General features: G+C 35.8%; 1 long non-coding RNA gene across 1 annotated transcript; it reads right to left on the bottom strand.

Moving 5' to 3' along the window:
• Positions 1-13,895: 13,895 nt before the first annotated feature.
• On the bottom strand, positions 13,896-69,709 carry LOC143663654 (uncharacterized). The gene is made up of 3 exons (XR_013166094.1): positions 69,514-69,709; positions 47,609-47,794; positions 13,896-14,190 (listed from the first exon to the last, which is right to left on the bottom strand). It is a non-coding gene; the product is annotated as an uncharacterized LOC143663654 (long non-coding RNA).
• Positions 69,710-72,089: the final 2,380 nt, after the last annotated feature.

Raw genomic sequence — 72,089 nt, 5'->3', positions numbered from 1 at the left:
TTCATTCCTGAGTGGGGCATGCTCCATCATGCTTCTCCTGTAATCTTCTCCTATTATTTTACCTATCCTTTGGGTTTTCTTTCTCATTTCTTCCAGTGCCCACAGTGCTGCAGAATATATTTTTATTGGTCAGGAGCAAATTGTTTTATTTTTGCTGGAATAAACTAGTGATATTAGTGCTTTCCTTTTAAATTGTTACTAAATTTGATCCTGCATTCCCTGAACATAATTTCTAATATATTAACATGGTTAGAGTTTGCTTTTCACAGGGAAAGAAATTGGGTAGGAATTCTTCAATTTTCTTCTGACTTTCTAAAACTGATAGTGATATCATCAACCAAATAATGTGCTCAATTTGAAAATAAAACTGTTAATTTTTTGAAACATTTATATCAAAAAAAAATTCCACTTTCACAATCTCCACTTTCTATAAAGATATTCTTCAATTGCTCATAACTATGTTAAAATACTAGAAATCCTTCTGATTTCAAGTAGTATAATGAGTCTGATTTTTTTTTTTTTACTACTCTTCTTGCTTATGCAGTGAACCCCAGAAAGGAACTAATGTGTGAGTTAAAATTATAACAGCAAAATATGCTCAAGAAAAGGAGATAAGAGAAAGGAAATTAATATGCTGGTACAATTTTTTTTAGAGGTGGGGGAAGGCGTTCACAGAGATTCACTTGATCTAAGAGTATCATGCATATCCTGGAATGTGTTCCCGGTGTAGTTGTGCAAAATGGCTCTGTCTCAATGTAGCTCTGACCTAGAGGCTGAGTTTCCATGTTTTCTGTGAAACATTTCCCATGTATAAATGGATAAATAAATGTTGTGTTAACCATGTTAACCATCTCAATGGTTGAATGGTGCAGTTGTTGAAAGTTGAACTATGGAGTATTCCTCCTGATGCCACCATCTCAGAAAAGGAATTAAAACAAGGAATCTTGTCAGGGGAAAACAGAAGGTAAACAAAGTGTAACCACAATAACAATAGTCAACTACATGGGAAGATCAATAGAAGACTTAAATCCACATTGTGTTTAAGTGGGAGGTTTTCCAGCAGGTTCTCTTTCATTTAGTATGTCTACAAGTTATTGTTGGATAACGTACTGATGGAATAAGGTAGAGAGAGTTTAGAAGGGACTTTTACATTCATATTTAGCATTTTACAATTTCCCTGGCTCATTTCATTTACTCCAGTTATTTTTTTAGTTCATGGACTTCTGACTTCCACCATATTCACTTCTGAAAATGCTCTTGTTAAATCAGCCTGGCATAATTGCTCAATACAGTTGCTCCTTCTCACTGGCTTTATTTATCTTATTTAATCTCTTTGCCCCATTTAACAAGGTGATTCTTCTTTTATTGAAAGTCCTTCTTTGATTGGCTTCCCAGACTATATTATTTTTCCTTCTCTTCCCTCCAAATTGGCATCTGCCTACTATTTACTTTTTCTGTCTCCTCTTCTTCCCTTACTCCTAATTATAGACTATTCAAGCATTCCATCCTTAGTCCTCTCCCTTTATACTTTTCTAAATATGAATTCACTTTGGTAGTATAAAGCTGATAGCTCCTAAATTGTAGTTCCTAGGCCATGTATATATTTTAAGCTCCATACTCATATTTCCAATAGCCTGTTTGATAGTACATGCTGAATGGAAATAATGTATTATGTTCAAAATTGAACATATTTGCAAATGTGCGAACTTGCCTCTCTTCCAGTGTATGTTGTTTCATTTAATGGAATCACTCCCCAACAAATCATCCAGATCATAATCTTGGAAAACATGCTAGCCTATGGTATATTTCTCATTTCCCACATCCAATCAGTCACTAGGTCTTATTGAGTTATCTTCTTAATATCTTAAACCATTCTCTTCTTTTATTCTCTATTGCTAAAGATAAGGTCCCATGTAAATAATATTTTTGGAGTACTGGTGTTTTGGTTGCTGGAATGCAATATACCAGAAATAGATTTGGATTTATTAAGTTACAAATTTACAATTTGAAGGACAAATTAAAGGACAAACAAGAGAATAACTTCACTCAAGAAAGACCAATCATGTCCAAGCTTTCTCTGTCACATGAGAAGGCACATAGCAACATCTGCTATCCTTCTCTCCCAGCTTTTGGTTTCCAATGGCCATTTCAGCTTCTGGCATCTCCCAAGACACCTCCTTCTGCATCTCCAAATTTCTGTGTCCTTGGTTCATCTTTCACTTACTCCCTGTGTTGGCTCTGAGTTATCACTCATTAAAGATTCTAAGAAAGGGTTAAGACCCCCTGTACTGGTTTGATAGGATTTATGTACCCTAAAAAAAATCATGTTTTGATCCTATTCAAACTTGTGGGAGCAATGGTTTCTTCTAATCCCTATTCAGCACTATTAGTTTGGAAACATGATTAGATTATCTCAACGGAAATGTGACTCAATCAGTCGTGGGTATTAAATTTGATTAGTTGGAGCTATGTCTCCACCCATTCTACATGGGACTTGATTAGTCTACTGAAATCCTATAAAAGAGAAGAATGGGGAATTCTGAGAGAGCAGAGAATGATGACAGAATGGTGAGAGCCATGAGGAGAACCCATGCAGTCAAAAAACCTTTGGAGATGAAGAAGGAAAATGCCTCCTGTTGAGTTTCATGAAACAAGAAGCCAGGAAAAAACGCTAGCAGACTTCACTATGTGCCATTCCAGCCAGGAGAGAAACTCTAAACATCATCCGCGTTCTTGATCCAAAGTATCTTTCCCTGGATGCCAGAGATTGGTCATGTCTATAGATTTACTTTAATTTGGACAATTTCACAGCCTTAGAACTGTAAACTTGTAACTTATTAAATTCCTCCTTTTAAAAGCTGTTCTGTTTCTGGTATATTGCATTCCAGAAGTTAGCAAACTAGAACACCCACCATGAATAATTATGGTCACATCTTCATGGATACAATCTAATTCAAAATTTCCCACCAAAAATGTAGGTCTGCCTCCACAAGACTGAATTAAAAGAACATGTCTTTCTCCTGGGGCACATAAAAGCTTCCAACCAGCACAACAGAGAAAGGCAATAAGAAGGATAAAAACAGGGGAAAGAAAGAAGCCTTAAGTATACACAGTATCTAGCTAGCTTCCACTAAGTGTGACTGCAAAATCATTAGAGGCATTTCCTTAAGTTGGGAATAGGGAAGGAAAGTGGAGAAAAAAAAAATCATCAGGTTCCCATCTTCCATTAGTGAAAGATTTGTCCCAGGGCTTTAGAGTCACACACTTGTGAGTAACACATGTGTGGGTAATTAGTGGGACCACAAAGCCCATCAAGGAAGACTCAAGACTAGAGGGGTAAGGAATATGATGAGACCAGACCAACAGGGAGGGACCATGAGTTGTAACTGTCTGAGGTCATGCAAGGCCCATACAGAGACAGTTTATCCTGAGGGAATTTACAGTGTTTCATAAGAGGTATATACTATTCATTTTGTTTTCCCTTCTTTACTCTATCTAGTCTGCCATAACTGTCAAAAATTTTTTATGTACTTCCTCAGCATGCATCTTACTTTAGTTAAACCATTTGCCTCAACAATGAACTTTGCCTCAGTCTATAAACAATTTTCTTTCCCTAGGATCTAGACTCCAAAGAGCTCAAACCCACATCTGCTGCCACCACCCACACCAATTAAACCTCCCACAGACCAGACCTAGAACACACATCTGGTCCAAGTATTAAGCTAACCATTGTTACCACACTTCAGCCCCAGTCCCTTTTCCTTTTTGCGTGTGTTTGCTTTAAATTAACCAATCCTTAACTTGTGCAAAATCTAGTAACCTATACACTTGGTGCGCAATAAAGACACAAGCCCACAGATCCTCTTGCTCTGCTTGTATGCTCCACATCTGCTGGTTGAGCCACCCAAGCCAATCACAGTTCCTTTCAACACTTCACGACATTCCTATCTTTTCGGGATCTGTGAGTAACAAACAATCTTTTCTCATGCTTTATGGTTTTGGTTTCCCATTAGTGTGGCACTCGATCTATACCCAGACTCAAATTTAAATTCCACCTTAACTAAATTGAAATATAGTTTATCCTCAGCAATGCCATTAGCATGATCCTTTAAATTGTAAAACTTACTAATCCAATTTAAAGTTCTTCAGTGTTTCTACAAAGTTCATATTATAAAATAGAAATCTGTTAATATTGAATACCAGAGATTTATGATCCAAATTTGGCTTTTGTTTCCAGCATTTGCAATTCTCTTCCACAGTCCTCCTAGGATACAATCAAGGAATGACAAGTTTTCTTTTCTTTCTTTCCTGTTCATTGACTTGTGGTTTTTCTGCCTAGGATGTTCTGCCATTTGTAATTTAAAGTGGCTTAAATGTCACTAGCTATGTGACAACTTCTTTCACATCTCCTGACACAGCTACATAGTACTTTGAGATTTCCAACCCCTTGGTCATAAGTTAATATATCACATAACAGAAAAGCTGAAGAATTAGTTTATTTGGGTGTGGCAGAATTTTCTTTCTGTTCATCTCGGTATTATCTGGGACTATGAAAAATCTACAATGTATCAAAAATTGTATTTAATAAGGTTGATTAAGTGAATGAATAAATCTTAGATATTCCTTTAGCAAAATTATTTTGCATTGAATTTGAGTCTAGAATAATCACCTTTTATTGATATTTCATACACATATATGGACATTTTTATGGTGCTAATTCTTTGTTTTGTTTTCCAGTGGATTCATTTGTATTTCAAAGTTTTAATTTTTAATTGGATTTTAAGTTCTTTAAGAGCAACATGGTTGCTCCTACTTTGTGCTTTCTTCAGAATACAAAAGCTTTGTTATCACTATTGAATTCATTCAGCAAGTGAATGAATAAAATGAATATTTTGTGTCCTAAATGTTGATTTATTTTTTACTATTTCATGGGTTTTACATTGAGTTGAGGAAAATTGTTTTCTACTTCTTGCCCTGACAAGTCATTTTGTTTTACTTATTTGCAAGTTGGTGAACATGGCTCTCAAATACCAACAATAGTTTCTTCTGCATTCTACAAGGTTTTAAGATATTGTCTCAATTTCCCAGGCTGATAAAACAAATACCACACCATAAATTGTGTTAACAATAGAATTTATTGGTTCATGGTTCCAGATACTAGAAGGCTAGCTTCCTCCCGGGTCAGAAGCCTACTGGCTGACTTGCAATACTAGGGTTCCTTGGCTTTCCCATCACAATATCATGTTTCCTCTCCTGGTTCTGTTGACTTACTGCTTCCGGTTCCTCCCCAGGACTTTCTCCCACTATTTTCGAATTTCTTCTCTTACTAAAGGATCCCGTTATCTCAAGTAAGACTCAACCTCATTCGGTTGGCCACACCTTAACTAAAAATAACATCTTCAAGAGATCCTATTTACAATGGGTTTGTAGCCACAGGAATGCAGATTAAGAAGAAGAACATGTCTAAATTTGGTATGCGTAACTCAAGCCACCACAGATACTGTGTGTGTTTAATACTGCATTAAGAGAACTATAATAGTGTATCATAACCTTGGGGAGATTCAAATTTTTAGAAAGCTATATAGTAGTTAAGAATTACTATTACTGTATCAAGGGTCTGAGATAGTGCTCATTGATTATTGTGTATAGTATTTGCATGATTAAGAATAATATTCTCTCAGTATTTTCACTGTAAATAAAGACAATATTATATTATCTGACTGAATTCTCTTATGCAGGATATTAATTTTCCTCTCTAAAATATATGGAATGTTATAATTTCATGGCTGCTAAAACAAATACCATGCAATGAATTGGCTTAAGCAATGGGAATTTATTGCCTCAATGTTTTGTGACCAGGAGGAATCCAAAATCAAGGCATTACCAATGGTTTTTCCCAGAGAACTGTGGCATTCTGGAGCTGACTGTTAACAATCTTTGTTCTCTGGCTTTTCTGACATTTGGCAGTGCACATGAAAGCCTCTCATGGCTTCTCCTCTCACTTCTGGGTTCTACTGACTCCCAGCTTTTGGTTCTTCCCTTTGGTTTTTCTCTTCTATGGCCTTCTCTAGAAGGTCTATAGTAATAGCATTAAGAACTATCCTGATTCATTTTATACCTTAACTGATGTAACTTCATCAAAAAGTCCTGCTTACAAGGATTCAGAGCCCCAGGAAAGGATCAAGTTTAAGAATATGTTTCTCTGGAGTACATAGCTCCAAGCTGCCACATGGAAGAACATGTACTGAAAAGTATTTCTAGAAAAATAATCTATCATATACATGGAATATGTGAGGGAATCAGGGCTATTTTAAGGAATCGGATAGTCTTATTTATATGGTGAAGCCACTGAAAATGAATACTTAGAGTTTTTGCTTAATATATTAAGTAGTAAATCTCTTTGTTATTTATAGAGATAGTTTTTTAGTTAGACAAAATGCAATACTTAAAGTGCATAAACGCATCAGAATAGTTATTGAAGCTATTGCTACTTATATTTTTAAATATTGCAAAACATATAAGAAACATAGAGAATAGGAAAAAGAGAAAACTTTTAAAAAGACTTTTTTTTGTTTTGTCATTTTTGCCATCTAAAAATGTAGCAAGTAAAAAGAAATTTTCTCTTCTGCTTTATTGTATTTTGTCTTCTTTTCTATCTGCCTTCTGTGAGGATAGGATAGACTCAAGGCACCATGAGAGAATGGAGATTAAAGGCTATTGTAAAAAAAATGTTTTATACCCAGGATTTATTCCAATGTGTAACCTCAATTGTATTTTCTACTAATGTTTTGTATTAATAGCTTGATACTGTTAATTTATCATTAATTTTCAAAAATCTCCTTAAATACAGGAATAGGTAGCAGAGACAAGGACTACAACAAAGGCAAATACTAGGAATTTTTTTACATCAAATGGTTCTAGCTGATTTTTGAAGGATATGCAAACACCGGTAGTACGAGCAACAATAGCAGAAATTTCTCTAGTACAATTCCAAGTACCAATTAACAAACATGGATATACTAAAACTTTCTGATATAGAGAAGCCAAAATTAGAGTATTAAAAATATTTCTTATAATGCTAATACAACCATATTAAAATTATTTAAATAACAATGATTTCATGTGAATGATTTAATAAAAAAAAAGCAAATATGTCAGGAGGCATATCTATGCTTATCCATGTATTGAAATATGTTGAAAGAAAACCATCAAAACTATAGAATTAAAAAGTCATCGAGTCTACTTCAACTAGATTTATTTCAAATTCATAAGTAATTTAATTTTGAGGCCAGATATGGATTTTAAAGAAAAAAGAAAAAGAGAATTATATTACTTTGATTTAGAAAATAAATAAAAATAAATAAATAAATAAATAAATATTTGTGAAAACCTTATTGCCTGAAGCTCTGTCAGGTGATTTATCCCTCCCATCTGAAACCTATATATAAGGAAAGAACAAATAAAAGTACACAAGATAATAGAGGAAGATAGAATAGAATAATTAGGTCTAAATATAAACAAGTACAACAGCCCACATTTTAAAGTCTAAAATTGTCTGATATTAACTGCTATTAAGTCATAACCTTAATCCAAATGTGCCAGAAAGAATGAAAATATTCCTAGCCCTGAGACATTAATGTGCAGAGTATAGCTTTCTATGTACAGAAAACTTTTCCTATGACTCACAGAGGCCTCCAATTTTAGTATTAAAATAGTCTTTGTATATGCTTCATGAGCCTATATATAAATCACATAGACATTTTTTTGTTACAATTAGAAATTTAGCTACAGAGCCACACCATTTTCTTTGTCATTTCCATCTATGTCTTATTAGAGAAAATGATTACAGATGTAGAATAGAAGTCAAATTGATTCTCTTTCTACATATATATCTCCATGTATGTATCTATATATATATTTACATTATATAGTCATAGATAGATATATTCCTTTGTTAATCCGTATCATATCATTTTCAAAGTTTTCCATTACAGGAAAATATTGTAATGAATCTCCTTGTAAAGATGTTCGCCAGTATCTTCAACTACCATTTCTTCTGACTCCTAAATACATATTTTTAACTCTGTCCTCTCCATTGATAGACTTCTAACTGGCTATCATATTGGAATAGCCCCTGTGGTGGCTTGTATCTGGACCTACTCCAGAAAGACATTTCCTTTAATCTAATCCATTTCTGTGGGTTTGAACCCGTGGTAAGGAGGACCATTTGATAGGATTACTTCAGGTGAAGTGTGACCCAGCCCAGCCCGATCAGGATGGGTCTTAATCTTATTAATGGAGTCTTTTTTAAGTGGAATGAAATTCAGACATAGTGAGAGGAAGCCACAGGAAAGAAGCTGAACAGCAATGGAACCCAGAGAGAATGGAGAAACCAGGAGATGCTGCACTGTGCTTTGCTACATGTCAACAAAACTAAGGATCAAGGATCACCAGCAGCCAGACCAGAACACCGTATTCTTAGGGAAGAAACTATTGCCTTATAGCAACTTGATTTGGACTTTTTCCTAGCCTCAAATAGTGAGCGAATACATTTCCATTGTTTGACTCATGGTTTTTGCTCTAGCAGCCTAGGAAACTAAGAATAGCCCCTAAACATAAAATATACGGTAACACTTTCTTAATTTTTCTTCCAACACTTTTGTTGCCTCCCTGTCCCATCTAACTAAGCAGTTAGTAGTGAGACCTTTGATATGTCTTCCTTTTTACACATGCATTATGTAATTATTTACCTCAATGTATTTCCCATATTTATCTATTTATTTGCATCCTTAAATCCACTACTTTAGTCCATACTAGTTTCATCTCTCACCCAGATAATGCCAGTATGATCCTAACTAGTTTCCCAAATTCTACGCTTGCCATCCCTTCTTCTTCACTATGGTGTTTAGAGCTTTAAAATCAAACTCTGATTATTTCCTAAAACTCTCCAAATGACTTATCATTGGATAAGACTAAAGTTCGAACACCTTATCAAAGTCTTTGAAATGTTACATGAACTTGAACCTGAAAAATTCTTTCTCTCTTATCTCTTTTGCCTCTTGTAGAATATACTTTGAACTTTTTCAATTGCTCAATGAAAACAAACTTTTTTTTTTTTGGATTTGAGTCTAATATCACTTCTCAATGAGGCCATCTCTAACTATTCTGTCTAAAGTAACTTCATTCTGCACCCATTACTTGATTCCATTAAAATATTATAACATTTGATTAAATCAATTTTAATATACTTTTTCTGCCTTTGCCCTCTTGAAAAGAAATTCTACCTGAGTAGTGAATATCTTTGCTGCTTCCTAAGATGTTCACAGTTTACTTCAAACAGTATCATGCACGTAGTAGTTGCCATGGTCAGGTTCATGTGTCTGCTTGGCCAGGTGGTGGTGCCCTGTTGTCTGGTCAGGCAAGCACTGACCTGTCTGTTGCTACTAGGACATTTCATGGACTTAAATCATGGCCACATGGGCTGCATCTACACCTGATTGCATTTGCAATCAGCTAAAGGGAGTGTCTTCTGCAATGGGTGGTGTGTAATCTAATCACCAAAGGGTTTTAAGGAGAATTCAGAAGAGACAATCACTCTGCCTGCTTCAGCCAGCCAGCCTCTCCTGATAGCTCACTGAGGACCTTCATTGGAGCTGCCAGTTCACAGCCTGCCCTACAGATCTTGGACTCTTACATCCCATGATTGTGTGAGACACTTTAATAAATTTTATATTTACAGATATCTTCTGCTGATTCTGTTTCTCTAGAGAACCCTAGCTAATAAAGTAGTCTTTCAACAATATTTGGTAAATAAATGGACAGATATTCTTTAAATTAATTCTTAGAAGTGCAGTTTCTGCATTTACTTCCTACAAGCAGCTAAATTTTATTGAAAATATTTTCCTTTTAATTCTACCAGTGATGCATAAGTGTATCAGTTTTTAAGAACTCATCAAATAAAAGGTGGTTGCATTAAAAAGAAATTCTGATAACTTCCTAGACAAAAAAAATTTAAAAAATGTACAGTTTGATTTCTTTTTTTATTATTTAGGTTGAATTTTTAATTATTTATTTTTGAGTTCTTATTTTTATTGTCAATTTATATTCCTTGTTTTTATCTAGTTCTAATAATTCTTGGGGTTGAACCCAAGAATCATGTAAGAATTTTTAAAAGGCAAAAATGTCTAGTTTCCATAATGTCTGATTTACTTCATCCAGAGTAAGCCTAGAATTATTTGTTTTAAAGTATGCCCAGTTGTCTGTTAAGTATGTCCAGTATGTCTAGTTAATGTGTAACTAGTGTTGAGAACCACTAAATTTCACCAGTAATTATTTTGTGTTCTTATACATGCAGCCTTAGATCTGAGCTTCCCTCTATAAAATAGGGAGAACAAGTACTAAAGGTATAACTTATCAAAATATAATAGTTGTAGTTTACATCCTCTTGTATGTGTGTCAATTGTTCAACTCTCATCTCTCACCTTCAAATCCATCCACTCTTCCATATTCTGCTTTGTAAGATGTGGCTGAGACACTACAAATCGTGTTTTCACTTTGCCAGGTGTTCCTTTTAGATTCCGCCAATAGGAATATTACAGGGAGACTGAAGGTGGGAGCGGTTGGAGATGGAAGAAGGGATTTCCTGTTCCTGTCAACTTCATTAAAGCAACACATCTTCAACCAGCAAAAACACTTTGCTTCTGGAGAAGAAGCAGATTCCAGGCTATAGTTTTTCTAAAAATTCAAGAATCAGTCTTATTAGAAGGTCCTCATATTTCTAAATCCCAACTTCTTAGGGTCTCTCCTTTGAGTTCCTAAGGCTCCAAGAATAGTGTTAGGGTTCTCTAGAGAAAAAGAACCAACAGGAGAGAGCTCTAAATCTGAAATTTAGAAAGGTGTCTCATGCAACTGTGGAAATGGAAGAGTCCAAAATCCATAGGGCAGGCTGTGAGTTTGGTGACCCCAGTGAAGGGTCTCCACAGGAGAGGCTCGCTGGCTGAAGAAGCAGTGAGAGTGTCTCTTCTTCTTTAAAAGCCTCAAATTATTGGATTATCTCATTGTGGGACACATGCCTTAGTTGATCTCAGATGCAATCAACTGACTGATGATTTAATCAACCGGCCAGGAACTATACTTGCAGCAACCATCAGGCAAGTGCTTGCCTGACCAGACAACTTAGGCATAATCATCTGGCCCAGTTGACACCAGACCCTAGCCATCACACCATGCCTCAGTTTTGAGTCCCAAATCCAGCGCCCTTTTTTCCATGATTCTAAACCAACCTTGTCCTCCTGACCTCCCAGCCCTGGTTAGTATTTGCTTCCTGCAGTTAGTATTTCATGATACTTCAGTGTTCCCTTTTTCTTTTTACCTGGTTAGCAATTCTTTATACTAAATTATCTCTAAGATAACTTGTGTGGTTTCTATCTCCTGACTGGACCCTAACAGAATAGGATTACTTCATTGACTAATTAAAATATTGAAAGAGAAGGCAAAGTTATATTTCAGTTTATAAAAGTGCCCTTAGGGTTATGGGTAGAAAAAGTTAAGTGACCTTCTGATGTTGGTCCCCAAAGGCATAAATTTCAACCTTTGGTAAAAAGCCCTCTTTCTTTATAGTTGTCTTATCCATACATTTATATGTTATGGATTACAGCATAGGCAGACTAATGAGTGGCATACATTATAATAAGGGTACAGTGAAGGCAAGAACATGATGAAAAGATAATAGTATTAGAAAAGAAATAGGTAGTGTTGTCTATTTCCGAGCTTATGCAAGCATATTTGATTTCTATTGAAAATTTCTTCTTCTAAAACAGATAGTTATCGTTGCCTTACTTACATAGTTTGCTAATTGATAGAAATAGAATATTATCTAATTAAAATATTTTGAGAACTATGAAGTGGTAGAGTAATAAAAAGTAAGTAAATATATTTGAATTAAAAAAGTAAATTGTTTAATTAAGGGTCTAGGTACATTATTTACCTTTTGTTAGCTGTGTTCATTTCTTCTTGTCTCAAATGCGTGAATTACAAATACAGTCTTATTTAGTTTCACTTGCTATTTAAGTGCACACAGATATACATATTTCATGGTTAATAGGGTATCCATTCCTATTTGAAATGTTAGTCCTATAAAGTAGGGACTAATATACCTTCCTTTCTTATTCAATTATTCTTGAAAAAAATCCTTTAAATCATAGAGAGATATATGATTTTTCATGATCATGATGTTATTGACACCAAGAACTCAGTGGAGGCTTACAAATTTGCATAGCAGTTTCAAGAAAATGACTATAACATAATGAATTTAAAGTACAATAAAATAATTGACACAATAAACATTTTAAAATGTGGGTTACTAATTTTATTTCCATTTTTTTTTAACCTAAGGAAAAAGGAACATAATAGGTGGTAATATTAAATCTCTCACATCAAGCTTAGGCAGGCGGAGTGACAATATAGTGACATCTAAGAATCTGAATCTAAACAACTGTCCAATCAAAACATTATTCCCTTAGTCCTTTGATTTTAAGTAAAAAAATTCTGTTTTTTTTTCTTTTAGAAAACAACTCAGGGACTATTGACTGGCAAATGCTTGTGAAGCATTCTGACAGTTTGAGGATTAAACACTTAGAAGCTGCTTTTGGACATCATTTATCTCATTCTTGGTTCTGAGAACTGGCTCTTAGTAGCTGTAGTGCATGTCAGCTGTGGCTGCTTCAACTGATGCCAAAGAAAATTCATGTGAAAATATATAGAAACTTCCCATTTTGAGACAAATTCTGCTGCTGCTAGGTTTTGTGTGACTAACAATATATGTTTATATGTTATATGGTAATACTTATCAATGACTCACTAAATTTGGGGATAAAATCCTCCTAACCATAGCAAAATCATTATTTATTGAGCTTGAGATCATTCTGGGGCCTTCTCCAAATCAACAGATAGAGCATGAGGCTTATAGCTGGGTGAGAATCATCCCTTCCTAAATAAGAGGCTTTGGCAACAGAGTGTGACACCTGATGTTCTCGGTCCTTTCTTGCCAGGTGAATACAAAAACCCTGCTTCTGTCATCTGCTTCTTCCTGTTACCTCGGCTTCTGTTCTGAAGAGGCACTGAGGGCAGTAAGCCTCAGTTATTGCAGCTGTCTTGGCGTGAGCACTCAGATACTCTGTTCTCTGGCTGCTCATTCTGACTATTGGCAGTGAGAGGATGAACAGGCTGCAGAATCAACCCCATTAGTGTCAGCCTAATTCCTTATAATGGGATCCTCACTGGCCAAGGTTAGGCACTACTACTTATCCCCACTATCCTAGCATAATACTGAAAAGTTAATGCAAGAGATGATAGCATTGGGCTTATTGCCACCTTTTGAAGAAAACCAGTGAATATTAGGAAACATGCTTTTTTCTTTTCTTTTTTTTTTTCACATGGGCAGGCACCAGGAATCGAACCCAGGTCTCTGGCATGACAGGTGAGAATGCTGCCACTGAGCCACTGTCACACCACATGGAAATACGAAGTTTTATATTGAAAGGAAATTGATGACACGTGTTCACATACATATATAAATTCCTAGATGTGCTTTTTATGACTTTTTTTTTTAGAACAGTGCTGTTGGAGCTACTGGTGTCATAGCACTAATATTCGGAAGGCAATATTATCAGCTTTTTGAGCAGGATTGTGTATTCATTTGTGTAAGAAAGAAACATGTGTGTATGTACATATGTATATATATGTATGTATACGTATATACAAATATGTATTTGTGTTTATTTATGCATATATGTATATATATCTATATGTATATACACAGAAATACACGAACAGATAGTGAGAGAGAGGTAATGAAAATGATAAATACTTGTATCTCCTTTTCACCAGAGTAGTCACACAGTTCGGAATGTATTTAATGTACATTGGGGGAAGAGACTTTAAGATTGACAAAAGATGATGCATATTGGCTCTGATGATTAAAAGTCCATAGACACTTTGAATAAATATGAAGTGAAGTCTTTAGAAGATTACCCTCTACTTAAAGACAAGAGGATGGTCATGATGAACTTTTGCAACTCTTTTCAATCCCATAATTTCATCCTTTTACAGTAGATTTAAAATTGCCTTCAAATAGAGTATCTTGCCCACTTTTTCTGCCTTTTTCTTTCAGGTCATTCTGAATATCAAAACCTGTTGGAACATATAAAAATTTGTGCTTTCAGCAATAATGCCCAACAGCTAAAATTTAAACATCAGCAGAAAAATAACAAATCATCTTGAATGTCATTCGTTCAGCATAACAATGGCCTTGCACCCCTAAAACATAGTAAGTATTGAACAATAGAGAGAGAAGCATCAGAAGGTGAATGACTAAACTCTGGTTTCATCAGCAATAAGAACATGGCTACTAACTACGATAAGCCTTTGAAATCTCCAAGGTCTGTTAATGGAGCTTTGATCCTTGCTACTACATTCCAGTGAATCCTGGTCTCCTTCTGGTTCAGCTTTTCCATTTTACAACACCTGTGTATGTACCTGTATGTTTAAAAATAGCAACAGCTAAAAGGACATGGAAATTAAAAACAAATCCTGTCAGTTCACAGTTTGTGTTTCCACCTAACTCCTTGTAAGAACACCCACTTAACATACTTTCTCAGGTTTATATGCAGCTGCAGCACTGGATTCTTATTTCTTTCCCTGTGAGTTTTATTTTACTTTAAGAATTTTAAGTTTTAGAGTGCTGAGTCATACTTGCCTAGGTCTTCAAATTTATGTGGGTCTTTTCCAGAGACTTTGCTCAAGGTTTTGAAGGAGGGGGTATAGGAAATATGGACAGACCAAAGTTTCTCTAATTAAAACAAATTGAGATCCTTAACTGAAGATTTCTGGGCCAGAATGGAGAGTCACAGAATACACCTGGAATGATCTGTTACATTTACCTTCCACCCCCTTCCCATAATTGCTAGAACCAGGCAGGATAGGAGAATTCTTGAATTTTATGAACAAAATGCTCAGTTTGAACACTTAAGGAGTGTCCCCAAATCCCTTTTGCTAGCTTTTATTCTCATCATTTCAGATCATTTGCATCAACTACAACTCCACCCAATTCAGGTTATTGGTTGAGCAGTGGAAGACAAAGATATGAAGGAACTTTTAATTTCTGACAGAACAGCTCTTTTTGAGCATGGATGTATGGGCATGAATGTTCTGAGCATAATAAATAGGATTTTACTAAAGACTTATTTCTAACTTCAGCAGCCTTTTCTTCCTATAAAAATGTCACATTTTCCATCTGGAATTTATTTTTATGATAAGAACTATGCCAAAAATCCATAAGTTCGTGGAAAACCAAACTCAGAATGAAGATTGATTTCAAAGTGGGAAGCTGGAGAAGTAATTCCCACTGAACCTCAACTCAAAAGAGGCCACAAAGAAGCATATGTTATATGATTGCTCCTCAAGATGAAAGGTGCCACACTCAACCTCAACAGCTTGAACCAAAGCAGAGTACATCTTTCTCTGCCACCTACAAAAACTCCATTATGTTGAAATGAGTGAAAAGTAATATAGCCTTCTGTAATGAAGTTCCAAATTTCCAAACTCAGCACTTAATATTGATTCTTTCAGCCCCTGTATCCTAGTCTTCTCTACCTTCTCTTCCAGTGCCTTCCACATTTGCAGTCAGAACTGCAAAGCTCAACACAGATGTCTGTTGGGTCATTCCCTCAGAGCACATTCAGGAGGAAGATTTTATTTTAAATTCAGCAGAAATATAGCAAGAGAGATCCTCTCTCCCTCTGCCATATTGAGAGAAAGCAACTGAAATCCACATAAAACCTCTCATTCTCTTATGCAATTTCAGTATTTCTTGTGAAATCCTAAATACAAAAATGTGAAACATTGTACTATGTGCAGCCTAGGTTGAAACTGCATTATAAACTCCTCCACAGCTGCCTTCTGCCTCTTTTATGTGGATCTGTAATTAAAGGGAATTTAGGCCAAAGAGAATTATGATTCCCTATAACATAAATATTTTCTCTTCTTTTGCTTAGCATAATGTTTAGAGATTCTTCCATGTTATTTATCTAACTGAGAGTTAATTTTTAAAATTGCTGAGTAATATCATATTGTATACATATATGAAAATGTTTGTCAGTTCACTGGTTGGATCTTTGAGTTGTTTCCAGTTTTTGCTATTATGACTAAAACTGCTGCAAACCTTTCTGCACAACTCTTTTTTGTGGGCAAATGTCTTCATTTTTTTTGAGTAAATACCTAAGAGTGGAATAACTGGGGCATAGGGTTGGTATTGAAATAGCTGGTTTGCCAAAGTAGTACCATTTTATGCATTCACAGAAAAATTATCAACGTTGAATTTTGCTGAAGTCCAATTTATCATTTTTTATATTGTGGTTATAGCTTTCAGCATACTCGTAAAGAAATCGTTGCCAACCTCCATGGCCGTGAAGATATTCTTCTGTGTTCTGCAGTAAGTTTATTGTTTTACCTTTCATGGTTAGGTCTATGATCCATCTCAAATTAGTATTTGTATATTGTGTAAGGTATGGGTCATTGTCATTTTATTTTATATACTTATCCAATTGTTGCAGTATCTTTTGTTGTCTTCCCTTTCCCCTGAATAGCATTGCATTTTTGGTAAAAAAAAAAAAATGTTTCCATAAATTCTATTCCTGTCCTCTCTATTTGGTACTATTGAGTCATTTTCCTCTTGTGCTAGTACTTTACAGTTTGATTACAATACCCTTTAAGAACTTCTTGAAATCAGGTAGTGAAAATCCACTAAATATGTTCTGTTTTTTCATATAGCTTTGTTTATGCTACTCACTTGCATTTTCCTGTAAATATTGAATCACCTTTTGCATTGCTGCCAGAACTTTATTGTGCTTTTGATTGGGATTAACTTGGGGAAACTGATATTTCAACGATATTGAGTCTTGCAATCAATAAACAATCAGTAAACATAATATACTTCTCTATTTATTTAAATCTCCTATTTCTCTTAGTGTTTTGTAGTTTTTAGTGTGAAGGTTGTGCATGCCATTTATTAAATATATTCCTAAGTCTTTTATATGAGCGTGGAAGTTTCCCTTTTCTCAAGGATCACAGTCCTGAGCTGCTTGCTGTCTAGTGTCTGAAAACAGTTACCTCATATATTTTATCTAGTTTTATATTTGTTTATTCCAGATGGGTAAATCTAACACTAGTTACTTACTAGTTAACTTCCACGTGTCCAGAACTGAAAATGCTAGAGCAATCTTTTTGCAAGAGAAAATATTTTATGTCATCTTCTGTTCAAAGCCTTGTTGTGGATCCACATTTAAATTAGAGTAAAAGGCCTTTAAAGTTCCATAAGGTCACAATTTACATATTTTATAACAATTCTAGGTTTGCAAAAGAATTGTGCAGAAAATATAGGGACTTGTCATAGATCTTTTTCCCCTAGCCAGTTTCTCTTATTATTATGTTATTGAATTAATGTAGTAAATTTGTTACAATTTATTAACCAATTTTGATCACCATTATTAACTAAAGTCAGTAATTTATATGAAGCTTCATTCTTTATGTTGTACAGTTGTATGGGTTCTATAAAATACATGATGTCCTGAATCCAACATAACAGTATCATACAGAATAGTTTCATTGCCATAAAAATGCTCTTTGCTTTACCTATTTCTCTTTCCCTACCTCCTTGAATCCTTGATAACTACTGATCTTTTTTACTCTTTCTCTAGCTTTGTTTTTTCTAGAATGTCTGGTAATCATAATCATATAGCATGTAACTTTCATATTGACTTCCTTCATTTAGTAATATGCATCTAAGTTTCTGCCTAGCTTGATAGCTCATTTCTACTTTATTATTGAAAGTATTCCTCTGTATGGATGAACCACAGTTCATTTATATATTCACCCATTGCACTACATCTTGGTTGCATCCTATTTTTGACAGTTTCAAATAAAACTGTTATAAGCATCTGCATACAGGTTTTGTGTGGACTAAAGTTTTCAGCTTTGGGCAAATAACTGGGAGAATGACTACTGAATCTAGCTTTTAACTGTATTATCTCCAATACGTATTTTTATTTGAGATGAGTCTGTACCTTTTTCCTCTGACATCGTAAAACCAATTATCCCAACACTATTTCTTGAATATTGAATGAGACTTTGAAAAATGAATAATAACAAACTATGTAGACAAGGAAAGAAAGGACTTATCAGAAAAGGAATCATATGGTGGAAGAGAAAAGTATGAGTTTAAATAGATGGGATCTATGACCTAAAAGTAAATTAGCCTATTCTTGGAAACAGTGAGTTTGGAACTCAATACTTTGTTTTGGACCTTCATTGCTACTATATTGCTATGTCTTTTAAAGGATCCGATTGTGTTTGTGATAGAGTTAGTGATATTCCCCAAGCAGTGCAGTGCTTTACTACATTTCGTAACTTCTCTTATAATTATTTTAAGATCGTATGATTAGTTCAGTGCAATGAACTTTGAATGAAAATGATTTGGGTGATTTCTGGGTTGACACCTTAAAAAGCATAATCCACCCTAATCTTCTTTTTGCAACCCTCAGAAGCTCTGTGTTTCAAAATTAGCTTAAAGATGGCATGAATTTCATCAGCCTGGGACTTTATAGGTGGAGCCCCAAGGCAATCTCTGTTGGACATATAGTAATAGTGAAAAGTAGACTTTCGCTAAATTTAATCTCTAAAATATGGAAATACATTCTTCATTATAGTCTTGACTAAAATGATATCTAAAACAACAAAGTTGCAACAGAACTCATTTATCCTTCAGCTCAGATATATTCTACTACCATTTCATTATCTAATTTCTGTTAATTACACACTGGTTTCTAGCTTTATAATAATGACTTGAGGATTCAAATAAATGGATATATTTGGAGCACTTAAATTTTTTCAAACTCTTAGTAAGTGTTTGATGTTTTTATAATTGTTGTTAGTTACCTGGGTGCAGAACCTTGGCCTTGCTTTGACTTAAGTCATATTCTCATTTAATTAGTTACAATATATTTATACTACTTCTCACGTTTAGAATTATATCAAACTTATTTCCATTTTTACTCCTACCACCTTAGCTTAAACTTTACAGTTCACTGAATTCATTTTATAACTGGTCTTATAAATAGTTTGTCTACTACTTTAAGATCAGTTTTCTTATTACAAAAACAATCATATTCCTCTCAAACTTAAAAGATTGAATGCTGTCTTAAGGCATATTAGGGCTAAATTTTCATCTCAGATTCTATTTTACCTAAATCCAATCTGCACTTCTAGCTTAATCTTATACCATAAACTTACAGATCTTTTGATGTAACCCTCTGTTATTATTGTGGCCAGAACATACCTCATATTTTTTCTGCTTCTGTGCTTTATAGGGACACTAGCTATATTCACTATATCAAATATTCCAAATCTTATTTTAGTCCCAATTCAAATGTCCCCTCTGTCTACAAGCCTTCCATGATTTTCCTAGTTGGAAGTAAAGTTTTATCTTGCTGACCTTTCAGACCACATGGCATCTTCTTGTTTTATTCCACATATTTTTTTCACATTTGCCAAGGTATTACACATTTAAGATAGGAACTCATCTTTGGAATCTATCAACACTAAAACTAGCATCCTGAATTTAAAAGATGAACAATATATGTTTCTTAAATATGGATATGGATGAAAGCCTAGAGATGATGTTAGGAATTTACATGCTGGATTCTGTGAAACCTGTTTCCTTTGCAGAATTTAATTGTTTACTTATTTGGTGCCTATTTTTCATTGAACTCACTGAGTTGAGTCAAGCACATTTTATTAGTTATTAAATACAACATTCACATTATCTGCTTTTACTTTCCTACAAGGTGACATTCATGCTACTATTGTCTCAACAGAAAATCAATGGCAGACTTTAGTTTCTTATGTAGAGAGCCCTGGATTTAGAAAATACACTTACAAAGGCAACATGGAATAGCATAAATTAGAAAAAAAATATGATTAGGGACATTAAAGATAAATACTCCTACACTTGGAGAAAAGAAGGGAAGTATAGAAAGTCCTTTGAAATAGCTACAATTAAAAATGTTAATAAGAATCCATGAAAGAGCAAGAACTGTAAATGAGTCTTTTAAGATGTAGAGGAATATGATAAATTGTGGTACTCTGGATAGTCACAATTAGCAAAATGGAGAATAATTAAAGAAGTCAAATGAAAGCACATACAGTGATAAATGAGGTTAGACTGGCTAACCTGTGCCATTAGCAGATTTTTTTTTTTTTTTTTTTTTTTGCTGGTGAGGAAAAGAATAAGGAGAGAAAAACAATTCTTTATGAAAATAAAAGATGGGTACTCCATGCCCTATTACACTTAATGTAAAGGTGGTATAAAAGTGAGCCATTCAAAGGAATGAGAATCAATAAACAGGAAACTGTCCCTGAGCCCTCAGGTGTGCAGCTTCTGTGTTCTGACTACTACTCCCGAAAGTATTTGTAAGATTCAGGCCAATAAGGACTATAATCATTTCCTGGGTTTTTTTTTTTCCTAAGTGTGGCCATGAATTACACAGCAGTAGAGTTGTGGATCTATATTATTAAAGACACTAAAGGTTAGTCATATATGGTATCCAATACCCTGTCTTAATGGTATTAATCCTCTAGGATATTCCTAAGGAAATATTGCCCTACAATGACCATAATCCCTAAAAGTATTCTTGTGATGGTATAAATTATTAGGGTCATCCCTAAATTTTTTCAGAAGCAATAGGAGAATTATGGCCTAATCTCCAACCCCAAGATTCATGTCGTACACTACATAGAATGAACTCTGAAATAATGGAAACCATCAGGGTCGATGCCTAGAGCTCTCCTAGACTGAGTTTACAGTCTAATCTGTTTCAAAATGACATAATGAATTGTCCTATTTGCTCCTTCCTGTTCAAATTAAGTTAGAATCATATGCTTAACTGATTAGAAGTCACAGATATATGCTGTTCTGAACAGGACCAAGATATTGACCTTGGAATATCAGGTCTGGCATACATATTTTCAATCGCAAATGTATATATATATATATATATATACACATACACACACACATATATAAATATATACACACATAAATATATACTCATGCACTATGAACATACACTCATATGTACACATTATATATATACACAAATATATAAACATACACACATATAAATATATATATACACACATATATAAATATATACATATACACACACACATACACATATAAATATATATGCATTTTTTATATGAATGCTTAAATCTGTATTGAGAGTCTACTAATAGGCAAACATTGTTTTAAGCATTAGATATTAATACTTGAATAAGATAGACAAATTCAACCCAAAGACCATATTTATTGGAGAGAGGCATTCAATCAACAAACAGATGAATACAAAGCAGAGTGCTGTGGATTACATGATAGGAAAGACCTCCCTGAAGAGATAACATTTAAGCTGATCCTTGAAATTGGAAGCATTAGCTATTGAACTCTCCTAGGATAAGGCTCTAGGATACAAATAACATTGATATTTTTGAAGAACAGAAAGAAGATAAGTATATCTAGACTATACTGAGCAAAAGGCAAAGCAGTAGTAGAGGTGGTCGGTAATTGACTGAGAGGGGGGCAGATACTGAATTTTTTTGGGTGGATACATATTCTATTCTATGGCAACTGGACAGCTTTTGAATGGTATTGAGCAAAAGAGTAACATAATTTGACCCATATTTGGAAAAGATCCCACTGGTTTCTCTTTTGAAAAGCAATTGGATAGGAGAAAGATTGGAAGCAGAAAGACCATTTAGAAAGCTATTGCAGTGATCTAGGTGAGAAAGGACGGACAGAATGAGAGCAATAAATAAAATGAGAGGTTAAGTTGATCAGAATTTCTGGAGAGTGGAGTTAGGGGGAAGTGTGGAAACATCTTTAGATTGCAAATTATGAGGTGCCTGTTCAAAATCCAAGTGAATCAGTTGGACGTATGTGTTTACTGTTCAGTGAGAACTCCAGGGGTAAATGTGTATGTTTGGAAGTCAAAGGCACATCAATGTGTTAAAAGTCATGAGCTTAAAGAGATTATCAAAGAAGAGGCTATAGATGAAGAAAAGAATGATTCCTGAATCATCCATGAGCAGTGAGCTACTTAGAGGAATGGAGAAGCCAGCAAAAGAAATTGAGGATTGGTCAGTAAGGAAGGAGAACTAGGAGAAAGGTATCAATGACGCCCAGAGTTAAAAAATATATATATTATAAGAAGGAGAGAATGGTCAACAGTGTTAAATGTTGCAGAGTGGGTGTCAAACAATATTAACACAGAGAAGAGATCTTAGGACCAAAGAGAAGGGAAATGGGATAGTTCTATTATATGAGGTCATGGGGCCTGGGGAGCATTTAAGGCAAGTTTATTAAAGTGTTTGCTTGCCAGTTACAAAGTGCCCACGGAGATAAATTACAATTGCATAAAAGAAGGTATCATTGCTAATGTTTATGTAAGTTTTGTAAGGTACGTCTAACCTCAGGAAATTGTTTCCCTTTGGGTGAGTTGATAATTTTGAGCTCATGTACTACAAAATTAAAAGAAAATTCAGAATTGTAAAGTGCAGTATTAATCCTGTAATGACTAACCTGAAAAAGCCAGCCAAAGTGATTCATTGTATTTCCACAATAGGAGACAATGTGAATGTGGTTGACATAGAATAATTTATCATCCTACAGAGTGCTAATTTTGTGGGATGAAATAAATAATCAAAGCAGTGTTAGTTTTATATTATTTAATTAAGAAGAATAATGTTGGCCAAAGAAAACTTTTTAAGTTTTTAATATAAATTAGAGAAAATCTGGTTTTAATCTTACATTATAATAGTGTCAAACTTGGCCATAATCGCCCAAAGCCATCTAAGGCAAGTATAGCAGATAAAGAAGTTATGGAAATGCAATTTTCTTATATCTTATTTTTTCCCTCTGATATAATAAAATAGAGTAAATGGAGTAAGGAGGTTAACATTTGTGAGTCTTCTAAATCTCCAAATATTCCTTTGAATACATGCTTTGGGTTTACCATAAAGAATATGCTCATCATGGGTTGCACACACACACACACACACACACACACACACTCACCTGCACATACACATATGCAGCTTTGCTTTTTCATCCTCTTCAAGTGTTTTAGTGATACATTTTCAAAAATGTAAATGAATAATATTAAGCTGTTGAAATATCTAATAATTGCTCCTGAAAGTAATATCTTTACTTCCAAATCCTGTTTTTTAAGGTTTATTTATCTCTAAACCTTACTATAGCCCAGAAAAGTATTATTTTCTACTATTACAGATTGAAAAAATAGAAATCTAGGCATTTGACATAACCTCTTAAAGCATCCTTACATTGTCAGTGGTTGCACTTAGATTTGAACTTTTGTAAATCTGATTTGGAAACTTTAAAGTTTTTTTTTATAACATACTGCCTTTATTGATGACTGAATTTCCCTCTGCAGAAGATTATATTAGTATATAAGTGTTCTTACATTTGGTCATTTAAAAATAATTTTATCCTGAGAAAAAATAATATAAAGAGGGAAGAACTAAATTTTTTAAAAATCTTTCATCTTTTGGGAGGGCCATAATTTTCAATTTTTGGATAGTGGCTTAATATGATGAAAAGTCATGTTTGCATTTTTCTCCTTGCTCAACTTTTTTTTTTCATGGACAGGCACCAGGAATAGAACATGGGTCTCCAGCACAGCAGGCGAGAACTCTGCCTGCTGAGCCACCATGGCCCCCACTTGCGCAACTTCTTAATACTATAATTTTGGACAAATTATTGAATCTTTCTGAATATGGGTTATTCATCAGCAAAGTTTTGTCATAATAATTACCTCAAATTTTGTGAAGTTCAAATTGCACATATTTTGACACTGCATGGGGTGTGTGCCAGTTTGAATCTATTGTGTACCTTGGGAAAGCCATGTCCTTTAATCCTCATTCAGTATTACTGGGTAGCATCTGTTTTATTGTTTCCATGGAGATGTGACCCACCCAATTGTGGGTGATAACTTTGATTAGATGGTTTCCATGGAGAGGTGTCTCCACCCATTCAAGGTGGGGTTGCTTACGGGAGTTCTTTAAGAGAGTACCATTTTGGAACAAGCAGAGTGCAGATAGAGCCCACACAGCCAGAGATCTTTGGAGATGCAGAAAGAAAATGCCGCTGGGGAATGCTTGTGAAATTAGATGAGAAAGCTGGCAGATGTTGTCATGTGCCTTCTCAGCTGACAGAGATTTTATGGATCTGTTGGTCTTTCTTGAATCAAGATATCGTTCCCTGGATGGCTTAGTTTGGACGTTTTCATGGCTGTAGAACTGTAAACTTGCAACTTCATAAATTCTTCTTATAAAAAGACATTCCATTTCTGGTATACTGCATTATAGCAGCTTTTAAAAACTAAAACAGATTTTGGTACCAGAGAACTGGGGTGCTGCAGTGTTCTAGTTTGCTAGCTGCTGGAATGCAATACACCAGAGATGGATTGGCTTTTAATAAAAGGGGATTTATTTTGTTGGTTCTTCAGAGGAAAGGCAGCTAACTTTCCACTGAGGCTCTTTTCTTACGTGGAAGGCACAGGATGGTCTCTGCTGATCTTCTCTCCAGGCCCCTGGGTTCCAACAACTTTCCCCGGGGTGACTTCTCCAAAGGCCTGGGCTGAGCTGCAAGTGCTGAGATGAGGAATGCTGAGCTGCTAGACTGTGCTACATTGCGTTCTCTCATTTAAGCACAAGCCAATTAAGTTAAATGTCACTCATTGCAGCAGACACGCCTCCTAGCCGACTGCGGATGTAATTAGCAACAGATGAGATTCACCTACCATTGGCTCATGTCCACAGCAACAGAACTAGGTGCTTTCACCTGGCCAAGTTGACAACTGAATCTAACTACCACATGTCCACCCCTTGTCAACTTGGCAGCTACTCACATCACCTTAAACAGGTGCAAAATATTCTCTTCTGGCTGTGGACCTGTGAATCTCAAAATAAGTCCGGTGCCAATATGCAAAGGAGGATAGTCAAAGGATACAGATTTTCATTTCCATAGGGAGAAATTGGAAGGAAGATCTGCAGGCAAACACCATTGGATTTCCAAGTCTGAAAGTCATTTATCCTTCGGCTGTAGAAAGTGGCAGTCCCACCCCTTCCAAGGGCCTATGCAGTGGCCAGCCTCTTTCCAAATCAACCTTGGGGAACATCGAGGAGACCACCTCTGGGCTCCACTCTCTCCAGGCATCAGGGCCACCCCTGGGCTCTCTGCCATTTCTGGGGCGCACGCTCAACCCCTCCACATGGTGGCAGCCAGGCTCTCCCAGTCCCCCAAGGAGCGTGCTATGCCTTTTCCAAGGCCCGAGGCTGCACAACTATTCCACTGCAATGAGAGGGGAGACTCACCCTCTCCACACATACAGGTGGGCCCACTCTCCTGGCCGAGGTTTCTTGGCTTCAGACACGAACTTCCATGGTTCTCACTCTGCAAACTCCAACCTCTCCCTTTTGTGTCCTCCTTTGTCAAGACTGGCGGTGGTTTCATTTACACCAACAGTCTCTTCAAGCCCTCCAAGACTTCTCCATCAATCTCTTCACAGTTCCTCCAAAGTCTTCCCCTTAGCCATCCAAAACACAGTTCCAACAGATCTGGCATTTGCAAACCGCAGCAGCACCCCACTCTCCGGTACCAACTCTGTTCTAGTTTGCTAGCTGCTGGAATGCAATACACCAGAGATGGATTGGCTTTTAATAAAAGGGGATTTATTTTGTTGGTTCTTCAGAGGAAAGGCAGCTAACTTTCCACTGAGGCTCTTTTCTTACGTGGAAGGCACAGGATGGTCTCTGCTGATCTTCTCTCCAGGCCCCTGGGTTCCAACAACTTTCCCCGGGGTGACTTCTCCAAAGGCCTGGGCTGAGCTGCAAGTGCTGAGATGAGGAATGCTGAGCTGCTAGACTGTGCTACATTGCGTTCTCTCATTTAAGCACAAGCCAATTAAGTTAAATGTCACTCATTGCAGCAGACACGCCTCCTAGCCGACTGCGGATGTAATTAGCAACAGATGAGATTCACCTACCATTGGCTCATGTCCACAGCAACAGAACTAGGTGCTTTCACCTGGCCAAGTTGACAACTGAATCTAACTACCACATGCAGTTTGCAAATACCAAACATGTTGGAACAGCTTTTTAATGGATTAGGGGGAGATTCTGGAAGAGGTGTGAGGAGTTTGACAGAGAAGACCTAGAATGCTTTGAAGACACTGTTGGTAAAAATGTGAACTCTAAAGATCCTTCTGATAATGCCTTAGACAGAAGTGATACCTGTGTTATTGAAAACTGGAAGGAAGGTGATCCTTGTTTTAAAATGGAAAATAATCTGTCGAAATTGGTGGTGTTGAATGAAGAGCAGATTTTAAAAGCCATGAACATGGATATTTAGCAGAAGAGATTTCCAAATTAATTGTGGAAAATGTGTCCTGGCTTCTCCTCACAGCTTATAGTGAAGTGCTACAGGAAAGAAATGAGCTGAGAACTGAGCTCTTTGGTATAAAGAAATCAGAAATTGATGATCTATAAAATTCTGGGCTTCCAAAAAGGGAGACCCCAGAGAATACTGGCCCACATGAGGATTTAACAGATCTGAAATTAGTCAGCCATTTCAGAAAAAGCCAGAATTGGAAAAGGAGTTATCCAGGAATGATTTATGGAAAGTGGTATTGACTGATGGCTTTGATCCCTGCCTATTACATATTAAACCAACAAAAGTGTTGTGAGAACTGTAAAAATGGAACTACTGCTAGTTTGGATGAAAAGGGACAGAAAAGGGACAAACTGAAGGAAAAATAACTTCAGATGCAGAACTGTGGAAGCTAAAGTCTAAAGCCAAGAGACCTCAGGTCAGCATAGCAGACCCACCCACTTTTGAAGTGAGTTAGCCTCAAAAGGAGAGGGTGGACCTTCCACCTCAATGCTTGGGAAGAGTTGTTCCCCAGGCCTTGAAGGGTAAAGCATATTCATTGGGATTGAGATGACCCAGGCTGCCATACTATTGTTCTGAAGGTCTTGAGCCTGTGTCCTGGAGATGGCAGAGTCCAGTACTGTCTCAGTGCTTGGAGAGGGTGGAGCTGAGATAATGATGGTCTCCCTAATGTCTCCCAAGGTTTCTAACTCCATACCAGCATTTGGAGAGAGCAGGACCACTGAGTAGGCCCTTGGAAAGGGTGGAACTGTTGCTTTCTAAAGACTCTCAGACTTTAAGACTTATTGGAGTTTGCTGTGCAGGTTTACAGAACTGTTTGGGTCCAGAGACCCCTGTGTTACTTCCAATTTCTCCCTATGGAAAGGGAAACATATATTCTATGACTGTCCCTCCTTTGTATGATGCCAGTAGATAACTTGTTCTGAGTTTTACAGGTCCACAGCCAGGGAGAATTTTTTTTGTCTTAGGGAAGACCATGTCTGTAGTTGACTTTGATGAGACTTTGTACTGTTTCTGATTTTGTATTGTATTTGTATTTTTTGCTGAAATGGTTTAAGGATTTATGATATCGAAATGGAATGAGCGTATTTTGCATTTGGAAGAAACATGTCTTTTGGGGGTCCAAAAGGTGGAATGTGCCAGTTTACATCTGCTGTGTACCTAAAAAAAGCCATGTCCTTTACTCCTCATTCAATATTCCTGGATGGAATCTTTTTTATTGCTTCCATAGAGATGTGACCTACTAAATTGTGGGTGGTAATTTTTGATTAGATGGCTTCCATAGAGATGTTGTCTCCACCCATTCAAGGTGTTGCTTAGTGGAGTCCCTTAAGAGGGAATCATTTTGGAAATAACTTATGAACTGAAAGCCATACAGCCAGAAATCTTTGGAGGTTTAGGAGAGCACCCCTGGGGAATCCTTATGAAAAGAGAAGCCAGAAGATAAAGCTAGCAGATTTTGCCATGTGCCTTTTCAGCTGACAGAGGTGTTCTGGATCCATCAACCTTTCTTGAATCAAGATATCTTTCCATGGATGCCTTAGTTTGGACATTTTCATGACCTTAGAACTGTATACTTGCAACTTAATAAATTATCCTTCTAAAAAGCTGTTCCATTTCTGGTATATTGCATTCCAGCAGCTTTTAAAAACTAAAATAGGATATAACATGCTTTTCCTAAAAACTTGAAAACAAGGTTACAATTCAACAATAAAAGTATGGAAAATCACACATGTAAGGTTTATTAGAGGACATAAAAATCCCCATGCAATCATATTTGAATGATGACTGAAGTATATTGGAAGACCCAAATTCCAAACAAAGTTTTAGACATTCTAGATTGTAGTCATTGTTTAAAAGAAAAAAAAATGTTGACAAAAGAATGCAAGGGATGAATTAAGTATTTAGCCTCGTTTTATTCGGGATAGTTTGTAAAAATAACTGCAAATATTCTGGGCATTGAGGCTTTTTATCTCAGAAACTCTAAGGGTTTTCTCATCATTTTATTGCAGTGAAAGGAAGAAATACTGAGCTAGTTTATGCTGGAACACTAAGTAATGTGCTATGTAGCTATTTCTTTTTCTTAGCAGTTTTATTTTTTTAAAAAAGGGTTAACAGTATAATTAGCATATTATAAACTTCAAATTTGATAAGTTTTGACATATGACACCCATGTATTTGCATGAAACCATCCCCCAAGCAAAATAATGAACATATCCATCACTCCCCTCCAAAATTTCTCCATGCTGACTTCCTCATTGCCCTCCCTGCCTTTCCCCTCATGTTTAAACAACCACTGAATTGATTTATGTCATTACAGATTTGTTTGCATTTTCAAAATTTTTACATAAATAGAACCTTATAGTATTTACTTATTTTATGGCTTTTAAAAAACAACATATTTATTTCAGAATTATCCATTTTGTACATGTCAACTGTTCATTGTTTTGATTGTTGAGTAGTATTCCATTGTACAGATTACCATATTTTTAAAAATCCACTTACCAATCGACAGATATTTGTGGGGTTTTTTTTGTTTGTTTGTTTGTTTTTACCTAATAAAAATAAAGCTGCTATGCCGGCATCCTGGGTTCGAATGCCAGAGACCTGGGCTCAATTCCCAGAGCCTGCCCATGTCAAAAATAAATAAATAAATAAACAAATAAAATAAAGCTGCAATAAGGATACATGAACATGTTTGTATAGACATGCTTTCAATTTAATTTGATAAGTGCCTAGAAATGGAACAGTGCCCTCTATTATTTAGCAAACATCCATCTATTCCTTCATCTCCTCCTTCTCCCACTAGCCCCAAACAACCACAAATCTCCTATTTTAGTCTATAGATTTCCCTATTCTGGAATTTCATTTGAATGAAATTGTGATTTGCTGTGCCTGGCTTCTTTCACACAGCACAATGTTTTCAAGGTTCATCCAGGTGGTAGCATACATCAATACGTCATTCTATTCATGGCCAAATAACAATCCATTGTATGGATATGCTACATTTTCCTTAGCCTTTCATTAGTTGATGGGTAGTTGAATTGCTTCTGCCTTTTGGCTATTTTGAATAATGTTGCTATAAACATTTGTGTACAAATTTTTGCATGAACATATATTTTCATTTCTCTTGAGTGTGTACCTAGGACTGGAATTTCTGGTTTATATGATAACTCTGTGGTTAGCCATTTGTTTTCTAAAATGACTCTATCATTTTAAATTATCACCAGAAGCATATGAATATTTTGTTGTCTCTATAATCTTGCCAACACTTGTTGCCTTACTTGCTGATTCTAGTCATTTAAATGGGATCTCATTGTGATTTTGATTTGACCAGTGAGGTGAAAAATCTTTCCATATGCTTATTGGCTATTTATAATTTTTCCTTGAGGAAATGTTTTATCTATTTTTAAATTGGCTCATTTTTCTTTTTACTAAAGTTGTTGAGAATTTTAATATTTTGAGAGATAAGATTGTTATGAGGTATGATTTCCAAATATTTTTTTCTGGTTCAATTCTGTGTGGTGTTTTTTCACTTTCCTGAATGGCATCTTTTAAAGCACAAAATATTTAAATTTTGATCACGTCCAGTTTATCTATTTCTTTTTTATTTTATTGCTTGTTATTTTATGTCTTTACTAAGAACCTTTTCCAAGGCCAAGACCATGAAGATTTACCTCTTATTTTCTTCTGAATTTTATTGTTTCAGCACTTTCATGTGATTTTTTTTTTGTTTCTATTCTTACATTTTGGATTTTGATTCATTTTGAGTTATTATTATTATTATTATTATTTTGCATGGACAGGCCCCGGGAATAGAATCTAGGTCTCCAGCATGGCAGATGAGAATTCTGCCACTGAGCCACCGTTGCACCGCCCTGAATTAATTTTTGCATACGTTATGAGGTAGAGTCTACCTCATTCTTTTGTATGTGGTTATCAAATTTTCCCAACACTTGTTGAAAAACACTGTTTTTTTCCCATTGACCAGTATTGGCTTCCTTGTTGAGCATTGGTTGACCATGAGATATATGGGTTTATTTCTGGGGTCTAAATTCTAACCCATTGAACTAGGTATCTGTTTTTAGAACAAAACCATAATCTCTTGATTACTGTGGTTTTGCATACCTTCTGAAATCAAGATGCATGAGTCCTTCAAATTTGTTCTTTTTAAGTTTCTTTTGGTTCTTCTGAGTTCCTTGGATTTCCATGTGAATTTTAGGATTACCTTGTCAATTTCTCTGAAGAAGTCAACTTGGATTTTTTTTTTCTTTTTTTTTTTTTACATAGGCAGACACTGGGAAACGAACCCAGGTGTCCAGCATGGCAGATGAGAACTCTGCCTGCTGAGCCACCGTGGCCCTCCCATCAGCTTAGATTTTGATAGGGGTAGTTTCTAATCTGTAGAACAGTTTGGAAGAGTACTGTCATTTAAGTAATATTAAGTAGTCCACCCATACACATAGTTTATCTTTCCATTAATGTAATACCTTTAAAATTTCATTTAATAATGTTTTGTAATTTTCAGAGTTTAGGTTTTGCATTTTTGTTAAGTTTATTCTAAGTATTTTATTATTTTTGATGCTATTGTGAATGGAAATGCTTTCTTAATTTTATTTTTGATTCCTCATGGATATGAATAAGAAATATAATTGATTCTTTCTATATTAATCTCCTATGCTGCCACCTTGATGAACTAATTTACTTGCTCTTATACTTTTCTTGTGGACTCCTGAGGGATTTTCTATATATAAGACCATATCTGCAAATGTGGTGCTCCTTTTTTTTAAATCTGGATGATTTTTATTTCATTTTATTCACTAATTCCCTTGTTTTCAACCTTATTTTATCAAATAATATTTGTCCTCCTCTTCTCTTTCTGGCTTCAATTTCACGTGTACTAGGCTACTTGAAAATTTCCCACAGCTCCCTGATATCTGTTCAGCTTTTTGCCTTTTTCTTCTGTATTTCATTTGGATACTTTATTTTATTATGTCTTTATTTTCACTAATATTTTCTTTGCCATTATTCCTTTGCAGTATATTTTTCATCTTAAACACTGTAATTTTCATATCTAGAATTTCAATTTGCACCTTTTAATATCTTCTATGTTGCTACCTAATGTGCACAATTTATTCTCTAGCTTTTTGAACATATAGAAAGTAAGTATAATAACTGTTTTCATTTCCTTTTTTGCCAATTCTAACTTCTGTGATATTTCTCTATTTCAAATTGATTGTTTTTCCTCTTTATTTGGAGTCATTTTTTTCCCCTGCTTCTCTGTAGGCATGGTAATTTTTTTTTAATTGGATGTCAGATGTTTGGGTTTTTTAAAGTTAATGAAATGCAATATACCACAAGTCTTTTATTATGTGGATTTATTAGCTTACAAGTTTACAGTTCTTAGGCTGTGAAAAATGTCCAAATTAAGGCATTAATAAGATGACACCTTCTCCCCAAAGAAAAGCTGCTGGCAATTCAGAACACCTCTGTCACATGGGATGATATATGACAACCTCAGCTAGTCCTTCTCTTCCAGGTTTTGTTGCTTTCAGCTTCTGGCTTCAGTGGCTTCCTCCCTGAGCTTATGTGTGTTTCTCTCTTTTAGCTTCTGTCTCTCATAGCTTCTGTGGCTTTTACTATCTTTTTTCCTGCATGGTACTTATCCTCTTATCAAAGACTCCAATAAGCAGATTAAGACCTACTTTGAATGCTGTGTGTCACATCTCAACTGAAATAGCCTATTAAGATGTCCCACCCACATTAAGTCTATACTCATAATAGTAGATTAAAAGAACATGATTTTTCTGTTGTACATAACAGCTTCAAAACATCACACTCCACTTTCTAGATGCCCAAAAGAACTATTCTTCTGTATGCAAAATGCATTCATTCCAACACAATATCACAAAAGCCTTAAATCATTTCATTATCAATATTAAGTACGAAATCTCATCAAATCAGTTACAAATATATTCAGTCCTGGGGCATAATTCTCATCCAACTGAATGCCTTTGAAACTTAGAATAAGTTATCTGCTTCCAATGCAAAGGAGGGACAGTCAGAGTAAAATTCCCATTGCACAGTAGGGACAAATTAAAAGGAAAATAAGATGAATGGATTCCAAACACTTCCAAAAGCCTGCAGTGCATAGTACATTTGATTTTTTGTTTTTGTATGCTGTATGGTGGGGGTCACATTTTATTCTCTTTCCATATGAGTTCCCCCTTATTGCAGCTGAAGTTTGGTTTGTTTTGTTTTCCATTTATTTGCTTCCTTCTTTGTTTGGGAAGTTCATGGGCCAGGAATTGAACCTTTTTCTCCCACATGTCAGGTAAGAATTCTACCACTAAACTACCCTCACACCTCCAATACATTAGATTTTAAAGTCTGAAAGTCATCTACAGAATAATGTCTTGTTCTCAGGATTTGATAGATCTGCAGCCCCACCCTTTGCAAGAGTTTATGCAGTATCCATGCTTTCTCCAAACACTGGGGTGAAGACTCCAACCTCAAGCACTGGGAAGAAGGCTATGCTCTCTGCTCCACCTTGCTCAAGTATGGTGTGACTGACTGGCCACCATCTCCAGTGCGCAGGGTTAACTCACTCAGAAGAGTGGTGTGGTGGCTGTATGGTTGCCAATCTCAGGCGAGTATACTCAGCTCCCTTAGAACAGTGGGATGGAGCCCAGACTCTTTCTAATCTCCCAGACATCTGAGAACCCTGGAGTACTAATAATTTTCCTGAGCAATGGGGCAGAAGGCCCACCCTTGAGAAACCGTGGGAAAACTCACCCTTTCTGTGCACAAATGTGGGCCTGCTGGGCTGAGTTGTCTTCACTCCAGATCTCAGCTTCCGTGGGTCTGCCTTTGAAGTCGTTTTCCTCCAATCTGTTCCTTTTAGTCCTTTTCAGTTCAGGCTGCCATTCATACAGAACTCACAATATCCTTGCTGGTTTTGCATGCTGTGCACAGAGGTCCCAACCATCAGACAGTAGGACTTTCCAGAAATCTTTTCTAGATATCTGCATTTCCAACCCTTACTTGCATTGAAATGCATGACCGGTTCCATATTCAGTTAAATCCTCATATGGGACACTATTTTTTGGAGATTCACTTTATAGAAGCTCAGAATTTTCTAAACTATCAATTGCTGGTTTCTTTGTGCCCAAGTGTTCATTTCTCAGCTTATCCCTTTCCTCTCATATTTTACTAAAACTATGAGAAGAAGCCAGGCTCTTTCTTCCGCATTTAGTTTGAAAATCACCTAAGCTAAATATTCAAGCTTGTCACTTTAAAATTCTCTCTTCCACCTAATAATCAAGACTCAACTTGGCCAAATTCTCTGCCTCATTAAACAGGGATCACCTTTCTTCCAGTTTGCAATGACATACTCATCATTTTTGTCAAAGAGTTCATCAGAAGTACCTTTAACATCCATAATTCTAACAATAGTCTCTCAAAGCATTCTAGGCCTTTTCCATCAAGCTCCTCAAAATTATGGCAGAATCTTCCTTCTATTCACTTAAAAAGGTGTTACAGCATTTTTTATATTTGCAAATAGCAGCACCCCACTTATTATCCTCTTATCAAAGACTCCAGTAAGAAGATTAAGACTCACCTTGAATGATGAGGGCCATATCTCAACTGATATAACCTAATCAAAAGGACCCAATCACATCAACAGTAATGGATTAAAAGAATATGTTTTTTCTAAGGTACATAACAGCTTCAAACTACCATGCAGACACTGTAAATTTTACCTTATTTGGTATGGGATTTTGTATTTCTATAAATATTTTGAACTTTGGTCTTGGTTATGTTTAATTTACTTGTCTAGTTTTGTGATAGGCAGAACCAGAACTTTATTTAGTCTGGGATTAATTTTAATCCACTCCTGAAGCTAGAAGCTGCTGTGGCTTACCCAATATCACATCAATTCCATTGTGACTGGTGGAAGCATCTCCTACTTTCAGTCATGTGTAAGACCTGGGGACTGTTTCCTCTAGTTTCTTCACACACATAGGTTAATTCATGCTCATTTATTTACTTAAGAGGCATTTAGGTCAATCTGTGGGTTTCTTTTTCTGCCCAGTACTTTACTGTCCAGTACTCTACTCTTTAGACTCTAACCAACTTGGCTTTTCTTGGCATTGGCAAGTCAAAGATAATACCAGACTTTCCCTTGGTTCCACTTTCTGCCCCATGGCCTGAAATCTCTCTGCAGACAGTTAGCTGTTGATTTATAACACACAATATACAGAAGTCCACAAATCAGAAATATGCAGCTCAATGAATTTTCACAAAGTAAATACATTTGTATATTCAATATCCTGATCAAGACTTAATATATTTCCAGATCACTAGAAGCTCCTGTTATGTGTCTAGAAGTATCTCTATCTTAATTTCCAATACTATGCATTAATTTTTCTGGTTATTACATTTATATAGTGGAATCATACAATGTATCTTGTCATATGACTTAGTTCTTCCCTTTACCAGCAAAAACTCATTTTATTAATTTACCCATGTTTCAGTAGTAAATAGTTAGTTCAGTTGATTATCTGTAATATTCATTTATCAATATATCACAAGCTACTTATCTTTGTGGTGTTAATGAACATTTTGGTTGTTTTCAACTTTTGACTTTTATGAGTAGTGCTTCTATGAACATTTTTGTATATTCATTATTCTTGTTAATCATATACATACATTTATGTTGGGTATCTAGCTACAGTGGAATTTAGTGGGTTGATAGAGCATATGTTTGTTTAATTTTAGTAGACATCGGCAGTTTTCCTAAGTAGTTGCACCAAAACTGTAGGAGAAATTAAGGAATGTATACAGATAATAAAGTAGTCTGGAAATGATTTTTTTAATCTTCTAATTCCCGTATTACAATATTCCTGTACCTTTAACTACTGGAAAAATATATACCATTTGAATCTGTTGTTAATTTAGCTGTCATTTTCATTTGATTTTCATAGTGTTTCCTGTGAACTTACTCAAATCTTTCGTCCAACTAATGATTCTTTGAATTGCAAAGCTGAAGTTCCTTAAATGAGAAAACCCATCAAAGTCCCTCTATATTCTGATGTTCCATCAGAGTGTTAGTTGGTCTCTCTAGAGGTTATTTTTAGTCCATTTCATTATAAATCCAATAGTTTGCAAAAAAAAACAAAGCAAAAACAATAACAGAACAAAATAGAGCAAATATGCTAGCCTAAAGCCTTATCCATAGAGAATACATGTGATTCCCTTCAGTATAGTAATCATTTTATAATTTCCCTTAGTTTTTCTTTATTGATAACATCTAGACTTTTACAATAAATTCCACCATAGCCACAATTTTAGTACTATGTAGACAAAAAGTAGAAATCCATTTCCATGTAAACCTTCAAGCTTCAATGACAGTAAAAACCACAGGTCTATGAAACAAGTACAATTTAGCCAATATTTTCACAAAGGACCTGACCAACCCCACCTTTATATAAGTTTGGGACCATCCTAAATAGCAGTATAGATCTGAGTAAAACCTTCCCATGTCAAGAAATATGGTTGGAGACTTTGAAAATTTGAACACAACTTTCTCACTATTGCAGAGAAAGCAGTTCATGCTTTATAATGAATAAAACCAGTTTATCAGCAAATATAAACTTATTTAATTCTTAATCAGCAATCCTTTAAAGCTATTACATTTCTATGCGTTCATGTCTCTTTAGCTTTGATGTTTATTCCAGTTGACTGACAGAAAGCCAGGGTACTTAGTGAACACTGAATAGACAAGTGTAGTGTTCTGTATGTCTTTAATAATTACTACCACTTGGGAATAAGTATTTTCAAACTGAGTAATGAAAGGCTAATTTGATTACAGATCATAAACCACTTAAGTGGCCCTAAAGTGATTGGAAAACACAAGATTAAAGCTGAAACAAATATGAAATTTGTTTTACATGTAGATAATATAAGGAAGGAAATGTTATTATCATTAAAGTAAAGCCATTATCCCTTCTCTCAAGCTACTCAGTGATTTATGTGTAGCCCTCTAATCAAAGCTATTGAGAAGAAAAGGCTGAATGTTGAAACTTAATCTTTTGACATTTACCGATTGCGAGTGAAAGGAAAGTGGGTAAGATTGCTTCAAGGTTACTAACTTGGGCAAATGAACAGATATTGATGGTTTTCATTGAAAAATAGAAGTCAACAATTAAACAATGAAGAGGAAAATGGTTCTTTTTATTAAGCACCTAATATGTACTGTGCTAATCAACCTACATGTATTAGTTTATTGAACAAAAAATTCTTTTTTATGAAATTAGCATTATTGTTTTCTTCCTTTACAATATAAAATAAGGACCAGAAATTTAAAAACTCACTAGAAAGTAGTAGAGTTAGCATGGGCAAAGTCTAGCTGTTACGAATTCAAACTCTTAACCACCATACTGCAATGCCTCTAAAGAGAAGAGGAGAAATGGAAAATTCAATTTTGGATTTGTTTACCTGGAGATGTCTGGGAGTCATTTGGCTGAGAATTCATGGACAGTTTAAATACAGTAATGTGTTTTGTAAAAAAGGGGCCTCTAGCAAAGCTATGGCAGTTGAAGTCAGAGAAGATCTCTTACAGTGAAAGAATATTCAATGAGGAAAAAGAGGAATTAAGGATGGCATATTAATGAAAACAAGTATTATGGACGTGGAAGAAATAGATAAGTCAATGAAAGTGATAACTGACAGCAAAGCAGGAATAAAAAAATTATAAAGAGAATCAGAAAAGGCAAAATTAGTGCTATGGATATCAAAGAAAGGAGAATTCAAGAAGGTAGAGAGAAGATAAAAATGTCAGATGTAGCAAAGACCTTAATAAGAAGGTAAAGAATAATGAGAATAAGAGAGGTAAGAGGTGACCTCTGCTAGATCAGTTTTAAAATATGTGAATTGAAACTGGAGTTGAAAATTCATTGTGAGAGTGTGTGCATGATACACACATGATGGGGTACTGAGAAGCTGGAGGCAACAGAAATCTTTCAAGACTTTTGTGGGGATCACATTCTTTAGGAAAAGAATTTTCAATTTGTGCAAACTCTAGCATGTTTTCATATTTCCAGAAAACTTTGTCTTCCAACCTACTAAATTCTCCATAATCTTAACGAGTTTACAGCATCAATTTTCTTAAAATCTGTTTCATAGACCCCTCAGTAATAATTACTTCACTTTTTGTTTAAACTTCTATCTACAATTTTATTCATCATCTTCTCCTATATGAGAGAACAACTCACTATTGTCCCTAATCATTTCCAATGTCTAGGAACATTGCTAATTTCTACTAATTTAAATAAACTCCTAAAGCTAAGCAAACTCTAACTGGAAAGAATTTAAATTCATGAACATTATAAAGGTTAATTTAAAAACAGGGACAACAGGGAATTAAAAACAATTTAGAGCAATGGAAAAACAAGTAGAAGAAATTTAAGGTTAATGGATTAAAACAAAATCTTAAAAGAACAAAGGTTTATTATTTTATTTGGAGATTATCATAAATAATTAGTGCATTGGAGATTAAACTAATACCAGATTCTTTACTTTAAAACATTAAATTTTACCTGTCTGGTTTAACATGTGATTAGAATGGGCAGGTCTGATTACTCAAACACGTATATATATGCCAGAGGTTTTGTAAGAAAGAATACCTGTATAAAAGATATCCTTGGAAGTTGGCTTTTATTTATATTTTGGTGTGAGGGAATTGGTAAGAAAGGAAATGGCACCTGGATCACTGACAATTTCAAGTTAGTGCATTTTTTTTATATAGTTATTCATGATAATCAACTAAACTGCAGAGTTAAAAATGGAAAACGAAGTTTGTACTCAAGACTCGTCTACAGTCATGGTGGAGATAAATGGATAAAAAGAAAGATTTAGCATACACAGTGTATTGGAGGAAAGAATAATGGTAAACTAACTGAAAATATAAAATCTGCCTTCAATACATTAATCATATTCTCAATGGAAACATTAAAAAGGAAAAAATAAATTTCCTAATTAGTGACATTATATTAGAACCCAAAGATAGGTGAAGTGATGCATGAATCCTGGCCAGCTTTTTTTTTATTTCCAAGCCAAAGAGCTTAAGAGTCTCAGGTGTGACATATGTTGCTTCACTAGCCCTTAAGCTATCTCTGAACATAAGATGCTTGAGAAACAGTGAGGAGAGAGCAGATAAATGGTAATTGCCAGGAAAGGAGGTAAGCAATTAAGAGACATGTGTAAAAGAATTTAAGTGAGAAGGAGTGAAAGCCTGAGTAAAGGCAGTAAGGGATGGAGATTTAGATGAAGAAGGAAAATAATTGAAGTTAAATATATATATATATATATATATATATATATATATATATATATATATATATCAGTAACACTAGGTTACTGATAAACTGAGGGATGAGGATGTCCTGTAACTCCCAGATTCCTGCCTTGGGTGATAGGTAAAGGGAGTTAAGTTTGGGTGGGATATGTTGACTTGGAGGTGCATGAGAAAACTGAATTCTGATCTTGTATAGTCAGTAATTAAAATATGACTTACAAAATTGTTGAGAAAGCTCTTTCTATTTATCAGTACTAAACAACCTATATCTCAATTTAGGCCTAGAAATGGGTAAAGAAAAGCAGGTAATAAAAAAAAAAAAAAAAAAAGAGGGAGACCAACCAAGCATGCCTTCCATTGAAACAAAAGAGGAAAATTAAAAAAAAAGAATTGTAAAATTTATTCTCAGTTATATTTGACTCATGACTCATATCAGAAAAATAATAAATTTCAGAAAATAAGATTTTCTAATGCAAAATATAAAAAATATAATTACAAAATATAATTTCTGAATTGAAAAACTTGACAGAAGTAGGGAATAATGAAGCTAATATTTTTGAAACACAAAGAAATTAAGCAGAGGAAGAAATAATGTAACTTGAAAAAGGAGATAAAATAAAAAAATTAAAGGAAAAGTCAGGAAACATTGGACTGAGGGCCAGGTGATTAATTATTGAATTATTTCTTTAGAAAGAGTGTGATCAAGTAGGAGATGGTCAATAAAGGAGTAATAGAAGAAAACATCAAAGAATAGCAAAAAAAAAATTATTTATCCTTTAGTTGATGGGTGGGATTAACAAACAAAAGTACCAATCTGAACATACACTAATGAGATTTCTTTACTTTAAAGATAAACTAAAATAATAATAATAATAATAATAATACGAAACCCCATAGAGGGAACAAGCAAAGAAAAGACCGATTTAATTCATATAGCTGATATGGTAATACAACCTTGGATGATGTGAAGCTTTAATTATAGACTTTTCAATCACTTGATTTCTATACTCCCAAAAATATCTTTCCTTTATGACATTTATTAAAAAGAAAACAAGATACTTGTGGTCATAAAGAATTAGTCATTTCTGAGAAATTATTCAGATAATGAACAATCTTCAATTATAAGAAATAATGAAGATGATTCTTACAGGTTTTTACAAAAGAAGAAACAAAGGTGTGTGTATATATATATATATATATATATATATATATAATATTATTTTACCTATGTGACATTCAAACCAGGTAACATTGCATTTTAGTGATAGAAGCCAGGATAGTGGATGTCACTGTAGGAGAAGTGACAGGAGAGCACACAAGAAGTGCTTCTGGGGTGTGATTATTGATCAGGGTGCTTGTTACAAGGATATTTTCTCTTTGAACAAATTCATTAAGCTGTAAATTATGATTTGTGTAGTTTTCAGTATGTATGCCATATATCAATTATAAAACGATGGAAAAATTGAATGTGATACGAAGTGAAAAGGAGTGAACTACAGGTATATAAAACAGTATATTTATAGTATGAATGAATCTCCCAATATATTATTAGATCAATAAAGCAAGTGATTATAATATGTGGTGGACTTTATATACTTTTTAAAAAACATTCAAAAATACTATCTATTGTTTACAGATAAATAAGTATAAAGTAAAATCATGAAGCAATGATAACTATCAAATTCAGGAATGTAGACACATCTGGAAGAAGAGAGGAAAACTAAGCAACAGTATTCAGGAACATTCAAAATAATTCGTAATATAATACTTTATGTCCTAAGGTGTTCAATGATCTATTTAGCTGTCCATTCCATGTAATCCTTTTATTTGTATGAAGGAATATTTTAGTATTATTTTATCACATTTTAAGATAAAGAAAAACAAAATATATTCCATCAGACAAGTACTAGATAACAATGGCAGACCTTAATTGAGATGCATAACATCAAAAGGAGGTCCAAAAAATTATGACATTAAAATAAATCTGAACAGAAAATTCCTGATTATTTCACTAAACCTGGACAGTTTAAACATTTGAAAGCAATCTTATTATTTAAAAGCAAGTTCATACTTGTATATCAAACCAAGATTCAACATTAAAATTAGGGGTAGATCCAGTTCAAAATAAAGAAAAACTAACATAACTTTTGACAAAACTCGTCTTTGTCAAAAGGCTGAATGAATTGTATTAAGGTAGCAGTGAATTGGTCACATCAAGAATTGTTCCACCATACCAAGGATAAACACTTACTGGGAAGTCATCATGTGACTATTAATCCAATCCTTAAGTTTTACGATGTAGTACAAATGAACCTGCCACAACATCATCTACCTGTAAATATTTCCCTGAGTCTTTTTGAGACTTCATGTCTGCACTTATAAAACTGACACTAAAAAACATTTACCACATGGGCACGTAATGATGATTAACTAGCAAAGAACACAAACACTGAAGTTTCGTAAGTTTAAAAATGCCACATGAATGCTAAAGAATATTTAAAATATTTGTTGACTGGAGGAGTTTTTTCACATTTATTTAACATTATACAATTAATCCCAAGAGAAGTTTACTTGCTTTTGTGCTTGTTTTTGCTTCTTTAGCTTGTTATTGTTGCTGTCAGTAGCAATGCCAGATAAAACAAGAAATAGTTCTTGATTCAAGATAGGAACAATGAATTCGTCTTTCCCTTACAGAGTTTAGATGGAATTCAATCTTCTATGACAAATGGTGGAAAAGGATTACAAAGATTTCTTGACCTTCCCCAATCTCCTTTTTTTTGGTTTTAATTAGAACAGTGCATGTTTATAGAAAAATCATCCACACACTAGAGTTCCCATTTACTTTGCCTCACACACACAGTTTCCTCATTATTAACATTTTGCATTAGTGTGGTACCTTTGTTGCAATTGATGGAACAATATTATAATTGCACTACTAACTATAGTCTGCAATTTACATTGTTTAACCCTTTGCATTCTACAATTCTATAGGTTCAAACTCACCACTACTGTAGGAAGAATGCCAGACTAAGTGGATTATTAATATGATTTGGAATGGCAAATATTTTCCTTTTGTGTTCAAACAAACTGACATTCTTTGAAATATGACCTTCAACCTGCGTTCTTGGGGGTTGTGCAGTAATTTCGATAGACCTGAGGCAAATGACATCTCATAGTTAGGGAGCTATCTTGACGATTATCCCCTCCATTGGTGGTTTCAGCTATGATTTACTATGTAACAGTCTGCCACCTCCAATTGCCCAATTCTATATGTTAATTGTTATAACCTTGATAGCTTCCACCTTCAGAAACAATAAGAATGATATTAGATAAGAAGTCAGTAAATAAAATGAAAGGGATTTTTGAAACTTTTCTTGGCATAACATGCTTTAAGTTCTCCATTACCTTCTGACTATTAAAATGTTACACAAAACGGCAGGCTAAATAAGATGGATTTCCAAGGAGCTAGGCTATAAACTCCTTGACATATTATTTGATGAAGGTAAATAGTGTCATTTTCTACTTTATTAACTTCATGTTATATGGTGTCTGATCTTAAGAAATTTATTATATTTGGAAGAGAGAAAACTTAAGCTGTTCAAACCCCTCTATCCATAATTTACTGTGCCTCCCGTTACTATGCATCTCAAGCTCTGATCTGCTAATGTTATCTAGTATTTGGATAATGGAATACATTTGGTTTTTCTTTATCCAAAAATGTGACAAAACAAGAATAAGAGCTGCCTTCTGAAAGGGCAACGAGGTTTATGAATTATCAAACAGGCAAATCAAATTTTCTTTTTTTTTTGGTAAACGATTCATTTCCATTTAAAAGATCATCATTATCCTAGTTCTGCAATAGTTTTTCTTCTTTGGTAACTTCAGCCATTTCCACACGTGTGAATATGACCTTGATATTGTTAATCCTGGCTGTGCTTTGACTCAACTTTATCTTCATTTCCTCTCAAGCAGCCTGAGTAAGTAGACTGTGATTAACCGGGCAGCAGAACAATTTTCAGCTTATGTTTTCTTGAGCTTAAGCAGTTGATTTGCCTGTTAAGTCTCTGAGAATTATTAAACAGGATGCTCATTAATCTTAGTGAAAATGTGCAGCAATTTTTGTTAATAAGGACACTGAGTTTATATTTTCTACAAGGAAAGATAATTTCTTTAGTTCATCGGTTCTCACTATTTATTTTTTCTGCAACAACACACTTGGCAGATGATGATCTCATGACAAATATGCTCCAATAGATTTACAAAGAAGGACATTCAATCTCCCACTGAAGCTCACTCTTTCCTGCTCATTCATAAATGTGCAGCTAATTGCCAGTGAAAAATAGTACTAATGTGTGTAGGGATAATGATGAAAAATTTTATTTTTAATATTATTTACAAAGTAAATCAATACTTTAAATTATCAGTATCATATTTGGCGGCATTCCTATTACTAGTGTGGCATGCCCATGTCCTAACCCTATAGTCAAGAGTTGCAGCTGTAGGTGATGTCACATGTTGTAGATCTGAATTTGACACTGACATCCCAGGGACATGTGATATGGCTATATTTGCATACCTTTTTATAGAATATTCTTGGATGGAATTGTAATGGTTCATGTTAGGAAGAAGAAAAAAAGAAAAATCCAGTTCCTAGATTTCCTGGTGACAACAGTAAAGAAATGAATGCAAAGAAAACAGATTTATAATGCTTTCATTTTTTCTTACAATAAGACTTTCAATTTCCAAGATGAAATAATGGGATTTTACCTACCTAGAGGAATATAAGCATGCTTTGGAGTTGGCTACTAAAATACAACAAACAGAAACAGCTAAAAAAAAATGTTTCCTTGTTACAACGAAATCCTGGTTGTGGTAAGGCATAGTCTGAGCACAGACTACTGTCTTTCCCTGTGACCCACAAATAAACCCTGTGCTAACTGTGTTAGTTTGTCTTCTAGGATGGATGATAAATGTGGGCTGACACTCTTCTCTGGTGTGCCTAGAAATATATAACAACTTCCAGCACATTCTTTTCCCTTTTGTTTCCAGCATATGCAACCATTCACTGAAGACAGTCTGGCTCAAGCATGTCCGTTTAATGATACCCAGATCGCTTTTGCAGGTATCTCTGTTCCTGGAGGAGAGGGAGGGAGGTCCCTCTATTACAGCACAAACTGCAAAGCTGCTCCCAGCTTAGCTCACTGGCCATGGGGGACTGACACCCACTAGTGAAGCTGACCATTTTCCTTTTCAATGTGAGTAAAATGCTTTTCTGTCTAGTCCCCCTGTGAGTTGTGTTTTTGGTAAAGCATAGAGTGAGGTGGAATTCCAGGACTTCTCTTACTGGCAGCAGGCACTGCTATGTTCTTTCTACTCTCCGTGCACTAAGAACTCTGCCCTGGAGGTGATAACAGTTGTCTCTCTTCCTGACCAACTGTTTAGCATAGCAACCTTGGTACCTCGTTTGACAGTCCAACACTGATTATTAGAGACATTATCTCCTTGAAATTGTATTCCAGGCGAAGTCTACTTCTAAATGTTTTTCTGAAAAATCTAGGTGCCATGTTTCATTAAAGTTCTTTGACATTCTTCACTATGACAGGTAACAATAAGATGGAAGGAAAGGCCATTTAAAGTGAACCTTTGTATTCTATTATAAACACAAAGACAAATGTGAACCAGAGATAGGAGAGAAAGAATTTTTAATATCAGACCCATTGACTTCATGAACTCATAAAACCTGTGAGCAAAATCATGTACATATGTAAGTCTTTTTGGTGAGAGAGTCCATATCATTCCAGTTTCTCAAGTAGGGTTCACAATCTACAAAAACTTTTTAGGACCAAATATCATCCTAGTATTGATCCATTTTAAGAGACTGGTGGAACAGCAATTTCCAGTCTGGGGAATGGGAAGGATGTAGTTTGCCAAAATAAATAATTTCCCAGTCATCCTGACTGCATTCTCCATGAATTTTCTCTATAGTTGAACGAAGTTGGACACAACACAATTACCAACTCAGTGCAGTATTAAATACAAACAATTTTAGATTGAACCATTTTTTTTGAGCTTTTCTACTGTTTTACCTCTCCATCAAATTAGACAAAGGTTGGCAAGCTATGGCCTTTGGGCCAAATCTAGCTTGCATTCTATTTTTGCTGAGTCTGCCAGTCAAGAATATTTTTCACATTTTTAAAGAAAAATTTGTGACAGAAACCATTTGTGGTTTCTAAAACCTAAGATATATATCTATATGTTTTCATTTGTAGGAAAAGTTTAACAACTCATGTGTTAAACAATTCATTAAATCATTCGGAGTCACATAATATTTATTGAGGGCTACCAAGTGCCAAGTGATACCCTAGTGCTAATCATACATCATCAGTCAGCAACAATGACCAAATCCTTGCATTCATGAATCACACATCTATTTTTTAGGGCACAAAATAAATAAGGTAAGAGAATAAATTACATAGTATGTTAGAAAGTAATTGATGCTATGGGGAAAATTAGAACATCCTTCTTTGTAAATATATGAGAATTTAGGAGTGCTGAGGGGTAGGTGAATGCACTTTTGAATCTGACCAGATTCAGTTTTTATATTTTATATTTATCTGAGAATGGTCACTCCCACCCCTTGAAGTTCAGTGTTTGATATTCCAATATAGCAATATGCATCTCTTAATTAAAATAATTTTCTAGAACCACAAATGAGGACAGCATGGGAACAGGAAGCCATTTTGACTCAGATTAAAGAAAAATAGACTGAAATGTTTGCCCCCTTAGTATTAAAAGGAGATTTAAAAAAAGATAAACTTCAAAGCACCAACCTGAATGATTGTCATGGTCTTTGAAGAAACTTCGAGATAGCACAATAGTTTCACCTTACATATTCCATAGCTTTGCAGCTACTACAAAGCTTTACTTAGCTAATTGAGTGAGTAAAAGTAGGGAGATAAGTTTTATGTATATGTGTAATTAAATGCCAAGGCCCTGAGATTTTATGAATTAGATTGGCTGTGACTAGTGGCAAGTTACAAAGAGATCACAAAATAGAGTTAATCAATTCAAGCTGGAGACATACCAGCTTTTTAAAAAGAGAATTAACAAAGATGGACTGAAGAGCTCACTGTTATAATTTTTCTAATTTTCTTTTCTACGTTTAGGAAAACTATTTTTAAATGAATGAACAATTTACGTATGAAAGGTGGCAAAATTAAGTATTTCTCATGAAGGGACTTAAATACAGTGGCAGTACAATTTATGAACTGAATCATGCTGCATCGCTGTTCACATTCAGATCATTGCTTGGTGTCCCGCATAGCATTTTCACGTACTAACTGGCAAGTATTTGGAACTCTGATGATTTGATGTGGGAAAGAATATTCTAATTAAAATACACATTTGGTCAATAGAAGTGTTAAATAGGATTATGGATAATATGTCCTGTTTGTTTATATGTGTTTTCCAAATATCATATAATGAATGAGCACTTGTTTATTTTATTTACAGAGAAAAACACAAGCCTTTAAAAGATATTATAATTGAAAGCTCTCACTTATTTTTCCATGTATTTTTTTTTCTAGGCTCAACAGAAATATCAAGAAAAGAATAAAAATACCATTTTCTACCATGACACAGGAGGAGTGCTGCCATACCATTGGCTATACATTTCAAAGTGTATCTGAAATGCTTCTATCATTAATATATTCAAAATTGTCCAGATGAGAATATATTCTTTATTTTTATACTTTATACTTTATTTTTGAAATAAAGTACCAAATATACAGCAAGGTATTAAAATTAAATAAAAGGAAAAGGTGAAACAAATTATTTTAGGTAATGTATATTTGATTTCCCAACCTGGCAAGTAAGCATTTAGTTGAATCTGTAAAATGTCTTCTTGGGTAAAAGAAACTCCTGGCATTTTTCAACGAAATGTGCTACATTTATGCTTTGGATCTAAAATGGGGCAGGCAAGAGGACAAATAGACACAAGTCTGAAAGAACAGGAAATAAGAAAAAAAAAACTAATACCTAATCAGCCTTGCGCCCTATAGATATGAGATGAAATTGTTATAAAATGCTTTTGTTATGCTACAGAAGATGGTGGGGGAAAATACAGTTTCTATTCAGGTTGCATAATCATTTTCTGTTAAATATTTAGAAGTCCTGCTTTCTTCCACAGCACAACAATTACACAGCAGAGCATAATTATTTTACAGTCAATTGAGTACACCAAATGGGCATATTTATGAAACCTGATTTATACTTCGTACTTGCAACACTACGTGAAGTGTTCCTTTACCTCCCGCCAACCTGCAGCCAGTAAAGCTGTCAGGACTCTTTGCTTGGGCCCTAAAGCAAAATAATTTAAGTTTGAGCAATCCTTTTGAAATGTTGGTACTGCACTTAGCTTTTTCCTATCAAGTGTACTGCAAAGAGTAAAGGCAAAGCAAGCAATGTGGTATCTGTGGAGAGGCTCCATAAAAGTTTTATGACTTTAGTTCATGCCCTGATTCTTGCTGTGGTGAGCAAGTACATTTTTCATTAGCCTATCCCACAAAGCAACGAGACTGTCTACATTTAAGTAATGACCTTCTCCATGTAAACTCAAACTTGTTTTCCTTATACTTCAGTGCCCAATAATTATTTATGAAGCTTTGCATAATTACCCAAGGTAGTACAGGAGTTTGATCACATCATGACCTTCATAAGAACTTCGGTGAACATGTTATTTTCAGGTTTTTGAAGATAAGCCCCACCTCTGTGTCTCTTCCTCACACATTTAAAAATGTTCAGAGGCTTCATCTGTTTCCCTTGATGGCATTTTAGTATCATCAGTGAATTTGACATGACATCTGTAAAACATGTAAATCAGAGATTTCTCTTTTAGATGCAAAAGAATTTCAGGCTGATGTTTTGAAAGGTTATTTCAGAAAAGCCACAGAAGTACACAATATGTGATTTTGTTGAATTTGCTAATTAACTACGTGGAGTATAAATGTTTTTTTTTCTTATTAAGTGCTTCATTTTAGTCTATTGTGTAAGATGATAAAGTCTCCTGATTTCACTCAGGGCCGAAGGAAGTGAAATACCTACTTGAAATTAATGAAAGCAATGTGTGGTCTCTGGTCTGTGTGTAATTCTTTATCTTCAGGGTCTGAGCATAGCTTAATATGGGGACTATGAAACAAGATTCTTCTAACTATTCTTGACTTCCAAATGAAAAAAAGATGATCTGCTCCTTTCATAATACCTGTGCACAGGGGCTCATGTTGATAGCCTCCAAGCACCGTAAACTAACACATTAGGGCAAACAGATGTTTTCTCTATTAATGGTATCAACCCTCTGGCTGCCGGCCAAATTAAGTCTGGGGAGTAATTTCAACTGGCCTGCCTGTTAATGGGAAAACTGACTAAACGGTCTCTCTCGCTAATCCTCCCATCCTGCCAATGATGTTTCTTCCAGGGTGTGATTCATGCAACAGCAGGAGGAGAAAAGATAATTTCAAGGATTTAATTATTTTTGGTTTAAATTTTATTCAGTTACCTGTTTCAAATATAAAATTCATAGCATTCAAAGATACAAAGATCAAAACCAAATATGATATGGAGAATTAGAGAAAACATAGAAATAAATTTTCTTAAACACTGAACTCATCTGTGTTATCTAATTAAATCTTTATTTAACGAACCCCAGTCCCTGTGAGAGTATGAAACTAGGCTGTAGACTGGCTACTGGAAAATAAAGAAATGGAAGTAACTTTTGCTAAAAATAGATAGAATCATGATCATCTCATGTATTGCTTAGGCATTGGATATTGTTTTTTCTCAGATAGAAATGCCTTAGTTCATTTTAATCTTCCCTTTAGCAATGACTCTTGAATTATATGAATGCAATATTTATGTTGACTTTGTGTTCTTAATCTAATATAAATGAATCCAAATAACACAAAGAAAAGCTTTAATTCACAACAACATTCTTTTTATAGGTTTGAAGACTTCAACCGAATTTAGTAATATTTGTTTTCTTTAGTTTATTCATGGACACTTATGACAAATGCACATATGTGCAGAATCCCCTTTGGTTCTTACACATTAGTCATTTCTTTGCCTCCAAATCTTTTTATTTCTATTAATAAAAATAGATTAGCTATAAACAGTGAGAAATTGAAATCCAGGAAGATACAGTCTTATAAATGGATACACAGTTCTCCTGAACTGAGGATGTCTGTACTTTAGAAAAATATATTTCTAAATTTAATATATTTCTGTGGGTGTGAACTGATTGTAAGTAGGACCTTTTGATGAGGATGCTTCAGATAATGTGTGACCCAACTGAATCAGAATGGATCTTAACTCTATTACTGGATTCCCTCCAAATTCAAATAGACAGAAAGAAAGCTACAGGAAGCAAGAGGCTGGAAATTTACAGAACCTGTAAGAGAAGAGAGAAACCAGAAGAAGCCACCATGTGCCTTTGCAATGTGATAGAGGAACCAAGTATCACCAAACCTCAGAATTCCATAGCCTTTGGGAAGAGATCAATATCTTGATGATGCCCTAATATGGACATTTTCCCAGCCTCAAAACTGTGACAAATAAATTTTCATTGTTTAACTTGACCCATTTCATGCTATTTGCTTCAGCAGCCTAGAAAACTGAAGTACCTGAACCAGAAGGTAACTGGTTTTGACCAGAGAAAATGGCATCTTCATTCAATTAAACTTAATATTGATATTTCTTGCCCTGGGCTTGAGACTGCATTTTTTTTTGGAATGGCAAGGAAATGTTTTTTAAGATATCTAGCTTTGAGATTATTTCCATTTTGTTCCATTGGACGTTTTGAATGAATTATTTACTACCCAGTTGCAGTGTAATGAATGGTAATGAATGCACGTAGAGTTTGGAGCAAGTAGACACAACTGTAAATCTTGTGTTGGTAACCTACTAACTGTTCATTCACCAAACAAATGCATAGCCAAACTCGTTTAGCAATTTCATTAAAATGTTTAAATATGTTTTAGGTTCTCTGTTCAATTCTTGATACACCTTGATGAAAAAACTGCATGTGCCTTCCCCTCTAAGAGCTTATAGTCAGTGGAGACAATGGACATTAAACTGGCAAACAAGCAAATAAATATAACTAAATATTGCCACTTATGTGATGAAGATGAAGAAAGTAATGGTAAGATAGAAAAGAATAGGATTTAGGGTTTATGGCACATCATCTAATATTGGTAGATAAGTTAGTGCTTTTCTGAAGAAGGGGCATTTAAACCTAGACCTTCAGGGTAATGGGGTAACCATCTGAAAACTTGAAAAAATGCCAATTGAGACAATGGCGGTATCTGAAAATCTCATGACAAGAAACAACTGGGTGCGTCAAAAATCAAAAGAAGGAAAACATATAATTTTTTAAGCAAAATTTTAAACCACCTAGAAATCTCAGAAGAGTAAAGTGTAGTATCATCTACTACATATACTTGTTTTGGGAATAATGATATCTAATATTTATTGAGCAGCTACTATTTATCAGATACTGTTTGAAGCACTTGTTCAGAAATTTTCCACTTAAGTATTTTCTTCTCATTTTTTTCTGAGAGAAATAGGTTCATTTAGGTCTTACATCAAGCTATTCTCACAACTATCTCCACTTTTTTAAGGTGAAGAGAAGAAACTGAGATTTTTGGTAGATAACACATAAAGGAAGGTTAGAGCTAAATTTGAACCCAACGATCTGACTCCAGAGCTTATTCTCTTAGCAATTACACTGCACTCCTGGAGTGGTATGATGTAGAAAGAGTCTAAGACATAATGGTTGCTCTTTTATTCTGATATTATTTACCCCATATTCTTGTTTTGTGTCTAGTAATTAGCAATTTACACATCCTATTTATAATGTGTATATTATGTAATATACATATACACTATTTCTATCAACTTGATCCATTGTTGACCTCTCCTCCATGTATAGAGTTATATTCACAATCCATCTTCCAAATCTGAATAATTTTGAAAGTGGAATTACTTAATGACATGGGGAGAACAAGTGTTACACAAGATTGTCCTGGCCAAACTTGGACAAAATATTGTCATACATTAAATGTCCTGATTTTGCCACCATTGAAGTCATTCTTTTAGATTATATAACAGAGGTAGTACTGCTTTGTGAATTTTTCAAGCCAGAAGGCAATTTAGAGGTCATCAACTTCAATTTCTTGTATTGAATATAATTTAATTTTAAGGCCCAGAGAGTTGAATTTAACTTGCCTAAGAAAAGAGCTGTTTACTACTGGAGCTAGACTAGCAAGTTGGTGAGGTTTTAGTATTACAGGCTACTTTAAAGGTAAATATTTCTCTCTTTTGCTGGTACTAAATGGAATGCCTAGAACCTATACACTGGCAGGTAGAATTTTTTTATTTTGCTTTTTGTTTTAATTAATGTCCTGCATCATAGAACTGTCCAGGACTTACAGCCAGTCCTGTGAGCATTTCAGAGAAGGATGAGGGGGCATTTTCAGTGGAATTGGAATCAGCATGACCTAGACATGGGTTGTCAGCTTTGCTCTTTCCATTAATTATAAAATGGCGATAGGTCAGTCAGTTATTCATCACAAGTTTCAGTTTCCTCACATCATTAGAGAGGAGGTGAAAAATTGCCTTTCATATCCTTTTCTGCCTTAAATTTTATGAGAACAACAGCTTGTGTTCAGGGAAGGATGACTGGGTAAAGAGAGAAGAAAAGATAACATAGATTTCAATTTTGCCAAGGGGTACTCTTGAGTCTAGAGCATGTTTAGTCCCATAGTTCTTGAGCTGGATTAGAGAGCAGGTAGATAGAGTTATTGATTAGGGCACGAGTGATTATCTAGTAAATTATGCATGACTGAGTTTAACTAGACCAACAGCATACTTTTGGACTGTTGCCCACAAGATGAACTCACACTGACAACGCATTTTCTTGAATCATGTGGGATCACTCAAGGTTTTACAAATGGACAATAATGGTGATTAAAAAAATCTATATACTAAAATAAAGGGCAACTAAAGGACTGGAAAACAAGGACTAATGTTAGGAAAAAAAATGAAGATATTAATGTCCTAAGACTTATAGCTGTCCCTATTTTTCTGCATAATATAGAAGCAATTGTCAAATGTTTGAACTGTTAATATTTGGTGATAATAGTGAAAGATGTACAGGAAAACTTTTTGGTACTCAGTTTTAGAATCAAATAGATAGGTTTGAAATCTCAAGTCTGTAACATAATAGTTATGTAATATTTTGTTTGCCTTATTATTTCATTTGTTAGGTAAGGCAGCCAATATTATTTGACTTGGAGTTGTAGTAAGAATCAAATGAGAAAGTTCATAGAATGCACACTTACCCATATTGAGCTTCAGCTACACTGGCTTTTTTTCCATTTTTTTATTGCATCACAATTTCTTCCTCCAGAGCCTGTGGAATCTACTGTAGATTTGCTCATTGAATCCTACTTCTCTAACTGGTAGCTTTACTTTCTTTAAATTGGGCACTAAGAATCTAGATTCTAGATTGGGATCCAATTCATCTAGGATTCTGTATGATATTTGCTTCCACTAAATAGACACACTCATATGAGACTGGGAAGACAAAAGTTAACATTGACAGACAAAAGCTCATTGTTGTGGTTATTGTTTTGAGAAATATAGGCAGGGAGGCCTTTTATTTTTGCAATATCTGTTGAGAAGATTCTAGTATCCAAAACTTTGCTTTTCATGCCTTTCAAAGAGAAGGTGGTAGCATCAGTGAAGTCTCTGGTGGTAGTGTTGTGCATATTTGCTGGTTGGTGGCTAACTTTGGTCATTTAAATACAAGCTAATTACCTGAACTTCCTGGATATTCTTCAAGGTAACTAAAAGGCTGTAATAAATATTCTTCTGTTTAAAACCACTAGAGCAGAATCTTTTTTTCTACAACTAATGACCTTCATTAATAGAAAGCTTTTGAACATTGAAAGGAGAGAGCCTTATTAAAGCCTCTTAATGTAATAAAAATACATTCATTTATGTATTCATTAAAAATAATTATCAAACACAAGACACTAGATTAGATTCTACACATACATTGATGAATTAAAAAAAAATAATAGTCCTGCCTTTATATAAGTTAAAATCTACTGGAGGCAACAGATAATTAACAAGTAAACAAATAAATAAATATATACCCAACATAATCAGTGCTATGAAGAAAATGAATGGGATGCAGTGATATAATGAAAGAAGCCTACACAGGTGAGAAGTTTTCTTAATGATGAACAGGAGCCAGATAGTGAGAGTGTGGGAGGTGCATTTCTGTAAATCTGAAAGTCACAGTATCGTTGGTGTACTAAGATATCCTGATGAACTTTATAGCCAACAGTTAAGCCACAAATAACTTAAACAAATGAGTGGTTTGATAGGAATAAGCTGCAATTTGGCAGTAATTGATAGTCTGTTAATGAAATATAATTCTGATGACCAGGCAAACCCAAAAATAATAGCTTATTTCTGATAATAAGATACCTACCTAATTCTTTCCAGGTACAGTAAAGAATCTATTTTGTTTTTTTACATGAGAAAGGCGGATGGTGGTTACTTCTCAGCCACATTGTACCTTCTCCAATAAAACTACTTTTATTAGAAATTGGGAAATGCATCTATGGTGGTGGAATTCCTATTATCTCATATGAAAGAAGAATAAGATGAGGAAATAATATAATTATGAATAGCAAGATGGTCGTTCTAAGAAATGTAGAATAACCAAGCATTTGAATACAATCATAGAAGACAGTGATTGCTGAGTTCTCCGTTACTTTCCATACCCATACTAATTTCACAGATTAACGTTTCCTTGGCTACATTAATTTACCTTTCACACAGATTGTTTGGTTTACTAAAGCTGACAAACTGCTATATATAAAAAATGGACTGGCTTTTAACAATGGAGATTTATTAGCTCAGAAGTTTACATTTCTAAGGCCATGAAATGTCCAAATTATGGCATCAACACGATGATACCTTCCCCCGAAGATGGGCCACTGGCAAATTTGGTCTCTTCTGAAAGACATCAAGATACAAAGCCATGTCTGCTTGTTTTTCTCCCCTGGGTTTCATTGCTTCCAGCTTCTGGCTTCAGTGGCTTCTTCCCTCAGCTTCTCTAGGGCTTTTACTGTGAGATTCTCTGGCTTTTGTTCTCGCTTTTCTATGGCTTTTATCCTCTTAAAAAGAATGCCAGTAAGGGGATTAAGACCCATCTTGAATGAAGTGGATCACATCTCAATTGAAAGAGCCTAATTAAAAGGTCCCACCAACAATAGGTCTACACCCACAGGAATGGATTAACTTGAAAACTTACTTTTCTGGGTCCATAAAGCCTCCAAACTATCACACGGCCTACTACTCTTAAACTATAAAGTGATGCACTAAAGAATCAGTAGCTAATTCCTGGAGTTTTAATGAAAGAGACCTGTGAATTACACAGGAGAACAAACTGCATACTAGTCTATTGAAAGCAGTTGCTTATGCTGATCAAATGTTATCCTTTATCTTCGGTGTTCACAGCTAAGATCTGGTATGTTCAAGGATCAGCTGCATTTTTTTAATGTGCTCATACACATGTAAAGCAAACTTCCTTTCTAACTTGCTTTTGGTTACTACCTCTGTCCAATGGAACCTGGTAGATCATCTTTTGAATGGGCACACTACCATCATAGCAGATGGACCTAAGGCAAGCAAGTTTAGAAGCTAGAATGCATGTTGCATTTGCTAAGAAGGGCACACTGATGCCACTGTGTGTAGAAATAGCACTTGATGTACAACCTCCTTCCTTATGGCTGAGGGAACATGACCTACAACTCCAGCTGAACAATGAATTAACTTTGTAAATCTAAAACATTCAAGTCTAATTACTACAGAGCTATTGCCTAGAAAATCAAGGCTAGAATTCAGGGCTTTTTAGGCGGAGGAAAATATGAAACTTTGTCCACAAGATGCTCCTTGGAGAAAACATTGACTATAGATAATTCTCAAAAACAGCATCATTTTTAACCACAAATATATTGATTGTTTACTCTATTTATGCCACTTGTACAATAATACATCTTATAAACAATCTTTCTGAGAAAAGATCTGTGATTTTATTTTCTACATAAGCACAAGTGTGCTATCTGGCCAATGACACTTTTTATTTACTACCTCGTTCATCTTTATATAATCTATTAAAATACAGTCAATTGCTCTTTCGCTTCTTCAATGCCACCTCTTCTCTCCAATTGTCCTACACTAATTTGCATTCCATTTCATCAGCAATGAATGGCTTGAGGAACATGGTTAAATCATGATTCACCTAACTAACTTTCATACCGTTAATCCTTTGACTCTTGTTCTCTGCCAATCACGTTACAATTGGCTGGGTTAAAATGTTAAGCTCCTACTTAACATTTCCTTACTTTTTATCTCCATGTCTAATTAGTCTCCAAATTTTGCAAATTATATCACTACATTATCTTTTTTAATCAATCCTTTCCCTTCTATATGCATTTCTGTAACTTTATTTCTTAGCCTCATATTATCTCACCTAGACCAGAAAAAAATACTCTTCATTATTTGGCATATTAGCTTCAAACTTAAACAAACGAGATCATGTATCCTGAAACACCATTTAATGTCAGTTGGATCCTGAAGAATTTACTGAACAATATTTAACTCTAAGAAATATGGGATATTATAAAATAACATTATACATATTGTTTCAGTTTGCTAAGCTGCCAGATGCAGTATACAAAAAGTGGATGAGATTTATAAAGAGTGTTTATTCAGTCATGAGTTACAATTGTAAGCCATGAAAATGTCCAAATTAAGGCACCAACAAGAAGATACCTTCTCAGAGGAAAAGCCTCAGGGTCACCTCTGTCAGTTGTACAGGACCATCCATACTCCCAGTTTGTTGCTCCCAGCTTCTGATTCCACTGTCTGTGGGTCCTCACTTAGCTTCTCAGGAGCAAACTCTGGGTTTTATTTTTTGGCTTAGTATCTTCAAATGTCTATGCTGTGCCAGCTCTCCAAGAATCTTTGTTGGCACTCCAATAAATTAATTAAGATCCACCTTAAATGGATGGAGTCACATCCATATCTAATCAAAAGGTGCCAATCACAATTAGGTGTGTCACTTCTCCATGAAAACCATCTAATCAAAGTTTCCACCTAAACAATGCCTGCCCCCACAAGATTGGATTAAGACTAAAAGGACATGGCTCTTCTGGGGTACATAACAATTTCAAATCAGCACATATATAAATTATGTAAGTACCACCTACAATGAATAGTTACTATATGTATTTCCATTATCATCATCATCATTATTAATGTGTTTTTTGACTGCCCAATACTCCATGTTACAATTCTGGATTTAGATCTCACCACTGCCATTTACTCAGCAAATATTTTTGGGGGACCTTTACATATTTGGCACTTTGCTGAAGGCTGAGTTTAGAACAGTAAAGCAGACAGATGCAGTCACTTGTTATAGCTACTAGAGCTTAAGAAAATTAATCACTCTGAGCTTCGGTTTCTTTATTTATAAAATAGGGAAAATAACTAGCTTTTGTGGTTGTTTAAAATATTTAACATGATAATAGTAAATATTTTTAAATGTAATTGAATGATAATTAAAAATAATCAAAATGAAGTCTGAAGCAGAAGTAATAATTCCATAACATGGAATGTTATAGATGGAAGAAAAACAATTCTGTTTATTCCTATAGATATTATCCCATATATATAAATGTAGTTGTCTTATTCTTTGGACATACATACCACTATCATTTTTTGTGTGTTTTTTTAAAGGCAAGGACTTCTAATATAAATATATTTATTTTCCACTTGTATAATATACTATTTTCATTCAATATTTCAGTATTAGTAAGCCTAAATTTCTGCATTATTTTTATAAAAATACAAAACAGAATTATAGGGTGGGCCACAGTGGCTCAGCAGGCAGAGTTCTTGCTTTCCATGCCAGAGACCAGGTTTGATTCCTGGTACCCGCCCATGTGAGAAAAAAAAAAAAAAGAATCATAATATTTTCTCTACGTAAACCAATATGTCATTCGTTCCCACTTTTTTTGGAGGCCACAGGCTTAGAGCATATTTTCCTTTGAAAATATGGGAAAGGTTTGGTTCCAGGAGCTATCTTGATTACAAGAGTTACGGGAATAAAAAGGCAGGACAATCAAAAGAAGGAGGGAGCAATCAGGAGAGGGAGAGTAGAAATAAAGAGGAATTCAAATAAGTAAAAATAAGACAAATCATTTTTTCACCTATATGGTGAAATAGTATAAAAATAGCCCTTCATTTACAAGTTTTCTTTTTAACTTATGGATATAATTTTAATACTGAAAAGTTCATATTATTTACTGAAATTTAGAAACAAAAATGGAGACACCAAGAGGTTAGTTAATTTTCTCAAAGTCAAAAATTTAATTAATTAGGAGGCCTAGAATAGAATTTTATATGTCTATCACTTCTGCATAACTCTATTAGTGGTGGTAGTCATCAGAGAAAGTGGGTAATCCATGAGGAAGTAATAACATGGTTGCAATTATTTATGCCATTTGGTTCTTTATTATGTGTTTCCATCATTATTATCAATAGGGCTGGAGAAAAATTCTGCTCACCATTTTCTTCTTCTTTTCTATCATAGCTCCTGATATGTTAGTATCAATTCTCAGAATTAAAATAAAAATTTTGTTATCATGGCTTTCAAGACCTTACTCCTGGTTAAAATTTTGACCATATTTCCTACTATTCCTCCTCTCTCTCCTAGACTATATTCATTTTTGCTTCCTTGCTATTCCTAGAAAACACCAAGCACTCTTGCCTCAGTTCTATTCCCTCAGATCAGACTTCTTTTCCCCTCTACATCTGCATGGTTTACCAATCATTATTTAAGTCTCTGGTTGTATGTCTTTTACTCAGTGAAACCTTCCATAAATGTCCTATCTATAGCATTATCTCTTTATCTGATTATCTGCTTTAATCTTCTTCAAAGAATTTACAGTGATTTCATTCAATATATGTTATTGACCACTATTATATATCAGATACTGATCTGATCTAGACACTGGGATACAGTGTACAAAACATGCAAAATCTATGCCTTCATGGAGCTTAAATTCTGGTACAGAGATGGAAAACATTAAAAATGAATGACAAAATGTATAATATTTTTGTTAGTGCTACCTACCATGGGAATAAAGAAATTAGGAAGCAGGATAGGAATTTTTAGGTGGCTAGAGAAATCTTCTTTTAAAAAGTGATATTTGAGTGAATACCTGAAAAGCATCAGGAACAAGCCATGCAGTCATCTGGAGGAAGAGCTTGGCTGGCAGAGAGAGCAGCAAATGTAAAGACAACAAGCTTGATCCAAGATCACAGAAGAAGCTACAGCTAGAGCAGTGAGTTAGGGGAGAATATTAGGAGACAAAGTAAGAAAAACAAAAATGGGTTTAAATCATGTAGAATCTTGGAGATCATGGTAAACACTAATTAGGTTACCCTGAGACAGGAGAGTTTGAGAAGAGCGGTAACATATTTGAATTGCATGCCATGGACACTAGCTAAGAAGTTCTTGTAGTAATTCAGCAGGAAGTGATGGAGTCTTAAACCAGATGGCAACAGTGCAAGTGGTGAGAAGTAGTGCAGTTCTGGATATATTTTGAAGGTAGAACAAATAAATTTGTTGATTGGTAGGAAGTATGCTCTGAGAAAAATACGAGAAGTTGAAGTTGACTCTAAGCAACTAAAAGTATTGAATTGCCATTTAATGAGATAGTTTAGACTGTGATAAGAATAGATGTAGTAGGTAAGTAGCTGGATGGCATTAGAAGTGTTCTCAAATATTTCAAAATGTTTTCTTCTGGAAAAAATAGGATTTCACTTCTCTACCCTTTTAAAGTTAAAGGCATGTCCATGTGACTTATTTTGGCCAACTAACCAAATGTAAAATTTAATGTCTTCTGCATGATTATACATGTTGCCTCTTTCTGACTTCATCATGGAAACACAAGTTTAGATAAATCCTCTCCATGGCTATATAAGTAACCATGATTATTCTAGCTCACCACCAGTCCATACTGGAGATGTAGCATGAGCAAATAGCAAATTTTGTTCCATTAAAAGAGTAAAATTTTGTGACTATTCATTACTGCACTATAACCTTGCTTATCTTGATTGATCCTGGGGGCCACAGCAGAAATAGTAGACTTAAGTTTGCAATGCTATCAGATATATCAGTTCACATATCATGCAAGAAGTTGAATATATCTGGATAACAAGAGGCTGGACCAGGCTAGAGATGTACATTTGCGAGTCATCAGGAAATATGGATGACTTTTTTATGGTATGGAACTGGGTAAGATTTCCCAGAAAATAATGTAGAAGAGAGGAAAAATGTCTAAATCCTCCACTTTCGGTGTTTACATGATAAAATATAAAAAAAAAAGATAGAAGAAAGCAGCAAAAGAAACTTAGAGGGAATAATCAGTAAAGATAAAAAAAAAATGGTATTCTTGAAGCCAACCAAAAAAGTACAAAGAGAAGAGAGTAATTAACTGAGCCAAATATTGCTGGTAGGTCAGGTGAGATGATGAGTGATGATTTACCACTGAATTTAATAGAAGGAAAGTTATTTGTGGCTTTGAGAATTTAAAGTTTGTGACACGGTGAGAACAAAAACCTGACTCGAGTCTTTACTAGAGTCTGATTGTTTTATATCATTATTTGATATTTCTTCTTTCATACATCCATTCTCTTATTTATTCATTCAATCATTTAAATTGTTTGCATGACTCATTAGAATGATGCTAGTAATATTGTCTCTTTTGTTTATCTCTGCTTTTCTAGTGACTAGAATAGTTCCTGGTAACACTAAGTGATCAGTAATTAAACACTGAAAGAATCGATGAGAAATGAATGACCACAAAAGATTGATCACATAAGTGAATAAAACTCACATGGATCTACTTGCAAGAATTAATACTTATTATGCCTCAAAATTTTAAAGTTCAGAATTTCAAATATGTTTTCATGAGTACTATTTCTATAGCAGAGACATTAGCTATTTAGCCAGCAGGTTACCAACTTTTCTTTCTCACAGCTATTATAGAAATTACGTATTCAGGACAGAAGTTGAATATATGTGTGTATTAGTTAGGGTTCTCTAGAGAAACAGAACCAACAGGGAACACTTGCAAATATAAAATTTATGAAAGCGTCTCACGTGACCGTAGGAATGCAGAGTCCAAAATCCACAGGGCAGGCTGCGAAGCTGATGACTCCAATGGATGGCCTGGACGAACTCCACAGGAGAGGCTCACCAGCCAAAGCAGGAATGGAACCTGTCTCCTCTGAGTCCTCCTTAAAAGGCTTCCCATGATTGGATTTAGCATCACTAATTGCAGAAGACACTCCCCTTTGGCTGATTACAAATGGAATCAGCTGTGGATGTAGATGACCTGATCATGACCTAATCCTATGAAATGTCCTCATTGCAACAGACAGGCCAGCGCTTGCCCAATCAGATGAACAGGTACCACAACTTGGCCAAGTTGACACCTGTCCCTAACCATGACAGTCCACCCCTTGTCAACTTGGCACATATATATATATATATATATATATATATATCACCTTAGACCATACTTAATTTCCAAATAAAAACAAATAAGCACACATTTTTTCTTTTACCTGACAATACTCAACTGTCCTGCATATAACTGGAAACACATTAAATCTCTTCCAGAATAGCGTGCAAATCCTTGGGCAACATTCATTCTTAAACTTGATATCTTACAACTTAAATAGTATAACACAAACAAAACAGCATTACAGTCCTCGTTTCTGTAACTGATCACGTGGTCGAAGTTCATATTTATCACTACCTTCTTCCACTACCCATTCCATGTTCCCTTTCCCCTCAGCAAGCACTTCAGCTGGCCGTGGTTCTTTGCCTGGTGGGGTGACCCAAACCTTCATTCCTGAAGTCTCAGAGCCATTAGTGGTCCTGCCTGGATTGTGTTGTTGCAGTTTTCCATTGATTTTAATCACAGGGCATGGTAGTACTAATAGACGCCCCAGGGGATCTCCTATATTCCAAGAAAACTCTTCTTTACTTCCATTATGTAGTTGCAGTCCTACTTCCTTCTGATAGTCAGGGTCAATTACCCCAGACAATAATGTAATCCCCTTCTTGGTGTGTTGATCCAGAGGCATAAGTAGCCCAAAGTGGCCAGGTGGCAATCTTAACTTCCAGTTCAGTGGTATCACTGTTGTTTCTCCTGGAGAAAGCACACCCCGTTTTGGAACTAAAACCTGTAGACCAGCAGAACTCAGGGTAGCAGGGACAGGAAGCAAAAATTTTCCTAGTGGATCACTAGGAGTAATAGTGAGTGGCACCACACCCATTTCCACCCCTTGGTTCCTGGACCCATGGATCCTGGCTATGGGAGAAACAGCACCATACAGTGGACGCTGATTCAGAGCATACACAGCTTCCTGGAGAACATTACCCCAGCCTTTCAAGTTTTTGCCACCTAGTTGGCACCGTAATTGAGTTTTCAAAAGGCCATTCCACCATTCTATCAATCCAGCAGCTTCTGGATGATGGGGAACATGGTAAGACCAGAGAATTCCATGAGCATGTGCCCATTCCTGCACTTCATTTGCTGTGAAGTGTGTTCCTTGATCCGAAGCAATGCTATGTGGAATACCATGACGATGGATAAGGCATTCTGTAAGCCCACGAATAGTAGTTTTGGCAGAATAGTAGCTTTGGAAAGCAAACCCATATCCAGAGTATGTGTCTATTCCAGTTAGAACAAATTGCTGCCCCTTCCATGAAGGGAGTGGTCCAATGTAATCAACCTGCCACCATGTAGCTGGCTGGTCACCTCGGGGAATGGTGCCATATCGGGGGCTGAGTGTGGGTCTCTGCTGCTGGCAGATTGGGCACTCAGCAGTGGCTGTAGCCAGGTCAGCCTTGGTGAGTGGAAGTCCATGTTGCTGAGCCCATGCATAACCTCCATCCCTACCACCATGACCACTTTGTTCATGAGTCCATTGGGCAATAACAGGAGTTGCTGGGGAAAGAGGCTGACTGGTATCCGTAGAACGGGTCATCTTATCCACTTGATTATTAAAATCTTCCTCTGCTGAAGTCACCCTCTGGTGTGCATTCACATGGGACACAAATATCTTCATGTTTTTAGCCCACTCAGAAAGGTCTATCCACATACTTCTTCCCCAGACCTCTTTGTCACCAATTTTCCAATTATGGTCTTTCCAAGTCCCTGACCATCCAGCCAAACCATTAGCAACAGCCCATGAGTCAGTATACAAACGCACCTCTGGCCAGTTTTCCTTCCAAGCAAAATGAACAACCAGGTGCACTGCTCGAAGTTCTGCCCACTGGGAGGATTTCCCCTCTCCACTGTCCTTCAAGGACACCCCAGAAAGGGGTTGTAATGCTGCAGCTGTCCACTTTCGGGTGGTACCTGCATATCATGCTGAACCATCTGTAAACCAGGCCCGAGTTTTCTCTTCCTCAGTCAATTCACTGTAAGGAACACCCCAAGAGGCCATAGCTCTGGTCTGGGAAAGAGAAGGTAATGTGGCAGCAGGAGTGGAAACCATGGGCATTTGTGCCACTTCTTCATGTAACTTACTTGTGCCTTCAGGACCTGCTCTGGCTCTATCTCGTATATACCATTTCCACTTTACAATAGAGTGCTGCTGTGTGCGCCCAACTTTATGGCTTGGTGGGTCAGACAACACCCAACTCATGATAGGCAACTCAGGTCTCATGGTAACTTGGTGGCCCATGGTTAAGCGTTCAGTCTCTACTAAGGCCCAATAGCAGGCCAAAAGCTGTTTCTCAAAAGGAGAGTAGTTATCTGCAGCAGATGGTAAGGCTTTGCTCCAAAATCCTAAGGGTCTGCGTTGTGATTCTCCTATAGGGGCCTGCCAAAGGCTCCAGACAGCATCTCTATTTGCCACTGACACTTCCAGCACCATTGGATCTGCTGGATCATATGGCCCAAGTGGCAGAGCAGCTTGCACAGCAGCCTGGACCTGTCGCAGAGCCTCCTCTTGTTCAGGTCCCCACTCAAAATTAGCAGCTTTTCTGGTCACTCGATAAATGGGCCGGAGTAGCACACCCAAATGAGGAATATGTTGTCGCCAAAATCCAAAAAGACCCACTAGGCATTGTGCCTCTTTTTTGGTTGTGGGAGGGGCCAGATGCAGCAATTTATCCTTCACCTTAGAAGGGATATCTCGACATGCCCCACACCACTGGACACCTAGAAATTTTACTGAGGTAGAAGGCCCCTGTATTTTTGTTGGATTTATCTCCCATCCTCTGACACGCAAATGCCTTACCAGTAAATCTAGACTAGTTGCTACTTCTTGCTCACTAGGTCCAATCAACATGATATCATCAATATAATGGACCAGTGTGATGTCTTGTGGGAGGGAGAAACGATCAAGGTCTCTGCGAACAAGATTATGACATAGGGCTGGAGAGTTGATATACCCCTGAGGTAGGACAGTGAAAGTATATTGCTGACCTTGCCAGCTGAAAGCAAACTGTTTCTGGTGGTCCTTACTAATAGCTATTGAGAAAAAAGCATTTGCCAGATCAATAGCTGCATACCAGGTACCAGAGGATGTATTGATTTGCTCAAGCAATGATACTACATCTGGAACAGCAGCTGCAATTGGAGTTACCACCTGGTTGAGTTTACGATAATCCACTGTCATTCTCCAAGACCCATCTGTTTTCTGCACAGGCCAAATAGGAGAGTTGAATGGGGATGTGGTGGGAATCACCACCCCTGCATCTTTCAAGTCCTTAAGAGTGGCAGTAATCTCTGCAATCCCTCCAGGAATACGGTATTGCTTTTGATTTACTATTTTGCTTGGTAGGGGCAGTTCTAGTGGCTTCCACTTGGCCTTTCCAACCATAATAGCCCTCACTGCACGAGTTAGAGAACCAACGTGGGGATTCTGCCAGTTGCTCAGTATGTCTATGCCAATTATACATTTCGGAACTGGGGAAATAACTACAGGATGGGTCCGGGGGCCCACTGGACCCACTGTGAGACAGACCTGAGCTAAAACTCCATTGATCACCTGGCCTCCATAAGCCCCCACTCTGACTGGTGGTCCACAGTGACGTTTTGGGTCCCCTGGAATTAATGTCACTTCTGAACCAGTGTCTAATAATCCCCGAAACATCTGATCATTTCCTTTTCCCCAATGCACAGTTACCCTGGTAAAAGGCCGTCGGTCTCCTTGGGGAAGACTTAGAGGAAGGTTAACAGTATAAATTTGTGGCAGTGTAACAGGTTTCTTCCCCATAGGGACCTGGCCTCCCCTTCATTCAAGGGGCTCAGGGTCTGTAAACTGTTTCAAGTCTGGAAATTGGTTAAGGGGCCGTGACTCTGTGTTTTTGTAATTCAGGTTAGACTTCTGTTCCCTTGACCTAGAACTCTTTTGTTTATACAGCTCCAACAAGAATTTAGTAGGTTGCCCTTCTATTGTATTTCTAGGCACCCCATGATTTACTAGCCAATGCCACAAATCTCTGCGTGTCATATAATTTTGATGCCTCCTTTGAGTTTGTTGTCTATTATAATACTCACGTCTACCCTGTCTTTGGTGATTAAGTGCTGCCACCTGGCTTCTGCCAACTCGGGATCCTGTCATCCCCATTGTGTTTAAGGATTCCAGCTCAGTGACAGCAGTTCCTACAGTAATATCTGACCTACAGAGAAGTGCAAGCACAGAGCTCTTGAGGGATGATGGTGCTAGTCTCACAAATTTATTTCTCACTGTTCTGGTAAAAGGTGCATCCTCTGGACATTCCTGGGGTGTAAGAGCAGACTTTGCATGATAAATACACTCTAACATCCCAATCTCTCTAAGCCTCTGGATCCCCTCATCTACATTATACAAGGGCAGTTCTGGCATTTCAACCTCAGGTAATGTTGGCCACCTTTTGATCCATGTTTCAACCAACCACCCAAACAAGCTGTTAACACCTTTTCTAACTGCTCTAGCTATAACATTGAATGCAGAATCTCTGCTTAGTGGGCCCATATCAATAAATTCAGCCTGCTCCAGCCTTATATTCCTCCCACCATTATCCCACACTCTTAAAATCCATTGCCACACATATTCCCCTGATTTCTGTCTATATAAATTGGAAAACTCACACAGTTCTTTTGGAGTATAACGTACCTCCTCATGTGTGATACTTTGTACCTCACCTTTAGGGGCCTGTTGGGACTTTAGTCTAGTTATAGGTCTAGAAGAAATGAGGGGTGGTGGCGGTGGGTCATGAAAAGAATTAGAAATATCTTCCAAGCCATTTGCTTCAGGGCTTTCATTTGCAGTTTCATCTGGTGAAACAGGATTAATAACTCTAGGGCTAATCCCTTCAGGAGGAGGTTGGGTGGCCAATTCCTCAAGGCAGGCTGGAGGTGGGGCGGCTATGTCCTCAGGGCAGACTATTACAGGGTTATCTAAAGAAGGCTCAGCATGGTCTAGGGTTTCAACCTCACCCCCAACATCATTATCAATCCATATGTCACCATCCCATTTTTCAGGGTCCCACTCCTTTCCAATCAATGCCCTCACTTTAACAGCAGACACCATGCAAGACTGAGATTTCAGTTTACGTTGTAAAGTTGCTACTCTAACAATAAGATTCTGAGTCTGATTTTCAGAGATCTCAAGTCTACGGCTACAGGAAATAAAATTTTCCTTCAGGATACTCATAGAAACCTCTACATCTTTCAGACGGCACTTAAGCTTCTTGTTTGAAGCCTTAAGCCCATCCCTTTCACCCTTTAATGTAGACAGTGTATCTAACAACAACCAACCAACATCTCTATAACTCTTATTTCTACAAAACTCTGTAAAAGTGTCAAAAACATTATCCCCCAGAGTCTGGCTTCGTACAAGCGAAGCATTAGGAGAATCGAATGATGATATTTTGACTATCTCCTTTGCCAACTCAGTCCATGGATTGGGAGTGTCATTCTGATTACGGGAATCAGAGTCCTTAGTGTCTCTGAGCCCAGTCAGAGTAGAAAACCATTCATAAAAACCCATTTTTAAGATTCTGTTCCTTAAGAACCACTCCTGGTACCAAGATGTATTAGTTAGGGTTCTCTAGAGAAACAGAACCAACAGGGAACACTTGCAAATATAAAATTTATGAAAGTGTCTCACGTGACCGTAGGAATGCAGAGTCCAAAATCCACAGGGCAGGCTGCGAAGCCGATGACTCCAATGGATGGCCTGGACGAACTCCACAGGAGAGGCTCACCAGCCAAAGCAGGAATGCAACCTGTCTCCTCTGAGTCCTCCTTAAAAGGCTTCCCATGATTGGATTTAGCATCACTAATTGCAGAAGACACTCCCCTTTGGCTGATTACAAATGGAATCAGCTGTGGATGTAGCTGACCTATTTTGAGGGAAATTACTTTATAGGAATTCTAAATAGAGAGATAAAGCTATGCCATTTAGTAGGCTTTTGACTGCCTGAAGCAGAACCTAACTCAAACTTCTATAAACTTAAAAAAAAACAAAACATCATTTCCAATATGAAGAGGTACAGAATAGGACAAGCTCCAGAGCTGGTTGCATTAGTAGCTCAGAACTATAACCAAAATTCTAAATTCTTTCTATTTTTCTATTACCCTAACTCTAGACTTCACTTTAAGCTGCACCCATTGTATTCTTAAAACAGCTTCTAGAAATATCTAAATTAATGTTATGTGTTGAATTTTGTCCACCAAAAGATATGTTCAAGTTCTAAACACTGTTTCTGTGAATGTGACCTTAGTTTGAAACAAGGTGTTTGAAAAGGGTACTAGTTAAGATGAGGTCACACTGGATGGGTCCTAATCCAATATGACTAGGATTCTTATAAGAAAGAAAGAGAAGGCAGAAGATGGAATAACTCTGTACTAGTTTGAACTGTTAAGTATCCCAGAAAAGCCATTTTCTTTTGATCTTGATCCAATCTTGTAGGGCCAAATCTATTTTTAGGGATGAAACTTTTGATTAGATTGTTTACATAGAGATTGATCCACTCAATTGTGGGTGTGGTCTTTGGATCAGATGAAGATGTGACTCCACCCATTCAAGGTGGATCTTGATTAGTTTACTGAAGTCCTTTAAAAGGGCAGGTATTTTGGAGAAAGTACAGTTGCTTCAGAACCAGCACAAATGTAAACATTTGGAGATGCAAAGCTCAGCAGATGTTGTCATGTGACATCCCATAAGATGCCAAGCAAGCCAGTACCCAGAGTTTGGCCCTAGAGAAACTAAGTGAACTAAGAAACTAAGGCCAACAGATGCTTAGAGATAAAGCACTGGAATCAGAAGCTGGAAGCGATGGAACAAGGAACAGGAACTAGCATCTGTTGGCCAGTTGCCTTCCCACACTACAAATATTGTCCTTTCTTCAGAATCACGGTTTCTTTCTCTGAATGCTTTAGTTTGGACACTTTTAAGGCCTTAAAACTGTAAACTTGTACTTAATAAATCCATTTTATATAGATCAACTTATTTCTGGTATATTGCATTCTGTCAGCATTAACAAACTATAACAAACACAATGTGAAAAGAGAGAGAGAGGACAGTTCTGCAAGGACAGAGGAAAAGGCTGAGTCATGCCATCAGCAAAGGAATCCCAAGGAGTGCCATCCATGACCAGAAGCCAAGCAGGATACCGAATATATATTTCCCTATAGACTCTACGAGGTTTTGGCCCTTCTGACACCTTGATTTTTGGCTTCTAGCTTCAAGAACTGTGAAAATAAATTTCTGTTGTTTTAAGCTACCTATTTTGTGGTAACTTTTTTTATGGCAGCCCTTGGACACTAAAGTAATTAATATTTATTTGTTCTTATCCAGTAGGAGAGAGAAGGAGAAGGCTCTACCCAAAACATGTATTATAATTCCCTCTTTTAAGCAAATTTAGTCTAATTTTAGGTGCCATTCCTATGATCTTAGTAACCAGGAGATGGGAATAATATTCAGAAGTAAAAAAAAAAATGAATTAAGAAAAAAAAGGATTCTGTTTGGAAAGAGAGAGGGTAGACAATCAACAGAGTCTACTATCCAGATAGTTGTCCTACTTTTACAAACACAACCTATTCTCCAAGACAACTACTTTTTTGATTTTTTCACCACAGAATATTTTTGCTGGTCCCTAGAACTACATATGCATTGAAACATACAGTATGTGCTCATTTGAGTTTGGTATTATTTGTCCTGCATATCCATGAGATTTATTTGTGTTGTGTATATTAATATATTAACTCACATCCTCCATAGAGATTTGTTTGTGTTCTAACCCCTGGCCCTGCAGATGTGGATCCATTTGTAAATAGACTCTTTGCAGCAGTGAATAATTGAAAATGGTTGAACGGAATGTTCTGGGAGTAAGCCCCTCCACCAAAACAACTAGTGGACTGGCAGGAACTATCTGAATCAACCACTTTGAAACTCCAAAGTCTAGGAGAACACCGGAATGGGAGGAAGAAGCTGGTAAACCGAGGTAGAGACTGGTGAGTTTCACCTTTCCTGTGGTACTCCCCATCCCCATTCCCACAGCATTGTGGCTGGCTGCAGTGGGGACTGGAATTCCAGCTCCTGGTTCAGCTTGTGGGTGCCACTTTGGTACACAAGAACCCTACAATGTGTGTTCTGATTCCAGAACTCCACCTACCTATGATCAGCTACTTCAGATGGGTGGAGTCGGCTCTGAGGGTGGCCATTGTTCAAACATAGCTAGAATAAAGACTCTTAAAGACAGTAACTGTCTCAGTTTGCTAAAGCTGCCAGAATGCAATATAACAGAATTGAACTGGCTTCTATAAAGGAAACTTATTAAGTTACAAGTTAAAATTCTAAGGCCAAGAAAATGTCCAAATTAAAGTACCAACAAGAGAATACCTTCTCATGGTAGAAGGCATTCCCCTTAGAGACTACAGATGTAATCAGCCACAGATGAGTTTCACAAGCTAATGATTCAAATCCACAGCAACAAAACTAGGCACCATCACCTGGCCAAGTTGTCACCTGAACCTAAATACCACAGTATCAAAGAATGTATGCTATAAAACGTAGGATGTTTAATTTTAACCTCATAGAAACCACAACAAATATATATATATACACATATACATACACCTATATATACATACATATATGAAAAATACATTCAGAAAGATGTGAGAAGATCTCAAATGATACAATAAAAAAGCTAAATAAATATGGAAATAGGCATTAATGGAAAAATAGATGGTCCAAAGAGAATAGAAGTTAAAAACACAAAATAGCAAAATGGCCAAAGAAAATCCTATATTATCAGTACTTACTTTGATTGTAAATAGATTAAATTCCTCAATGAAAAGGCAGAGATTTGGCAGAAAGGATTAAAAAGTATGACCCCACTATATGCTGTTTACGAGAGACTCACCTTAAAAAAAAAGTAGGTTGAAAGTGAAAGGATGGAAAAAATATACCATGCAAGTAGGAATCAAAAGAGAGCTGGGATGGCTATTCTATTATCAGATAAAATAGAGTTTTCAGTAATGCTTAGTCAAGAGAGCAAAGGAGGGGCCTGGCCACAAGGTGGGAGGCATTTTCATCTAAAAACATACATCTGCAAGAAGACTTACTTTTCACCAGATGGCATGTGTTTTATGGGATAGGGAAAGGCCTGGTCTTCTGTTACATCACAGACAATAATCAGTTGTTATTTCTACTCCATGGGCAGTGACTCTATTCCTGGGTAGGGCAGACTTTGTCTCACCTGCATGTACCTTCACTAGATACTTGCTGGTTTGGTTTTTTCCATGTCTATTTATAGCTCACCCTCTATCTGGGGTCTGAATGAAGTCTACATAATGCACTCTAATACAAATGTGTAGTTTAGGAAAGTCTGTATGTTGTGGACTTATTTTCTTGGTCTACTCTTTACCTCCCTGTGAGTTTTGACTATTGTACATTGCAGATAACAAGCCACTTCATTTTCTTTCTTTTTCATTTGCTAAAAATTATTTCAAGCTTGTTTATCATTTATATACCCTGGTTTTCCTGCCTTTCTATTTATAACATTGTGTACTTCTTCCTTCCTCTTATCTTCTAGATCAAACAGTTCATTCTATATAACTAATCTTTCTGTCATACCTAAAAACTCCTTAGTTCAGCTTAAAAATGCATTCCATTACTTCATTTATGCATATATAACTGTGTATTTTGGTCACTAAATGAAAGCTGCTGCACAGTAAGTCTTTCAGAATGAAAGCTTTAAAATTTTTCCTTTTCTTCACATACATGGCATTACTATTAGTTATTCGCAGACAAAGCTAAACAATTATGGGATTAATGCAATGATTTTTTTCCGTTTTATTTTGAATAATATCATTGGATTAAGTCATCATTTTTGTTAGAGAAAAAATGATAATGTGACTTTCAGATTTCTATTTTGGGATCTGGGTCTTCGTTTTGGTAACATGTTTACTGTGGGATTCACCGCCTTTGCTAATTTTGCATGTTTATTTGGCTCTTCATATAGTAATTCACAGGATGGTAGAGGTGATAGAAACATCTTCTATTGTACCCATTTGATAAAATTCCCTAAGTACAATAATCTTAAGATATACAGATGGATAAATAGATATATAGATAGAACTTTATCTATATGCAGCATATGTATATATGCTGTCATCACCAAGTGCTATAGCTTTCCAGCTTTTTGAGTTTAGCCCCATATACCTGTCATTTCCAGGGATCTTGAAATTGTTTTCTAAGAAAACATTGCATCTGGCATCACCATTTTAAGCTCTTTCTCATCATCACCCTAAATTCCTGCAACTGCTGTCATACCAGGTCCAGGCACCCTGATCCTTTCCGTCATTTTCCCAAACCACCATTCACAGACATTTATTGCATATTATGGACATTACCAGAGGGGTAGCAAAAGGTAATTGGAACCCAAAGGAAGAAAAAAATCAAATTTCAATAGATGCCACTGTCCAAAAAATTCATCATCTCTTCCATGCCATAGGGAATTTTCACAGACTATATTGGTTCATTAGGCCTCACTTTTCCACCATGTCTTTTGACCTCTTTCTCTACCTGGATAGCCTTCTCTAATTTCACTAGTCTACTAAAAACCAAACCTCCTCTTTGCTTTCATTTTCTTATGCAGAGTCATTTCATTTTCTTATCATCTTGCTCTCACTTACACCCTGAAATACTCAGACTCTCAACTTCCCAAACATTGCTGACTGAGCAAGTTTCCACTAAGCATTTTGTACATTAAAAAGAAAGAAAATACTTTTCTTTTCTTAAAAGCAACTTTTGATCCTGTTACACCTCTAGCAATTTACCTATCTCTTCTTTTTGACATCTATTGATATTTCTTAGCCATTTCCTCATTTCAATATAATTGGAATCATTTTTGAACTCAATGATTTAAGTCATTTTTGAATAATCTTGGTATAAAAAGCAGAGGACATAACCACATTGTGTTCATGTTACATTTTCATTCAGGTGGCCCAAAGTAGTTTCTCCATAAGGTTAAATATTCAGTCATGACATAGAAAAAGGGTTTGTCAAGCGTGATGAAGTAATTATAAAAAATAACAAACTACAGTAAATTGTAATACTTAGAGTATCTTTTGGTGGGTGTTTTTTTTTTGGTAAAGGACATGGTTAAGTTAAAGTTTTGATGCTGTGAATCAGAGTCATCGTTTCATAAGGCTATGCCACATTTTGCTTCTTCATTCCTAAATTCTTTCATGGAAAAATGGACTGAAGACTACACTCCTAGGAACCATCACTTCAACAGTACTAGAAATCCCAGAAAGGTAAGGTTCCTTTGTAGTCTGCTGAACAGGAAAGGAGATGTCCGCTCATGATCCTACTACTGAAAAGTACTTAGAAAAGACCTAGTAAGTGTTTAAATAATGTAAACTATTATTATTAATGAGACGTAACATAGTACAATAATTAGGAGCATGGGCTTGGAGAAATACCACTTGGCTA

The sequence above is a fragment of the Tamandua tetradactyla genome, chromosome 19 (genome assembly GCF_023851605.1).
Source record: "Tamandua tetradactyla isolate mTamTet1 chromosome 19, mTamTet1.pri, whole genome shotgun sequence".
Taxonomy (NCBI): domain Eukaryota; kingdom Metazoa; phylum Chordata; class Mammalia; order Pilosa; family Myrmecophagidae; genus Tamandua; species Tamandua tetradactyla.
This window is presented reverse-complemented; position numbering and strand designations above follow the sequence as displayed.